General features: G+C 52.4%; 2 protein-coding genes across 2 annotated transcripts; both read right to left on the bottom strand.

Annotated features, from left to right (window-relative positions):
• Window positions 1–13,983: 13,983 nt before the first annotated feature.
• ACTB (actin beta) lies at window positions 13,984–17,337 on the bottom strand. Its single transcript, XM_035292064.3, has 6 exons — window positions 17,260–17,337; window positions 16,337–16,465; window positions 15,976–16,215; window positions 15,093–15,531; window positions 14,818–14,999; window positions 13,984–14,707 (listed from the first exon to the last, which is right to left on the bottom strand). Exons 2-6 carry the CDS (start codon window positions 16,457–16,459, stop codon window positions 14,564–14,566), a joined length of 1,128 nt encoding a protein of 375 aa, XP_035147955.1. The 5' UTR covers window positions 16,460–16,465; window positions 17,260–17,337; the 3' UTR covers window positions 13,984–14,563.
• Window positions 17,338–41,312: 23,975 nt separating this feature from the next.
• Window positions 41,313–54,581, bottom strand: LOC144580565 (uncharacterized). The gene is made up of 2 exons (XM_078358080.1): window positions 54,503–54,581; window positions 41,313–53,768 (listed from the first exon to the last, which is right to left on the bottom strand). Exon 2 carries the CDS (start codon window positions 42,433–42,435, stop codon window positions 41,353–41,355), a length of 1,083 nt encoding a protein of 360 aa, XP_078214206.1. The 5' UTR covers window positions 42,436–53,768; window positions 54,503–54,581; the 3' UTR covers window positions 41,313–41,352.
• Window positions 54,582–69,993: the final 15,412 nt, after the last annotated feature.

Below are 69,993 nucleotides of genomic sequence, written 5' to 3'. Positions count from 1 at the left end.
TTTTTAGTAGAGATGGGGTTTCACCATGTTGACCAGGATGGTCTCGATCTCTTGACCTTGGGATCCACCCGCCTCGGCCTCCCAAAGTGCTGGAGTTACAGGCGCGAGCCACCGTGCCTAGCCATAGGTATGTTTTTCATTGCAGCAGACCTTTTCTTTTCTTTTCTCCTTTTCCCTCTCCTCCCCTCCCCTCCCCTTCCCTTCCCTCTCCTTTCCTTCCTTTCTTTTGAGACAGGTCTTGCTCTGTTGTCCAGGCTGGAGTGCAATGGCACCATCATGGCTCCCTGCAGCCTCAAACTCCTGGACTCAAGCAATCCTCCCACCTCAGCCTCCCCAGGGGGAGCTAGGACCACAGGCATGCACCACAACGTCTAAATAATTTTGTTTATTTTCTGTAGTGACAGGGTCTCACTGTGTTGCCCAGGCTGATCTCAAACTCCTGGGCGGAAGTGATCCTCCCACCTTGGCCTCCCAAAGTGCTGGGATTACAGGTGTGAGCCACTGTGTCCAGCCCTGTTTATTTTCTGTCCTCCACTAGAACAGTTCTTGACAGTAGCGGGTGCTTGATCAGTGTTTGCCAAATAGATGATGAATTGAATGAGATAATGCACCTAAGTGTCCAGTGCAGAGGAGTGCATCGACGGAAGCTATAACCACTAATACTGTGATGACTTCTAGCGAGGAAGGAGTCCCACATTTTATGGTGGTACCCAGGACTCAGGAACATTCAACATGGAAACCAGTGAGACCAGGTGCAGTGGCTCACACCCATAATCTCAGCACTTTGGTCTCTACTAAAAATATGAAAATTGGCTGGTCGTGGTGGCTTATGCCTGTAATCCCAGCACCCTGGGAGGCCAAGGTGGGTGGACCACCTGAGGTCAGGAGTTCAAGACCAGCTTGGCCAACATGGTAAAACCTCATCTCTGCTGGGCACGGTGGCTCAAACCTGTAATCCCAGCACTTTGGGAGGCTGAGGTGGGCAGATCACCAGGTCAAGAGATTGAGACCATCCTGGCCAACATGGTGAAACCCCGTCTCTAATAAAAATACAAAACTTCCACAGAAAAATTAGCTGGGCATGGTGGCGCGTGCCTGTAATCCCAGCTACTCAGGAGGCTGAGGCAGGAGAATTGCCTGAACCCAGGAGGCGGGGGTTTCGGTGAACCAAGATCGTGCCATTGCACTCCAGCCTGGGTAACAAGAGCGAAACCTCGCCTCAAAAAACAAAAACAAACAAACAAACAAAAATCAGCTGGGTGTGGTGGCATGGCCTGTAGTCCCAGCTACTTGGGAGGCTGAGGCAGGAGAATTGCTTGAACCTGGGAGGTGGAGGTGGCAGTGAGCCGAGATTGTGCCACTGCACTCCAGCCTGGCACCTGGCAACAGAGCAAGACGCTGTCTCAAAAAAAAAAAAAAAACACCTCATCTCTACTAAAAATACAAAAATTAGCTGGGCGTGATGGCACAAACCTGTAATCCCAGCTACTCGAGAGGCTGAGACAGATGAATTGCTCCAACCCAGGAGGCAGAGGTTGCAGTGAGCCAAGATGACACCACTGCACTCCAGCCTGGCGACAGAGCAAGACTCCATCTCAAAAAAAAAAAACGAAAACAAAAATTAGGCTGGGTGAGGTGGCTCACACCTGTAATCCCTGTACTTTGGGAGGCCGAGGTGGGCAGATCATGAGGTCAGGAGATTAAGACCATCCTGGCCAACACAGTGAAACCCCATCTCTACTAAAAATACAAAAAATTAGCTGGGCATGGTGGCACACACCTGTAGTCCCAGCTACTCGAGAGGCTGAGAGAGGAGAATTGCTTGAACCCAGGAGGTGGAGGTTGCAGTGAGCCGAGATTGTGCCACTGCACTCCAGCCTGGGAGACACAGTGAGACTCCGTCTTGAAAAATAAAAAAAATAGCTGGGCGTGATGGTGTGCACCTGTAATTGCAGCTACTCTGGAGGCTGAGGCATGAGAATCCCTTGAACCCAGGAGGTGGAGATTGCAGTGAGTTGCAATCGCACCACTGTACTCCAGCCAGGGTGACAGAGCGAGACACTATCTCAAAAAAAAAAAAAAAAGAAACAATGAAGTGTCGGGTGCAAAGATCCAAGGGGCAGAGTCAGTGTCACTGCCTGGCTTCTCTCACTCTCACATGGGCCTTTCTGGGATTGGAGAGGCTGGATTTCGGTGACAGTTCCTCACACTGTCTCCACAGCTCACAGTCTGAGAGTCCCTTGCAGCGCCTGGCTGACCATGGTGGGCAGTGGGATTCTGAGGCCAGGGCAGAGCACAAGGCCCTGTGAGTTCACTGAGAGCCTGGGACGGGGTCTGGAAATGACGCAGCTACAGGAGTGGTCTGTCACCACCCCACCCTCCACTCCTTTCCAATTCAGCCTCCTCGGGGTCTGAAGCCGGGTGCACTGGCTCCTGCCTATAATCCCAGCTCTTGGGGAGGCCAAGGTGGGAAGGTGGGGAGACTGCTTGAGCCCGGGAGTTGGAGACCAGCCTGGGCCACATGGCGGGGCCTCATGGCGAAGCCCCATCACTACAAAAATTAGCCAGGATGGTAGCGTGTGCTACCATCTATCTTTCTTTTCTTTTTCTTTCTCCGTTTTTCTTTTGTTTTTTGAGATGGAGTTTCACTCTTGTTGCCCAGGCTGGAATGCAATGGCACAATCTCAGCCCACTGCAACCTCCACCTCCCAGGGTCAAGCAGTTCTCCAGCCTTGCCTCCTGAGTAGCTGGGCTTAGAGGCATGTGCCACCACACCCAGCTAATTTTTTTTTTTTTCCAAGACAGAGTCTAACTCTGTCACACAGGCTGGAGTGCAATGGCATGATATTAGCTCACTGAAACTTCCACCTCCTGGTTCAAGTGATTCTCCTGCCTCAGCCTCTAGAGTAGCTGGGCTTACAGGCATGGGCCACCACACCCAGCTAATTTTTTATATTTTTTGAGACAGAGTCTCTCTCTGAAGCCCAGGCTGGAGTGCAATGGCACAGTCTCAGCTCACTGCAACCTCTGCCTCCTGGGTTCAAGTGATTCTCCCACCTCAGCCTCCCAAGTAGCTGGGATTACAGGTGCCTGCCACCACACCTGGCTAATTTTTGTATTTTTAGTAGAGACGAGCTTTCACCATGTTGGTCAGGCTGGTCTTGAACTCCTGACCTCAAGTGATCCGCCTGCCTCAGCCTCCCAAAGTGCTGGGATTACAGGTGTGAGCCACCACGCCAGGCTTGAACTGCATTTCTGAACTTCTCACTCCTGGGGATTCTCCCACTCATACCTAATGGCCTGAGGGCCATTGCATAAGCTACTTGCCCTGTTAAGGCCTCATCCCAACTCCCCATAATTTCTCTTCCTCTTCCTCACACACCTTCTGCAGAAGCTCTACCCTTCCTGAGACCATGTCATGGTTCTCTGTCATAGCCTTTGCCATTGTCCCTTGGAATATTCCTAGATGGCATTTATCACTGTGGATATGTATCACTCAGCGTTTTGGCTAAGATCAAGTGTACCATCACCGTGGATAATTAAATATTTCATTTTAATTAATTAAATATTTAAGTAATTAAATATTCATATTTGATTAATTAAATCTTCACATTTAATTACAGGTGGCTCACACCTGTAATCTCAGTGTTTTGGAAGGTGGAGGCAGGAGAATTGCTTGAGACTAGGAGTTTCAGACCATCAAAGGCAATATAGCAACATCCCGTCTCTATGAAAGGTTTTTAAAAATTAGCCAGGTGAGGCCGGGTGCAGTGGCTCATGCCTGTAATCCCAACACTTTGGGAGACCGAGGTGGGCGGATTGCTTGAGTTCAGGAGTTTGAGACCAGCTTGGACAACATGGTGAAACCCGGTCTCTACCAAAAAATACAAAAAAATTAGCCGGCCATGGTGGCTTATGCCTGTAGACCCACCTACTTGGAAGGCTGAAGTGGGAGAATCACTTGAGCCTGGGAGGTGGGGGTTGCAGTGAGCCAAGATCACACAGATGCACTCCAGCCTGGGCAAGAGAGCAAGACCCTATAGCAAGAAAAAAAAAAATCAGGTGAGGTGATACACACCTGTAGCCCCAGCTAACGTAGCAGACTGAAGCAGAAGGATTGCTGGAGCCTAGGAGGTCAAGGTTGCAATGAACTATGATCATACCACTGCACTCCAGCCTGGGCAACAGAGCAAGACTGTCTCAAAAACTAAATATAAAAAAAGCTGGATGTGGTGGCTCACGCCTGTAATCCCAGCACTTTGGGAGGCCAAAGCAGATGGATCACCTGATGTCAGGAGTTTAAGACCAGGCTGACCAACACGGTGAAACACCGTCTCTACTAAAAATACAAAAATTAGCCTGGCATGGTGGCGCATGCCTGTAATCCCAGCTACCTGGGAGGCTGAAACAGGAGAATCACTTGAACCCGGGAGGGAGAGGTTGCAGTAAACCAAGACTGTACCACTGCACTCCAGCCTGGGTGACAACAGTGAAACTCCGTTTCAAAAACAAAAGAACCAAACAAAAAATAAATATAAAACAAATAAGGGCCGAACTCGGTGGCTCACGCCTGTAATCCCAGCACTTTGGGAGGCCAAGACGGGTGGATCACAAGGTCAGGAGATTGAGACCATCCTGGCCAACATGGTGAAACTGCGTCTCTACTAAAAATACAAAAATAAGCTGGGCGTGGTAGTGCGCACCTGTAATCCCAGTTATTCAGGAAGCTGAGGTAGAAGAATCGCTTGAACCAGGGAGTCGGATGGTGCAGTAAGCTGAGATCACGTCATTGCACTAAAGCCTGGTGACAGAGTAAGACTCTGTCTCATAAAAAAAAAAATAATAAATGACCGGGCGCGGTGGCTCACGCCTATAATCCCAGCACTTTGGGAGGCCGAGGCAGGTGGATCCCAAGGTCAAGAGATTGAGACCATCGTGGTCAGCAAGGTGAAACCGTGTCTCTACTAAAAATACAAAAATTAGCTGGGCATGGTGGTGTGCGCCTGTAGTCCCAGCTACTCGGGAGGCTGAGGCAGGAGAATTGCTTGAACCCAGAAGGCGGAGGTTGCAGTGAGCCGAGATCGTGCCATTGCACTCCAGTCTGGGTAACAACAACGAAACTCTGTTTCAAAAATAAATAAATAAATAAATAACAAAGGTGAACTTCAAGGGATCAGAGCTGCCTCACGGGGGAGCTACATGAGAAAGTGGGGAGCCTCCTGTCCCAGTGTAGCCCAAACCAGGGAGGAACCACATCTGCTGCAGAGGATACGCAGCTCTTTTTTTTTTTTTTTTTTTTCTGAGAGGAAGTCTAGCCCCAGCCCAGGCTGGAGGGCAATGGTGAGATCTCAGTTCACTGCAACCTCCGCCTCCCAGGTACAAGCGATTCTCCTGATTCTCCTGCCTCAGTCCCCCAAGTAGCTGGGATCAAAGACACACACTGCCTAATTTTTTGTGTCTTTAGAAGAGACGGGGTTGCACCATGTTGGCCAGGCTAGTCTCAAACTCCTGACCTTGTGATCAGCCCGCCTCGGCCTCCCAAAGCACTGGGATTACAAGCGTGAGCCACAGGGCCCATGATACACAGCTCTTGCAGAGCGGAGGTTCTGCATTTCTGGAAAACAAGAGAATGCAGGGTGTAAATATTAATTTTTCTTTCCTTTTTTTTCTTTTTGAGATGGAGTTTCGCTCTTGTTACCCAGGCTGGAGTGCAATGGGTCGATCTCGGCTCACCGCAACCTCCGCCTCCTGGGTTCAGGCAATTTTCCTGCCTCAGCCTCCCAAGTAGCTGGGATTACAGGCACGCACCACCATGCCCAGCTAATTTTTTTTTGTATTTTTAGTAGAGACGGTGTTTCACCATGTTGACCAGTATGGTCTCGATCTCTTGACCTCGTGATCCACCCGCCTCAGCCTCCCAAAGTGCTGGGATTACAGGCTTGAGCCACCGCGCCGGCCTTTTTTTTTTTTTTTTTTGAGACAGAGTCTCACTCTGTCACTTAGGCTGGAGTGCAGTGGCATGATCTCAGCTGACTGCAACCTCCAACTCCCCGGTTTAAGCAAGTCTCCTGCCTCAGCCTCCCAAGTAGCTGGGATTACAGGCGTGTGCCACCACGTCCGCCTAATTTTTGTATTTTTAGTACAGATGGGGTTTCACCATGTTAGCCAACATGGTCTCGATCTCCTGACCTTGTGATCTGCCTGACTCAGTCTTCCAAAGTGCTGTGATTACAGGCATGAACCCCGGAGCCCGGTTGAACATTGATTTTTCTGACTCATTGATTGGTCCGGGGAAGCAGTACAAGGAGAGCGCTGAGCAGGTTTCACAGACATTAAAGTCAAAGACAGCCAGGCGCGGTGGCTCACGCCTGTAATCCCGGCACTTTGGGAGGCCGAGGCGGGTGGATCACAAGGTCAAGAGATCGAGACCATCCTGGTCAACAAGGTGAAACCCCGTCTCTATACAAAAATTAGCTGGGCATGGTGGTGTGCGCCTGTAATCCCAGCTACTCGGGAGGCTGAGGCAGGAGAATTGCTTGAACCCAGGAGGTGGAGGTTGCTGTGAGCCAAGATCGTGCCACTGCACTCCAGTCTGTGTAACAACAGCGAAACTCCGTCTCAAAAAAATAAAATAAAATAAAATGAAATAAATAAAGTCAAAGACAATCCAATTCAGCTGCAGCTTTTTCACTTCCAAGGTGGGAAATTGCAGCCAGTCACTTGTCCTCCCCAAGCCTGTTTCCCCACCTGTAAAATGGTTGTGACAGAAGGAAATGTGGCATTTTCTCACCTAGAATGTCTGGAGTCTAGGTACCCAGAAGTTCCAAGCCAAGCATCAGGTGGTCACCGCAGCTGCTGGTCTAAGGAGGGAAGAGGCAGGGCCGAGGGATTGTCAGAGCAAAATGTATCTCTGGGCTTCAGAGCACTTCAAAGCCTTTACAAAGAAAGGTTAAGCTGGTCGCAGTGGCTCACGCCTATAATCCCAGCACTTCGGGAGGCTGAGGCGGGCGGATCACAATGTCAGGAGATCGAGACCAGCCTGGCTAACACAGTGAAACCCCATCTCTACTGAAAATACAAAAAAATTAGCCGGGCGTGGTGGCATGCACCTGTAATCCCAGCTAATCAGGAGGCTGAGGCAGGAGGATTGCTTGAACCTGGGAGGTGGAGGTTGCAGTGAGCTGAGATCATGCCATTGCACTCCAGCCTGGGCAACAGAGAAAGACTCAGTCTCAAAAAAAAAAGAAAGAAAGAAAAAGGTTTGGCCAGGTGCAGTGGCTCATGCTGGTAATCCCAGTCCTCTAGGAGAGCAACAGATGGAAGGATCACTTGAAGCCAGGAGTTTGAGGCTGCAGTGAGCAACGATCACACCACTGCACCAAGCCCGGGCAACAGAACGAGATCTCATCTCTAAAAATAAAAATAAAATAAAAGGCCCTCACACCTGTAATGTCAGCACTTTGGGAGGCCAAGGCAGTTGTATCACATGAGGTCAGGAGTTCAAGACCAGCCTATACAACATAGTGAAACCCTGTCTCTACTAAAAATACAAAAATTAGCGGGTGTGCTGGTGGATACTTGTAGTCCCAGCTACTAGGCTGAGACAGGAGAACTGCTTAAACCTGAGAGGCAGAGGTTGCAGTGAGCCAAGATTGAGCCACTGCACTCTAGCCTGGGCAACAGAGCAAAACTCTGTCTCAAAAAAAATAATAGGGCCGGGCGCAGTGGCTCACACCAGTAAGCACAGTACTTGGGAGGCCAAGGTGGGCAGATCAGGAGTTCAAGACCAGCCTGACCAACATGGTGAAACCCTGTCTCTACTAAAAATACAAAAATTAGCCGGGCGTGGTGGTGCACGCCTATAATCCCAGCTACTTAGGAGGCTGAGGCAGGAGAATCGCTTGAACCGGGAAGGCAGAGGTTGCAGTGAGCCCAGATGACGCCATTGCACTCCAGCCTGGGTGACAGAGCAAGACTCTGTCTCAAAAAAATAAATAAATTGTAAAAAATAATAAAATAAAGGACTGATGGTGTGCATCTGCTGCAGTCACCCTCTAGTTGTTACTGATATGCCCATTTCTCAAAAGGAGACATGGGCAGTGCTGTGACTTCCCAAAGCCACATGGACAACGTGTCTGACAGTCAACCAGTGCTCCATTCTGTCTTGTAGGTTGTGTCTCCTCTTTGGGCCTCTGTCCCCAATCAATCCATGCCTCTGAGTCCACCCCCACAGGAGACTCCTCTAGCCTCTGGAGCCAGCTCAAGCATTCTTCTTTCAGGAAGCCTTCCAGGAAAGCCTACACAAGAGTGACAGCCCAATTAGTCAGGCGTGGTGGCATATACCTGTAGTCCCAGCTACATGGGAGGCTGAGGCAGGAGGACTGCTTGAGTCCAGGAGTTAGACGTTACAGCGAACTATGATCACACCCCTGCACTCCAGCCTGGGTGACATAGTGTGACTCTGACATAAAAAATGAAATAGGATAGACATGGTGGCGCAAGCCTGCAATCCCAGCACTTTGGGGAGCCAAGACAAGTGGATGGCTTGAGGCCAGGAGTTCAAGACCAGCCTGGGCAACATAGCAAGACCCCATCTCTACAAAAACTAAAACAAGAACAAAAAAAGAGTGACAGTTCCTCTCTCCCTACCGCCAAGTCTGCAAGTCTGCTCATGTTCAATGATCCTTTGCTTTTTTTATTTTTTTGAAACAGAGTCTTGCTCTGTTGCCCAGGCTGGAGTGCAGTGGCACGATCTCAGCTCACTGCAACCTCCGCCTCCCGGGTTCAAGTGATTCTCCTGCTTCAGCCTCCCAAGTAGTTTGGATTACAGGCACATGCCACCATGCCTGGCTAATTTTTTGTATTTTTAGTAGAGACAGGGTTTCACCATGTTGGCCAGGCTGTCTTGAACTCCTGACCTCAGGTGATCCATCTGCCTCGGTCTCCCAGAGTGCTGGGATTATAGGCATTAGCCATTGCACCCGGCCCCTCTGCTTTTTAAAATCTGTATTTCTGGCCCTCTTCCTCTTTTTCTTGGAATAGGCGCCGGCAACAGAGACTTGTGCAGCCACGCCCTAGATTAAGGCTGGAACTTCTTTGGCAAGGAGCAGGAGTTTCTGAAACTGCTGGACAACCTATGGGCCAAACTGTCCCAGCTGTCCGTTGCCAATGTCAGCAGTCCTTAATCTTTTTGGCAGTTTTGTGGAAGACAATTTTTCCACGAATGGGGGTAGGGGGAGGGTTTTGGGATGATTCAGCGTGTTACTCTTACTGTATACTTTATTTCCATTATTACATTGTAATATATGATAAAATAATTTTTTTTTTTTGAGATGGAGTTTCGCTGTTGTTACCCAGACTGGAGTGCAATGGCACGATCTCAGCTCACCGCAACCTCCGCCTCCTGGGTTCAAACAATTCTCCTGCCTCAGCCTCCCGAGTAGCTGGGACTACAGGCGCACACCACCATGCCCAGATAATTTTTGTATTTTTAGTAGAGATGGGGTTTCACCTTGTTGACCAGGATGGTCACCCACCCTCGTGATCCACCCACCTCGGCCTCCCAAAGTGCTGGGATTATAGGCGTGAGCCACTGTGCCTGGCCATGATAAAATAATTCTACAACTCACCAGGATGTAGAATCAGTGGGAGCCCTGAGCTGGTTTTCTTGCAACTAGACAATCCCTTCTGGGGGTGATGGGAGACAGTGAGAGATCATCGGGCATTAGATTCTCATAAGGAGCACACAACCAATACTGGACGCAGAGGCTCATGCCTATGATCCCAGCACTTTGGGAGGCTGAGGTGGGTGGATCACCTGAGGTCAAGAGTTTGAAACTAGCCTGGCCAACATGGTGATACCCTGTCTCTGCGAGAAATACAAAAATTAACCAGGCACAGTGGCATGCGCCTGTGGTCCCAGCTACTTGGGAGGCTGAGGCAGGAGAATCGATTGAACCCAGGAGGCAGAGGTTGCAGAACTGAGATAGTGCCACTGCACTCCAGCTGGGGTAACGAGCAAAATTCCATCTTTTTTTTTTTTTTTTTTTTTTGAGACGGAGTTTCGCTCATTACCCAGATCTCTTGACCTCATGATCCACCTGCCTCGGCCTCCCAAAGTGCTGGGATTACAGGCTTGAGCCACCGCGCCTGGCCAAATTCCAACTTAAAAAAAAAATTAGCTGAGTGCGGTGGCACATGCCTGTAATTCCAGCTACTCAGGAGACTGAGGCAGGACAACTGCTTGAACCCAAGAGGCAGAGCTTGCAGTGAGCCGAGATCACGCCACGCACTCCAGCCTGGGCAGCAGAGCACACTCTGTCTGGGAGGAAAAAAAAAAAAAAGGCCAGGCACAGCGGCTCATGAGTGTGATCTCAGCACTTTGGGAGGCTGAGGCAGGCGGATCATGAGGTAAGGAGTTTGAGACCAGCCTGGCCAGCATGGCGAAACCCTGTCTCTACTAAAAATATAAAAATTAGCTGGGCCTGGTGGCAGGCACCTGTAGTTCCAGCTACTCAGGAGGCTGAGGCAGGAGAATCACTTGAACCCAGGAGGCAGAGGTTGCAGTGAGCCGAGATTGTGCCACTCTATTCCAGCCTGGGTAACAGAGCGAGACTCTGTCTCAAAAAATAAAAAGAAAAAATGAAAAACATGTGCCATGCACAGCTGGCTCAGCAAGCACCAGGAGAAACTGCAGACTGAGCCGCAGTGGAGGAAAGCTAAGCAGGACCCATGCAGGAGGACGTGGTCAAGGCCCAAGCATTGCGACATCAATTAAACACAAAATTGGTGGTCCCCACAATTTAAAATCTGGCCAGGCATGATAGCTCCCCAGCATTTTGGGGCAGCTGAGGTGGGAGGATCACTTGAGTCTATAAATTGGAGGCTGCAATGAGCTGTAACCTCACCACTGCACTCCAGCCTAGGCAACACAGTGAGACCTGTGTCTCTAAAAAAATAAATTAAAAAATTAAAAATCTGGCCAGGCATGGTGGCTCAAACCTGCAATCCCAGGATTTTGGGAGACAGGTGAATCACTTTAAGTCAGGAGTTTGAGACTAGCCTGGCCAACATGGTGAAACCGTGTCTTTACTAAAAATACAAAAATTAGCTGGGTATGGTAGCAGATGCCTGTAGTCCCAGCTACTCAGGAGACTGAGGCAGAATTACTTGAACAGGGAGGCAGGGGTTGCAGTGAGCTGAGATCGTGCCATTGCACTCCAGCCTGGGGACAGAGTAAGACTCTGAATTAAATAAAATAAAATAAACAAAACCCCCCCTATATTTCTTATTTTTTTCTAGTCTTACTGTGGTACAATTTCATAATTTTATTTATTTTTTAACTATTTAAAAATTGAGAGTGGGTGTGGTAGCTCATGCTTGTAATCCCAACACTTTTGGAGGCCAAGAAGGGTGGATCACCTGAGGTCAGGAGTTTGAGACCAGCCTCACCAACATGGAGAAACCCTGTCTCTACTAAACATGTAAAATTAGCTGGGCATGGTGGCAAGTGCCCATAATCCCAGCTATTCTGGAGGCTGAGGCAGGAGAATCACTTGAATCCAGGAGGCAAGAGGTTGCAGTGAACCGAGATCACGCCATTGCACTCCAGCCTGGGAAACGAGTAAAATTTTGTCTCAAAAAAAATGAGGCCAGGCACAGTGGTTCAAGTCTGTAATCCCAGAACTTTGGGAGGCTGAGGCAGGTGAATCATGAGGTCAGGAGTTCAAAACCAGCCTAGGCGACATAGTGAAACCCCGTTTCTACTAAAAATCCAAAAATTGTACAGACGTAGCGGTGGGTACCTGTAGTCCCAGCTATTTAAGAGGCTAAGGCAGAAGAATCACTTGAACCTGGGAGATGGAGGTTGCAGTGAGTGGAGATTTGGACACTGCACTCCAGCCTGGGTAACAGGAGATTCCATCTCAAAAAAAAATTGAGACAGGATCTCACTATGCTGCCCAGGCTGGCCTCATTTGGGCTCACATGAGCTACCTGCCTCAGCCTCCCAAAGTGCTGCGAGCCACCATGCTCTGCCTGTCCTATGTTAGTTTTTAGAGTCTGGGTCTTGTTCTGTCACCCAGGATGGAGTGCGATAGAGCAATCATAGCTCACAGCAACCTTGAGCTCCTGGCTCAAGCCATCCTCCCACCTCAGCTTCCCAAAGTGCTGGGATTACAGGAATGGGCCATCACCTCAGGGTCAATTAGGTAAGTGTTTTTTTTTAAGACAGTGTTGCTAGCACCAGGCTGGAGTACAGTAGCACAATCTTAGCTCACTGCAACGTTCGCCTCCCCAGTTCAAGCAGTTCTCCTACCTCAGCCTCCCAAGTGTGCACCACCACGCCCAGCTAATTTTTGTATTTTTAGTAAAGATGGGGTTTCACTATGTTGGCCAGGATGGTCTCGATCTCTTGATCCACCCACCTCAGCCTCCCAAAGTGCTGGGATTACAGGCATGAGCCACCACGCCCAGCCTAGATAAGTGTTAATTTATGTCTAGACCACCACAATCAACATAATGAATATCACCTAATGATCGTGTTCATCAAAGCCTCTGCTTTTTCTTCCCATGATGACACCGTGTCATTGGACACTCATTTGTGTACCTTTGTGTTTATGATGTCTTCCCCTTTAAATTGGGTGCCTGGTGAGGACAGGAACACATCTGTTTGGTTCTCCTCCATACCCACAGTACATAGCACAAATAGTGATTCAATGGAGAAATGGATCAAGGAATGAACAAATGAATGAAGTCCTCATTTCCAGATTGACAGCTCCTCCAAGGCAGGGTTCTTGTCCAGGTCATCTCAGTAGCTTCAGGCCCACCATCTAGTGGTCACTCAGTAAAGACCAAAAGAGCTAGAACTGCTCTTGGCAGACCCTTCGGGGAACCTCCAAGATAACACAGAAAGGGACAACCTTCCTCTCTGCCAGCAGCCACTGTGCACAAGTGAGAGGCAGTCCAGGCCTCCTGGGGACCAGATCATTTCCAGAACAACTGTGATACACCAGGTGGTGTTTTTGGTAAAGGGTATCCCCGCAAGGGAGCCTCGTCTCCTTCCTTCATTCTCCGCTACTATCAATCAAAGCTTCTAGCAGCGGAAGGGAAGCCAGGTTTTGTTTCTTTCAAAAGTGACTCAGCTCTGCACAAGTGAGAATCTGACCCACAACTAGCTGGGTGTGCCTGTGTAGTTCCAGCTATTTGGGAGGCTGAGGCAGAACTGCTTGCCCAGAAGGCTGAGGCTGCAGTGAGCTGTGGTTGTACCACTGAACTAAAGCCTGAGCAACAAAGCCAGACCCCATCTCAAAAAAAAAAGAATCTGACCTGCAATGCCAGGCATGCCCTGCTGTCCAGGAGTCTGGCCATCTCCCTCTGCAGCATGGGTCACAAACTGGGCCCTGAGAGGCCACAGGATGGCGCCTACTCGTCACAAGGCAGAATCCAGCTCAGTCCAGAGCTAACCAGAGCTGCCTGCCAACCACATGGCCCCATGGATCCCCCACCACAATTCGACTGTGATCCCAGATTTCCCTGTCTGGGTAGAGAAGCAGGAGTCATGGCTTCTCCTCAGCCTATGGACGACTCCACTCCAATACAGTGAGCAGGACAAAGGCATGGCAGCTAGGAACACCCACTACACTCCCACTCAAGAACCCCCTGCCCGGAGTGACCCTAAGGGATCTCCACTCCTAAGAAACACAGGTGCCAACCAGCACTTCCTGAGCATCTAGACCTTCTGGATGAACCCAGAGAAACTGGGGTACCTAGGGACAGGTGGCAGGGCCAAGCCAGGAACTCCCCAATGAGCAGAGGCCTGAATCTTAAACTTCCCTCACATTCTAAGGCTGCTCAATGTCAAGGAGAGAGAACCTCAGCCCACCTCCACTCAGTAGGGACAGGCTGGCCCCCACTGCCCCACCCTTCCCCTGGGTTCACCTGCTGCCCACACCCCAGCCCGACACAAAGTCATGCTTGGCCTCATTTTTAAGGTGTGCACTTTATTCAACTGGTCTCAAGTCAGTGTACAGGTAAGCCCTGGCTGCCTCCACCCACTCCCAGGGAGACCAAAAGCCTTCATACATCTCGAGGGACAAAAAAGGGGTAGCCAGAGGCTAAAATCTTTCAAAATAAAACAAAATAAAAAAAGTATTAAGGCGAAATTTAAAAATTTTTTTCATTACATAATTTACAACAAAAGCAATGCTGTTACCTCCCGTGTGGACTTGGGAGAGAACTGGGCCATTCTCCTTAGAGAGAAATGGGGTGGCTTTTGGGAGGGCAAGGGACTTCCTGTAACAATGCATCTCACGATATTTGGAATGACTTAAAAAAAAACAATGTACACAATCAAGTCCTCGGCCACATTGTAGAACTTTGGGGGATGCTCGCTCCAACCGACTGCTGTCACCTTCACCGTTCCAGTTTTTAAATCCTGAGTCAAGCCAAAAAAAATAACCAAAACAAAACAAAAAACAAATAAAGCCATGCCAATCTCATCTTGTTTTCTGCGCAAGTTAGGTTTTGTCAAGAAAGGGTGTAACGCAACTAAGTCACAGTCCGCCTAGAAGCATTTGCGGTGGACGATGGAGGGGCCGGACTCATCATACTCCTGCTTGCTGATCCACATCTGCTGGAAGGTGGACAGCGAGGCCAGGATGGAGCCACCAATCCACACTGAGTACTTGCGCTCGGGAGGAGCAATGATCTGAGGAGTGGAGGGAACAGGCAGTGAGGACCCTTGATATGACAGCTCCCCACAAACCACAGGGCCCCATGCCCCCTGCCCAGGTCAGCTCAGGCTGGAAGGACACCCACCTTGATCTTCATTGTGCTGGGTGCCAGGGCGGTGATCTCCTTCTGCATCCTGTCAGCGATGCCAGGGTACATGGTGGTACCACCAGACAGCACTGTGTTGGCATACAGGTCTTTGCGGATGTCCACGTCACATTTCATGATGGAGTTAAAGGTAGTTTCGTGGATGCCACAAGATTCCATGCCTGAGGGGGAAATGAGACCCAGACTTAAGCTTCCACAGCACAGCCCCAAGGTAACCTCATGTCAGGCAGGGCTAGGCAGTGGTCTCCACTTACCCAGGAAAGAAGGCTGGAAGAGTGCCTCAGGGCAGCGGAACCGCTCGTTGCCGATGGTGATGACCTGACCATCGGGCAGCTCATAGCTCTTCTCCAGGGAGGAGCTGGAGGCCGCCGTGGCCATCTCCTGCTCGAAGTCCAGGGCGACGTAGCACAGCTTCTCCTTGATGTCACGCACGATTTCCCGCTCAGCTGTGGTGGTGAAGCTGTAGCCGCGCTCGGTGAGGATCTTCATGAGGTAGTCAGTCAGGTCCCGGCCAGCCAGGTCCAGACGTAGGATGGCGTGGGGGAGGGCATACCCCTCATAGATGGGCACAGTGTGGGTGACCCCGTCACCGGAGTCCATCACGATGCCAGTGGTACGGCCAGAGGCGTACAAGGAAAGCACAGCCTGGATGGCCACATACATGGCTGGGGTGTTGAAGGTCTCAAACATGATCTGTAGAAAGAGATGCACCGTGTCACACTGAGGAAGTCACTAGGGACAGCCAAGAGCAGACAGGGGACATGCAGTAAGTGCAAGAACACCGCTAGTTGTGCTGGGGTCTTGGGATGGGGATTCTGTTCAGACCTACTGTGCGCCTACTGTATACACACTCCAAGACTGCTTTACACCAGCCTCATGGGCTTGTCACACGAGCCAGTGTTAGTACCTACACCCACAGCACTGTCTGTTTTAGACACCTAGTCAGAAAGGCAAACACCAGAAAGACCTCATCTGGGAAAAAGCAAATAGAACCTGCAGAGTTCCAAAGGAGACTCAGGTCAGAGAAGAGAGTCCTACGGAGAACGGCAGAAGAGAGAACCAGTGAGAAAGGGCGCAGCTCCGGGAGGCCAGGAAGGAGGGAGGCGGCCACACCAGGGGAGGTGGCAGATCACTCACCTGGGTCATCTTCTCACGGTTGGCCTTGGGGTTCAGGGGGGCCTCAGTAAGCAGCACGGGGTGCTCCTCAGGAGCCACACGCAGCTCGTTGTAAAAAGTGTGGTGCCAGATCTTCTCCATGTCGTCCCAGTTGGTGACAATGCCATGCTCGATGGGGTACTTCAGGGTCAGGATGCCTCTCTTGCTCTGGGCCTCGTCACCCACGTAGGAGTCCTTCTGACCCATGCCCACCATCACGCCCTGCAAAGAACAGGGTGCTTTGAACACGGGCGCGACCCCCACCCCGGAAGCCGGGGTACCTCCTAAGTGCCCTCGCCTCCCGCCCGCTCCTGGGGCGGCCCCACCCACTCAACTTCCTTACCTGGTGCCTGGGGCGCCCCACGATAGAGGGAAAGACGGCCCGGGGAGCATCGTCGCCCGCAAAGCCGGCCTTGCACATGCCGGAGCCGTTGTCGACAACAAGTGCAGCGATATCATCATCCATGGTGAGCTGCGGGAAGAGCAGGGCGCTCTGTGAGCCGGGGTCGCCCCCGCCCTACTCACTTCCGGCGCGCCTCGGCCTTGGGCCGCCAGGGGGCGCCGGCGCGCGCCCGGATTGGGGACAAAGGAAGCCGGGCCGGCCGCGTTATTACCATAAAAGGCAAACACTGGTCGGAGGCGGCCCCGCGGCGCGCGGCAGGAAGCCAGGCCTCCGCCCCCTCCCCACCAGGGGCTGGCCCCGCCTCCGCCCGGTTCAAAAAACGCCGGTTTCGGCGCGCACTAGCGTGCAAAGCGGCCACACCCTCAGGCGGCCGGCGGCGCAGGCAGGAAGTGCGCGCCTGCGCCCCGGCGACCCCACCCCTTCCGGCCTGGCCCGCCCTCCGCCCAGCCCGAGCGGCGGCGCCCTAGACTCCAGCGCGCACGCGCAGTCAGCGCCACAAGCCCCAGCACACACGCGCAATGGTAGCCCAGCCCCCACTGGGCCTGGCAGTGGCCCAGCCGCGCCCACCCTCCAGTCACCCGAGCAAGAACCCGGCTCGGACAAAGACCCTACCAGCTGTCCCAGTCCCGAGAGCGGCACCCCTGGAGTTCGCCTCCCGAGCGCCGCCCCGTACCCCCGAACTAGAGCGGGGCGCCCCCATCTCCGGAGGCCGGGGACTTCTCCCGCACCCCCCACGGCGGTCCGGTTTTCCCATACGCTCTGCCCCCAGCTGTGGCCCAAGCCGCTCTGCAGGGGCGACGGGGACGCAGCCTTAAGGCGGCTGGGCCGGGAACTCCTTGCTCGGGTCGGCGGGCCGGGCTTACCTGGCGGCGGGTGTGGACGGGCGACGGAACGGCAAGGGCGAGGCTTTGTGCTCGCGGGGCGGACGCGGTCTCGGCGGTGGCTGCGCGTCGCGCTGCCGGGTTTTATAGGGCGCAGCTGCGGCCGCTCGAGCCATAAAAGGCAACTTTCGGAACGGCGCGAGCTGATTGGCCCCGCGCCGCTCACTCACCGGCCTCGCCGCACAGTGCAGCATTTTTTTACCCCCTCTCCCCTCCTTTGGCAAAAAAAAAAAAAAAAAGAACAGAACGAGAGCGAGATTGAGGAAGAGGAGGAGGGAGAGAGTTTTGGCGTTGGCCGCCCTGGGGTGCTGGGCCCGGGGGATGGCGGTACGCGCCGTGGCCCCCGCGCCCCACGTTGTGCAGTGCCCGGATCGGCCCCGCGTGGCCAGGCCTGCCCCCAGCCTGCCCTTCTCTTGGGCCCCCACCCACCCACCGCGGGACACCCTAGGTGTGGACGTCACTTGGGCAATGAGCGCCCAGGTGGGGTGGGCCAGGGTCTGTACGGGTGCCAGGGCCCTGGGTGCTGTGCTCTCTTGCAGAAGGAGCCCTCGGCACGGAGTGGCCAGGCAGTCACTCCCCCTTGCCGACTTCAGAGCAGCTGGCCCTGAAAGCAGAGGCCGGGACCTCTGGCTGTGGGGCTCAGCTGGCTAAATGGGTTGGGTAGGTCACTAGGGAGAGACCTGAGCTTGAGAGTTAGCGTGTGGTGTTGGGGGAGTCAGGAGGCTTGCGGCCGCTTAGAAGTCTCAGGACCACACTTCCCGGGACAGGGCAGGCGCCAGCGGTCCAGTGGCTGGAGGTGGCCTGTGATGAAGGCTGCAACCCCCTCCCCCGGCTAGCCGCAGCCCTGGGAAGGTGGGCTCTACAGAGCAGGGAAACTTTTCCCCTGGAGCTGCCTGCTTTTGAGAGCAACACGGTCACATCCAGCCAAAACCAGGCCTGGGGCGTTAGTGGATGACCCAGGCAGCTGCAGGCACTGCGGGGCAGGGGCCGGGTCTACACATCCTGGGTCTGGGACCACCGTCCATTGTAGGTCTGTCGTGTGCAGCCACAGCTGAACTGCCCTCTTAGACCATCTGGAGGCCGCGCGGGGGGTAGGGGGGGGACTCGAGACCAAGACTCCATGTGCCAGAGAGGATTGGGGGCAGGGTGGGGCCAGGAGCTCAAAGCCAGCCTGGGGAGACCCTCTCCTTGTCACCCCTTCTTGCTTTGGGTCTGTCCACTGAATAGCACACAAGACTGGGGTGGCCAGGGTCGTTCTGCTCTGGGAATCAGAGACCATGCCCAGCTGGGGGCCATGCAGTGATCAGTGGCGTGGGACCACAGGGTGTCATTTGGCTCAGCCTAGAGGAACCTGCCCCCCTCCTCTTCCCTCTGCTTGGAGGTGGTGACAAGAAGATGAATTTTCACACAAAAATAGTAAGGGTGGTGAGGTGGGGGCACCTCAGGCCTGCGGGGGGCTTTGCAGCACGTAGTAGGTGTTCACTGAGTGCGTGTTGCAGCCAGCAAAGATGAGTCCATATAAGGACTCGGAACCTATGGCCAGGAAGGAGGCGGCTTGTTGCAGTTCATGGTGTGAGGCTGTGCTCAGCCGGTGGGACCGTTCCTCCCTTCAGGGTGAATGACTGCCACAGCCTGGTGGGAAAGATGACCACCACCCAACATACAGCGGCAGACACAGATTCACAGTCCGGAAGACTTGCTGTATCTCCTCCATCACCGCCCCACGCAAGGGCGAACTTTCCCAGCCTGTCTACTCCCTGCCTCCTGGGGACAGGACTGTCCTGTCCCTGGCCTTGTATCTTTCAGCTGCAGGCGTCTTGCCAGCTGCCTCAGGACCTGCCAACTCTCCAGTTCACTGGGCTGGCGTTGTGGGGCGGTGGTGGGGGCCTTCTTGCCGCCTGTTGATGAGGGCCGGTTCTGGGGGTTTGTCGAATGGAGTGGGGTGCTGAGGGGGATGGGATGTGACTGGAGCTGCAGAGCAAGGATGGAAGGCTGTCGGGTGGGGTGCAGAGCAGACCTGATCCCCAGGCAGGACCTGTGTTGCCACTGGGCCTCTACTCAGCTGGCCAAGAGGAGCTCCAGCCCCACCCCACCCTAGGCTGCAGCATTCCTGGCCCATCCTCCTGGCTTGTGGTTCCCTCTGTCTGCAGCGGCCACTTCCTGGTGCTCTCCTATGCACCCCTCAAATCCCACCCCAGAAAGCCCCTCTTTGGGGAAGGCTTTTAGCCTCTGCAGCCACACCTTCCTGCCTACTTCAGACCGAGGCTTGTGGCTGGCATTTAGAACAGTGCCTCTCCCACCAGGCTACGAGCCCTCCCCGGTTTCCATCACCCCCACTCCTTCCCACAACACCCACCCCAGAGCTCCACGCTGCTGAATGAATGACTGCCTGGCTGTCCTGAAATGGCAGGTTGGAGGTGGCCGAGCAGCCTGGGGTGAGGGGCAGGGAGGAGCTGAAGAGAGAAAGCGAGCAAGCGGACCAGGAAAAGAGGAAGTAGAGCTGGCTGGCCGGGGGCGGGCCAAGCAGGGGAGAAGTGAACAGGTTGTCTTCTGCACTTGGGAACTTTGCCCTGGCAGGGAGTTTTCGGAGCTGTCACTTGGGTATGCACCAGAGAACCCTCGGTTGCACTCAGCCAAGGGGACTCCACCTGCCTGGCTGGGGCTTTTGCTTTTTCCCCTTCAAGTCTTTGCTTTGGTGATGCCCCCACCCTGCAAGTCCTCCAGGCAATGGGCACAGCTCAAACTCGGCGACCACTCCTTGTCCCTCCAGCAAAACTACCACCCAGCCACCTTGCCCTGGGCACCGAAGCCCCTTCCCTACCCTGCCAGGAGGGAATACAACCTTCATTTTTTTTTTTTTTTTTTTTCCGTATAAGGTCTTGCTTTGTCGCCCAGGCTGGAGTGTGATCACAGCTCACTGCAGCCTCGACCTCCTGGGCTCAAAGCCCTCATAAGTAGCTGGTATTATAAACACACACCTCCGTGCCTGGCTACTTTTTTTTTTTTTTTTTGAGACGGAGTTTCGCTCTTGTTACCCAGGCTGGAGTACAATGGCGCGATCTCGGCTCACGGCAACCTCCGCCTCCTAGGTTCAAGCAATTCTCCTGCCTCAGCCTCCCAAATAGCTGGGACTACAGGCGTGCGCCACCACGCCCAGCTAATTTTTTTGTATTTTTAGTAGAGACGGGGTTTCACCTTGTTGACCAGGATGGTCTCGATCTCTTGACCTCGTGAGCCACCCGCCTCGGCCTCCCAAAGTGCTGGGATTACAGGCGTGAGCCACCGTGCCCAGCCCTGGCTACTCTTTAATGATTTGTAGAGGCATGGTCTCACCATGTTACCCAGACTGGTCTCCAGCTCCGGGGGCCTGAAGCTATCCTCCCACCTCAGCCTCCCAAAGTCCTGAGATTACAGGCATGAGCCACCATGCCCATCCCCAAGCTCCATTTTTTTTTCCCCTTCTTTTCCAGTAATGGCTATAAGCAACCCAAGCTCCATTTTTAAGAGGAAGGAACTGAGGCAGAGAGAGCTTCCCTTCTAGACTTGAGTTAGCTCCAGGGCACAGGGACCCTAAATACAGTAGGTGCTCAGTGAGAGGAGAATGAATGAATGAATGAATGAATGGGTGCAGCATTCCAGAATACACTCCCATTCACAGGCTAGAAAACTGAGGCAGGACTGGTGAAATGCTCAAGGCTGGAAATGCAGAGGGAAGGACTCTAGGCTCAGAACTCCCTGAGGTGGCAGCCCAGCCTCCTGCCTCACACTGCCCCTCCCTGGTAAAGTGTCCCCTGGAATGTCCCCAGGGCCTGAGTCCAAAGGCTGTTTGAAAGTCTGAATTCCTGGGCCCCACCTCCCTCTTTAGCATTTATCACCGGAGGCCCAGAGAGGACACCAGCAGCCCTAGGTCACACAGGCTGGGTGTGACCTTGGGGTCTCTCTGGCTGGGGTGTGATGGCTGATGCCTGTAATCCCTGCATTTTGGGAGGCCAAGGAGGGAGGATCCTTTGAGCCCAGGAGTTGGAGACCAGCTTGAGCAACATAGGGAGATCCCATCTCTACAAAATGAGCTGGGCATTGTGGCCATGTGCTTGTACTCCCAGCTAATCAGGAGGCTGACGTGGGAGGATTGCTTGAACGTTGAAGGTCAAGGCTATAGTGATCTATGATCAAGCCACTGCATTCCAGTTTGGGTGACAGAGAAAGACCCGGTGTCAAAAAATTGGGTGCTCCAGGCCAGGCACGGTGGCTCACACCTGTAATCCCTGCACTTTGGGAGGCCAAGGCAGGTGGATCACCTGAGATCAGGATGATGAAACCCCATCTCTACTAAAAATACAAAAAATTAGCTGGGCGTGGTGGCACATGCCTGTAATCCCAACTACTCAGGAGACTGAGGCAGGAGAATCTCTTGAACCTAGGAGGCAGAGGTTGCAGTGAGCTGAGATTGCGCCACTGCATTCCAGCCTGGGCAACAAGAGCAAAACTCTGTCTCAAAAAATAAAAATTAAAATAAAAAAATTGGGGGCTCCAGGTTTTATTCATTTAAAAATAAAATAGCCAGGCACAGTCAGTGGCTCACACATAATCCCAGTGTTTTGGGAGCCTGAGGCAGGAGGATCTCTTGAGTCCAGGAGTTCAAAACCAGGCTGAGCAGCATAGTGAGACCCTGTTTCTACAAAAGATAACACAGGATTAGCTGGACATGGTGGCACATGCCTGTAGTCCCAGCTACTGGGGAGGCTCAGGTGGGAGAATTGGCAGAGCCCCAGAGGTACAGGCAGTGAACCAAGATCATGCCACTGCAATCCAGCCTGGGTGACAGATAACCTGTCTCAAAAAAAAAGAAAGAGCAAGAGAGAGAGAGAGATTGAGATTAAATTAAAAAACTGGTGTGCAAGGTTTATTTAATTTATTTTTAGAGATAGGATCTCTAAAACTTTGAGAGATAGGGTCTAGCTCTGCGGCCCAGGCTGGAGTACAGTGGCATGATCACAGCTCACTGCTGTCTTCACCTCCTGGGTTCAAGCAGTCCTTCTGTTTCAGCCTCCTGAGTAGCTGGGACAGCAGGGAAGCCATCACATCCAGCTAACTTTCTTATTTTTATCTTTTGTAGACTCCTTATGTTGCCCAGGCTGGTCTCGAACTGCTCAGCTGAAGTGATCCTCCCACCTCAGCCTCTCAAAGTGCTGGGATTAGAGGTGTGAGCCACCATGCCTGGCCTCAGCTTCTTTTTTTTTTTTTCAGATGGAGTCTCACTCTGTCACCCAGTCTGGGGTGCAGTGGCAAAATCTCAGCTCACCGCAAACTTCGACTCCCAGGTATAAGCGATTCTCCTGCCTCAGCCTCCCGAGTAGCTGGGATTACAGCCACAAGCCACCACACCCAGCTAATTTTTGTAAATTTAGTAGACACGGGGTTTCACCATGTTGGTTAGGGTGATCTAGAACTCATGACCTCGTTATCCATCCACCTCAGCCTCCTAAAGTGCTGGGATTACAGGTGTGAGCCACCACGCCTGGCTCTTTTTTTTTTTTTTTTTGACAGAGTCCCACTCTGTCACCCAGGCTGGAGTGCAGTGGTGGTATCTCAGCTCACTGCAACCTCTGCCTCATGGGTTCAAGTGATTATTCTGCCTCGGCCTCCTGAGTATCTGGGACTACAGACAGGTGCCACCATGCCCAGCTAATTTTTATATTTTTAGTAGAGACGAGGTTTCACCGTGTTGGCCAGGATGATCTCAATCCCTTCACCTTGTGATTCACCCACCTCAGCCTCCCAAAGTGCTGGGATTACAGGCGTGAGCCACCATGCCTGGCCAGTTTATTTTATTTTATTTTTTTAAATAAAACAGAGTAGGGTTTCTCTGCCTCCTGGCCACCTCCTCAGCCTTAACAGCCCACTTGAGGTTGCCTTCTCCAGGGAGCCTGCCTTGACTCCCTCCCTCTTCTACTCTTTTTTTTTTTTTTTTGAGACGGAGTTTCGCTCTTGCTACCCAGGCTGGAGTGCAATGGTGTGATCTCAGCTCACCGCAACCTCCGCCTCCTGGGTTCAAGCAATTCTCCTGCCTCAGCCTCCTGAGTAGCTGGAATCACAGGTACACGCCACCATGACCAGCTAATTTTTTGTCTTTTTTTAGTAGAGACGGGGTTTCACCATTTTGACCAGGATAGTCTCAATCTCTTGACCTCGTGATCCAAACGCCTCGTGATCCAAACGCCTCGACCTCCCAAAGTGCTGGGATTACAGGCTTGAGCCACTGTGCCCAGCCCTCCCTCTTCTACTCTAACAGCTGTAGGTTTCCTGCTCAGAAAGGGGCAGTGACCCAGCCAGGATCACCCAGGGTCACAGCCAGGAGCCGAACCTGAAGGGCCTTTCATCTGGAGCAGCTCCTGGATCACACCGCTTCTGCCTACAGCACACCATTACCCACCAGCCAGACGTGCTTCCAGAGCTAACAAGGCACTATTTTGAGAAATGGGAAAAGCACCCTGAATAAAGCAAGCACAATGCCCGAGACATCTCAAATGAGAAAGCAAGAGAACAAGTTTGACGGCGTCAGGAGGGAAAGCAACAGATTTCCTTAAGAAGGAGGGCGTTGGGGGGCCGGGTGCGGTGGCTCACGCCTGTAATCCCAGCACTTTGGGAGGCTGAGGCTGGTGGATCATGAGGTCAGGAATTTGAGACCAGCCTGGCCAATATGGTGAAACCTTATCTCTACTAAAAGTACGAAATTTAGCTGGGCATGGTGGTAGATGCTTGTAATCCCAGCTACTCAGGAGGCTGAGGCAGGAGAATCGTTTGAATCCAGGTGGCGGAGGTTGCAGTGAGCCGAGATCACACCATTGTACTCCAGCCTAGGTGACAGAGCAAGACTGCATCTCAAAAATAGAAGAAAAGAAAAGGGCTGGGCAAGGTGGCTCACGCCTGTAATCCCAGCACTTTGGGAGGCCGAGATGGGTGGATCACCTGAGGTCAGGAGTTCAAGACTAGCCTGACCAAGATGGAAGAAACGCCGTCTCTACTAAAAAAAAAGAAAGAAAAAGAAAAGGAGGAGGGTGTTGGACTGAGCGTGGTGGTTCTCGATTGTAATCCCAGGACTTTGGGAGGCCAAGGTGGGAGGATCACTTGAGCCCAGGAGTTTGAGACCAGCCTGGGCAACATTGAGAGACCTTGTCTCTATATTAAAAAAGAAGGAGGGTGCTTTTTTATTTTTTGGGACAAGGTCTCACTCTGTGACCTAGACTGGAATGTAGCAGCATGATCTCAGCTCACTGCAGCCTCAACCTCTTGGCCCCCAGCGATCCTCCCACCTCAGCCTCCTGACTAACTGGTACTACAGGTGTGCACCACCATGCCCAGCTAATATTTTGTAGAGACAGACTTTTGCCATTTGCCCAGGTTGGCCTCGAACTCCTGGGTTCAAGCAATCAATGTGCCTGGCCTCCCAAAGTGCTGGGATTACAGGCATGAGCCACCAAATCCAGCAGAGGATGTTTCTTAAAAAGCAGTCAGGTTGGCCGAGCGTGGTGGCTCACACCTGTAATCCCAGCACTTTGGGAGGCCGAGGCAGGTGAATCACGAGGTCAAGAGATCGAGACCATCCTGGTCAACATGGTGAAACCCCATCTCTACTAAAAATACAAAAAATTAGCTGGGCACAGTGGCGCATGCCTGTAATCCCAGGTACTCAGGAGGGGGAGGCAGAAGAATTGCCTGAACCCAGGAGGCGGAGGTTGCGGTGAGCCGAGATCGCGCCATTGCACTCCAGCCTGGGTAACAAGAGCGAAACTCTGTCTCAAAAAAAAAAAAAAAAGCAGTCAGGAGGGCTCCTCAGAGGAGGTGACCAGCAGAGCCTTGGTCCCCACCTACACCTGGCCTCCAGACCTAGCCTGGGGTGGTCACCTGGCTGCCTCCAGTAGCTCCGCCCTGGGCCTCCCCAGCTCCTTGCCAGAGTCTGCCAGGCTAAGGGGGATCCCTGCCCCAGAGGAAGTGGGAATTTCTAACACTTCTTGGGAGAGTTTTAAAAAATCCCCTCTGTCTCCCGCCCCCAGGGTTCCCGGAGAAACCTTTCCAGCCCTCCAAGGGAGTACCCGGACTTGGTTATTTGATTGAATTACTCAGAAAAAGAAAATATGGTTCCCTGGGCTTCTCCCTATACACACACACACACACACACACACACACACACACCCCTTTTTGCTTTCTCTGGACCCATTTGCTATAGGGCCAGCTATCCCTCTTCTCCAGATAAGAAACAGAAACCACACATACTGAGAAGAAGTGGACGCTTTGGGGCCTGAAGGCCTCAGCAGTGAGGGTGGGGGGCGCTGGAGAGGGAGGCTGAGGGCATCCCCATCCTCCCTGGGGCACAATCACTCTCCTAGAGGCCAAGGTAGCCCTCAGGACTCAGGGTCCTTCTGGTTGCCCAGACAGGGGCCTCAGAAGCTGAGTGACAAGTTGGGCCAGGAAAGATGGGGCTCAGTAGCAAGTTCAAGTTCAGGTCAAGTGGGGTTCCCGAGGCCAAGGCTCTGACACACTCTTGGGCTGTTGCATGAGCCAAGGGTGAGTCCTTCCCATGCTAAGCACTGCCCCAGAGAGCGGCTTCCCTGCCCTGGGCCTCTCTCCCTGGGCTGTGCAAAGGGGCAGGAGGGTACCTAGCTCCCAGGTAGCCCCTGAGAGCAGCCAGTGACTCGGGGTCTGCAGTCCAGGTCCAGGGTCAGTGCAAGGAGCTCACCCACTTCCTGGCTGGGTGGGCTCATCGCTGACCCTCTCCTGTCTGGCCTGTGACCTCAGAATGCCCCTTGATGCTGGGTGAGGTGGCTCACACCTGTAATCCCATCACTTCGGAACGCGGAGGTGGGTGGATCACATGAGGTCAGGAGTTCAAGACCATCTTGGGCAACATGGAGAAACCCCATCTCTACTAAAAATACAAAAAATTAGCTGGGTGTGGTGGTGGGCCCTGTAATCCCAGCTACTTGGGAGGCTGAGGCAGGAGAATCCCTTGAACATGGGAGGTGGAGTTTGCAGAGAGCCGAGGTCACACCATTGCACTCCAGCCTGGGGAGCAGAGCAAGACTCTGTCACACACATACACGTACACATACACACTTTTTTTTTTTTAAATAAAAAGATGGGGTTTCACCGTACTGGTGAGGCTGGTTTTGAACTCCTGACCTCAGGTGATCCACCTGCCTTGGCCTCCAAAGTGCTTGGATTACAGGTGTGAGCCACCAAGCCCAGCCAGACACACACATTTTAAAAAATTTTCTTAATTAATTTATTTTTTTGAGATGGAGTCTGTTGGACGCAGTGGCTTACGCCTGTATTCCCAGCACTTTGGGAGGCTATCAGGCGGATCACAAGGTCAGGAGTTCAAGACCAGCCTGGCCAAGATGGTTAAACCCCGTCTGTACTAAAAATACAAAAAAATTAGCTGTGCATGGTAGCAGGCACCTGTAGTCGCAGCTACTCTGGAGGCTGAAGTAGAATTGCTTGAACCGGGACCCGGGAGGCAGAGATTGCAGTGAGTTGAGATTGTGCCATTGCACTCCAGACTGGGTGACAGAGCGAGACTCCATCTCAAAAAAGAAAAAATTAAAAACATAAATGTCCCTTAGAGGTGGGGCAGTGGTGGTAGGGGAGGGTGAGGCCCCCTTGAAAGGCTAGAGAAGGGGAGAAAGGAAGGCATTGCGATAGGCAGGTGGGCGGGGCAGCTGCTGACTCAGGAGGCCACTGGGTCACCTGCCTTGGGGCTCAACCTGTTCTCCTGGCCACCCCCAGTTCAAAGAGGAGAAGGGAAGACGGAAGCCCCAAGGACCTACTGTGTGCTGGGCACATGTCAGGGAGGTGCCCACGTCACCTCATCGAAAGCTCTCCACATCCCTGTTGGCCAAGTAGGAATCTCCCGTTTCTCAGATAAGTAAACTGAAGCCAGGGAAAGTGAGAGACTTGGGCCTGTAGGTAACAACACGGTTTGGCTGTTACCAGAATGTTCTGGAACCTGAGTGTCAAGGGCCTGGCCCAGGCCACCATCCATGGTGAGCTTCCAAGGGTCCATCAGGTCCTCCAGCCTCTATGTGGTTGCTGTTCTTAGCCCCATGTTCCAGATGGGTAAACTGAGACTCAGAGTGGCCAATGGGAAGAGGCAGAGCCAGGCTCCATAGTTGCAGCTGGCCACACTGCCCCGCTGGGGGCCACACACAGGGCTCCACTTGGGTGCTCCTGAGCTGGCATGGGCTCCACCAGTCCCGGGGCCCTCCTGCCCAAGGGGAAACCCGATCACTGCCACCGTGCAGCGTCACCAGGCCCTCCTCAGCCAGAAATCTCTGCCACTGCTGGGCTGGCCAGGAACCTGAGCTGACCCGTGGGGGATGGGCCCAGCTCTCTGGGCTTCCTGAGGTGTCTTCCATGCCCCACCCTGTGCCAGGTTCTGGGGACAGGACATGTACTGTCCACCGGGGACAGGGGCACAGAGCTGTCCAGCCCTGATCCCATGAGACTGGTTACGTGCAAGCCCAGAGAAAGCCCCAGAGCCAGCCTCAGGGTGCGGAGAGTCCCAGAGGCCTCCTGGTCTTGGATTTTGATGGCTCAGGCAAGCAGGGGTTTCCCTTGGGACACTGGCTTCTGCTGGGACAGGGCACAGGCAGGGCTCCCTGACCCCATGAGAAAGCCCCGCTACTCCATTTCCCAAGTATGTAGGGGGTAATTTTTGCTAATTAAGTCACCTCACCAGGAGTGGTGGCTCATGACTGTAATCCTAGCACTTTGGAAGGCCGAGGCGGGCAGATCACTTGAGGCCAGGAGTTCAAGACTAGCCTGGCCAATGTGGTGAAATCCCATCTCTACTAAAAATAAAAAAATTAAGCAGGCATCGTGGCACGCGCCTATAATCCTAGCTACTCAGGAGGTTGAGGCATGAGAATTGCTTGAACTGGGGAGGCGGAGGTTGCAGTGAGCAGAGATCGCACCATTGCACTCCAGCCTGGGTGGAGACGGTGTCTCAAAATAATAATAATAATAATAAAGACACTTGGGCTCTCCAATAGCCAGGGGCCACCAAGGCCAGATGACCAATGCCCAATCTTAGGACCTCCATACCTTTGTCCCTCGGCCCACCTGGGCTGCCCAGACATGTAGCATTGGGGTGACAGTGGAGGAAGGCACACAGACGCCCCTGAGGCTGTGACAGAGACGTGTAAGGCTGGAGGGCTGGCCCAGGTAGGACTTAGCAGTGAGCCAACTCTGCACAGGCCAGGGTGCCAGGTGTTGGGCCCTCTTAGCTCAGCAAAGCCAGAGTGAAGGATGCTCCAGATTCAGTGGGGCTCTCCAGAAATGAGTGCAGCATCCTTCCCGAGATGCAAGAACCCCAGAATAGTCCTTTGAGAACCCTGATCTTTCCCCCTCGGAGTCACTTTCAGCCTTTGTATTAAGTAGGGTTCAGCTGTGCCACTCACACTCTGGATGTCCTTGAAACTGACTCTGTGAGTCCAAACAAGCCTCAGCAAGGTCCTGCGTGGGTCAGGTACAGCGGCTCATGCCTGTAATCCCAATGCTTTGGGACACTGGGTTGGGAGGTTCGCTTGAGGCCAGGAATTTGAGACCAGCATAGGCAACATAGTGAGAACCCCATTTCTACAAAAAAAATTTTTTTAATCAGGCCGGGTGCAGTGGCTCACGCCTGTAATCCTAGCACTTTGGGAGGCCGAGGCAGGTGGATCACAAGGTCAGAAGTTTGAAACCAACCTGACCAACATGGTGAAACCCTGTCTCTACTAAAAAAAATACACACACCAAAAAAATTAGCCCAGAATGGTGGCACATGCCTGTAATCCCAGATACTAGGGAGGCTAAGACAGGAGAATCACTTGAACCTGGGAGGCGGAGGTTGAGCCAAGATCGCACCATTGCAATCCAGCCTGGGCAACGAGAGCGAAACTCTGTCTCAAAAAAAAGTTTAAAATTTGCTGTGTGTGATGATGCGTGCCTGTGGCCCCAGATACTTGTGAGGCTGAGGTGGGAGGATTGCTTGAGGCCAGGAGTTTGAGACTAGCCTGGGAAACATAGCAAGACCTCTGTGTCTGTCTACAAAACAGAAAAAGACAGGCCTGTAGCTGTGGCTCATGCCTGTAATCCCAGCACTTTGGGAGGCCAAGGCGGGTAGATCATGAAGTCAGGAGTTTGAGACCAGCCTGACCAACATGGTAAAACCCCGTTTCTACTAAAAATACAAAAATTAGCCGAGTGGGGTGGCTCATGCCTGTAGTCCCAGCTACTCGGGAGGCTGAGGCGAGAGTATCCCTTGAACCCTGGAGGCAGAGGCTTCAGTGAGCCGAGATCACACCATTGCACTCCAGTCTGGGTGACAGAGTAAGACTCCATCTCAAAAACAAAAAAAAAAAAGAAAAAGAAAAGACCAAAAAAAAATGGCCCTGTGTGTATGACACTGACTGGGCAGGGGGCACTTCCAGGCCTTTCAGGGACTTGTCACATACACTCTAGAAGCTGGCCACAAAATGAGGAAACCAGACCAGGCTTGGTGGTTCATGCCTGTAATCCCAGCACTTTGGGAAGCTGAGGTGGGTGGATCACTTGAGGTCAGGAGCTCGAGACCAGCCTGGCCAACATGGTGAAACTCCATCTCTACTGAAAATACAAAAATTAGCTGGGAATGGTGGCTCATGCCTATAGTCCCAGCTACTTACATGGGAGGCTGAGGCAGGAGAATCACTTGACCTAGGAGGCAGAGGTTTCAGTGAGCTGAAATCGCCTCACTGCACTCCAGCCTGGGCAACACAGTGAGACTGTCTCAATTTTTTGTTGTTGTTGTTTTTTGTTTGAGATGGAGTTTCACTCTTGTTACCCAGGCTGGAGTGCAATGGTGCGATCTCGGCTCACCGCAACCTCCGCCTCCTGGGTTCAGACAATTCTCCTGACTTAGCCTCCTGAGTAGCTGGGATTACAGGCACGCGCCACCATGCCCAGCTAATTTTCTATATTTTTAGTAGAGACAGGGTTTCACCTTGTTGACCAGGATGGTCTCCATCTCTTGACCTCGTGATCCACCCGCCTCGGCCTCCCAAAGTGCTAGGATTACAGGCTTGAGCCACCGCGCCCGGCCCCACATTTTTTTTTTTAATGGGGTTTCACCACGTTGGTCAGGCTGGTCTTGAACTCCCGACTTCAGGTGAGCCACCCACCTTGGCTTCCAAAGTGCTTGGATTATAGGTGTGAGACACCACGCCTGGCCCTCAGATTTTTTAAAAAAGGGGAAACCAGAATCAGAGATGAGAGAAGACTTAGCCAAACTCACACAGCACATGTGATGAGCCACAGCCCAGGCCTGTGGGGCTGGGGGCTGGGGGGCGGGGAGGGCTGCAGCTGGCATGCCACTGGGATGTTGAGGATAATTTGAGTCTTCTTTTTATTTTATTTTATTTGAGATGGATTCTCACTCTGTTGCCCAGGCTGGAGTGCAGTGGCACCATCTCCGCTCACTACAACCTCCATCTCCTGGGTTCACACAATTCTCCTGTCTCAGCCTCCTGAGTAGCTGAGACTACAGGTATCCACCACCACGCTCAGCTAATTTTTGTATTTTTAGTAGAGCTGGGGTTTCACCATGTTGGCCAGGCTGCTTCTGAACTCTTGACCTCAAGTGATCCACCCACCTCAGCCTCCCAAAGCGCTGGGATTATACGTGTGAGCAACTGTGCCCAATCACAATTTGATTCTTCTGCTGGCCAGGCTGGTCCATCCAGGTGGGTGCAGGACCCTGAAGCTGGGTGTGGTGGTGCATGTCTGTGGTCCCAGCTACTCAGGAGGCTGAGGTGGGAGGATGGCTTGAGCCCAGGAGGTCAAGACTGCAATGAGCTATGATTGTGCCATTGCACTCCAGCCTGGGCAACAGAGGGAGACCCCATCTTAACTAACCACATGAATGAATAAATGAATGCAACCTGAGCTGCATTCCTTGCCCTGCCAACCTGCCCAGCCCCATCCCTCATCCCTCCCTGAGTCTGAGGACACTGCAGGTCCCACACAGGGCCAGACTCTGTCTTGCTTCTGCAAATGTGCACCTTCCGTTCCATTCCCTGCCACCCTGCTCCAGGTCACCATGGATGCTGGACGCCTGCCACCATCTCTTTGGAGAAGCCCTCTGTCACCTCAGCCCCTGATGTCAGGTATTCAACCAGCAAATCCTCCCTGCCTCTGCTGGGCTCCCGAGAGCCCTGGGCTGGGTGCAGGGGACTCAGCAGAAAGCCGGCGCCACCCAGCTCCTTCCTCACAGAACTTTCAGAGGCTGGGGGTCTTCTTGGTCCCCTCCAAGTTCCCAAGGCCCCTGCTATGCCCACCCTGCAGATTGGGGCTCCCTGAGGCTGGGCTCTGGCGTGGCCATCATGGCTCCAGCCCACAGCAGGCACCGTGACTATAGTAGGCAAGCAAGGGAAGTCAGGAGGGACCAGACCTGTCATCTCCCCTGCTGAGGACACAGCCCGGCCAGCATGCCTTGGTGGCCTGGGGTCAGGGACTGAGCCTCTTGGCCTAGTTCCTTTACCCACCTTGCAGATCTGTAGGGAGGGATAAAGAGATAAGTCCGAGGCTGGGTGAGGTGGCTTAGGCCCGTAATCCCAGCACTTTAGGAGGCAGAGGTAGGCAAATCACGAGGTCAGAAGTTCCAGACCAGCCTGGACAATGTGGTGAAACCCCATCTCTACTAAAAATAAAAAAGTAGCCAGGCGCGGTGGCTCATGCCTATAATCCCAGCACTTTGGGAGGCCGAGGCGGGTGGATCACGAGGTCAAGAGATCGAGACCATCCTGGTCAACAAGGTGAAACCCCGTCTCTACTAAAAAAAATACAAAAATTAGCTGGGCGTTGTGGTGCACGCCTGTAGTCCCAGCTACTTGGGAGGCTGAGGCAGGAGAATTGCTTGAACCCAGGAGGTGGAGGTTGCAGTGAGCCGAGATCGAGCCATTGCACTCCAGCCTGGGTAACAAGAGCGAAACTCCGTCTCAAAAAAAAAAAAAATACAAAAATTAGCTGGGGCTGGTGGTAGGCGCCTGTAATCCCAGCTGAGGCAGGAGAACTGCTTGAAACTAGGACGTGTAGGTTGCAGTGAGCAGAGATCAAGCCACTGCACTCCAGCCTGGGTGACAGAAACAGACTCCATCTCTAAAATAAATAAATACATATAAGATAAGAGATCAAGTCCAGCGCAGCCACACGAGGCAACGCTGGACCAGGCACAGCACGTTTCTGTGACATGAAGGCAGTGTTGCAGACATGAAGACTGTCGCAGAGTTGCTGGCAGCGGGAGGTGGGGGGACCGGCTAGAGGAGAGGACGGGCCTCCATTGAGGGTTCCAACAGGGAGCAGAGGGGTAGTGCCCATGGGCCCTAAAGCCACCTCTTGGGTGGTTCATGCCCTCCATCCTGGGCCCTCTTGGGGAGGTGAAGGAGGGAACATTAAGGGACAAGGCTCTCCTGTTCCCGATTTCTCTCCAGAGCCAAGAACCCCAAAGGGGAAGGAAACCTCCTGAATGTCCACTGGGAGGGAACTCATCCCAGACAGACCCCCATGAGAGCTCCTGGCACTCTGGATATTCAAAGTGTGGGGCCCAGCAAGGGAGAGCCTGTGGTCGGGCAGGGTCAGAGCGGTTCTGAGGGTGTGCGGTGGCTGCTGCCGTGTGCCACTGGCATGCCAGTACATGCAGGACTTGTTGCCAGGCCCTGAGCTGCAGAGAACCACCTGGCACAAGGTCACTGAGCTGACAGGGTGCCCACATCCGTCAGCTGCTGGCCACAGCAGTTCAGAGCCCTGGCCATCTCTGCCCAATGCCAGGCACCTCTGAAGGGCCTTCCAGCTCCAGAGCTTCCTGCGGGGTAGGCCGGGGTGTCCCTCGGGCTGCAGGGCAGCTCAGCTTCTGTTGGCTCCAAGGGCACTTCTGAATCTAAGTCCTCTCTCTCTTTTTTTTTTTTTTTTTTGAGAAGGAGTCTCACTCCGTCACCCAGGCTGGAGTACAGTGGCATAATACATTCTGCACCTCCCAGGTTCAATTGATTCTCCTGCCTCTTGAGTCGCTGGGATTACAGGTACCTACCACCACACCGGCTAATTTTATTTTATATATATATATATTTGAGACTGGGTCTTTCTCTTTTTTTTTTTTGAGACGGAGTTTTGCTCTTGTTACCAGGCTGGAGTGCAATGGCGTGATCTTGGCTCACTGCAACCTTTGCCTCCTGGGTTCAGACAATTCTCCTGCCTCAGCCTCCCAAGTAGCTGGGATTACAGGCACGCGCCACCATGGCCAGCTAATTTTTTGTATTTTTAGTAGAGACAGGGTTTCACCATGTTGACTGGGATGGTCTCCATCTCTTGACCTCGTGATCCACCTGCCTCGGCCTCCTAAAGTGCTGTGATCACAGGCTTGAGCCACTGCGCCCGGCCCTTTTTGTATTTTCTTTTAGTAGAGACAGGATTTCACCATGCTGGTCAGGCTGGTCTTGAACTCCTGACCTTGTGATATACCTGCCTCAGCCTCCCAAAGTGCTGGGATTACAGACATGAACCACCGTGCCCAGTCCTGGCTAATTTCTTGTACCTTTTGTAAAAATGGGGTTTTCTCTTGTCACCCAGGCTGGCCTCAAACTCCTGGGCTCAATCGATCTTCCTGCCTCAGCCTCCCAAAGTCTGTGATTACAGGTGCAAGCCACCGAACATGGCTTTGACGTCTGTTTTGATCACTTTGGGATCATGGTCTGGAGTTAGGACTCAGTAAACCCAGCTCCTACTTGCTGATAGGAAGAAAGGAAGGAGCAGGGCACGGTGGCTCATGACTGTAATCCCAGCACTTTAGGAGGCAGAGGTGGGTGGATGGCTAAGTCAGGAGATCAAGACCATCCTGGCCAACATGGTGAAACTCTTGTCTCTCTATTTAAAAAAAAAGAGAAAGAAGAAAAGGAAGAAAGGAAGGAGGATGGAAGGAAGGAAGGAAGGTAAGGAGGGAGAAGGGAAGGAATAAAGGAAGGAAAGAGGGAGAAAGGAATAAAGGAAGGAAGGAGAGAGGGAAGGAAGGAAGGGAGGGAAGGAGGGGAAGAAGGAGGAAGAAAGGGAGGGAGAGAGGGAGGAAGGAGAGGGGAGGAAAGGAAAAGAAAGGAGAAAAGAGAAGAAGGGACAGCCCCCGTTCTATATCAGAAGGGACAGAAAGAATGTCTGGAATGGATGTGTTGTCTGTTAAGTGAGTGAGCGTCCTGTCCCAGGAGGATGTGGGCACACCCTTGGCAGGAACGGCGTCCTGGGACTGCCAGAGCTGTTGAGGAATAGCGCTAGGGAGGAAAGGGCTGGGCCAGCGTGGGGCTCACACCTTCTGAGGATGTCAGAGAGGAGGATGAGTGTCACAGGAAGTGCTTGGTTCTCTGCGCTGCAACTGACTCACCCGGACTCTGATAATGTTAATACTCAGCCCGGTCTCCAGAGGCCCCCAGGGGAATGAATCAATGACCGTCTGATAGCCTGAATGTGTGAGGGGCTGACCTGGAGGAGGCCAACCCAGCCTGGGGAACTGACAATGCTTTCCCAAGGAAGGGTCTTTTGGGCTGGGCCTTGAAGTCTGAATAAGAGTCCACCAAGGAGATGATTTAGGGAGGGCTTGACAGGAGGGGATGCTGGGGAAACTGCAAGTATCTGATGTGCCTGGGCCCTTTGGGAAGCGTCTGGAGAGACTCTGGTGGAGAGGGCTAGGCTGGACACCATTTCTGTCCTGGCCAACACCCAGTAAAGTAAGTGAAGAGACCGGGCGCAGTGGTTGGCTCATGCCTGTAATCCCAGCACTTTGGGAGGCCAAGCCAGGAGGATCACCTGAGGTCAGAAGTTCGAGACCAATCTGACCAGTACAGAGAAACCCTGTCTCTACTAAAAATACAAAATTAGCCAGGTGTGGTGGCATATGCCTGTAATCCCATCCACTTGGGAGGCTGAGGCAGGAGAATCGCTTGAACCTGGGAGGCAGAGGTTGCAGTGAGCTGAGATTGCACTATTGCACTCCAGTCTGGACAACAAGAGTGAAACTCCATCTCAAAATAAATAAATAAATAAATAAAATAAACGAAAAAAAAAAAAGAAAAAGAAAAAAATTAGCCAGGCTGGTGCATGCCTGTAATCCCAGCTATTCGGGAGGCTGAGGCAGGAGAATCACTCCAACCCAGGAAGCAGAGTTTGCAGTGAGCTGAGTTTGTACCACTGCACTCCAGCCTGGGCAACAGAGCAAGATTGTTTCTAAAAAAAAAAAAAAAAAATGTGGTGGGGGAGAATTCCAGTGAGAAAGTCTAGTTGGATGAGGAGACGTGGGGGAACACTGGAGCTGGGCGAACCCTCTTATAACTGCCTATCCTCGGCTAGGCATGGTGGCTCACGCCTGTAATCCAAGCACTTTGGAGGCCAAGGCGGGCGGATCACCTGAGGTCGGGAGTTCAAGACCAGCCTGAGCAACGTGGTGAAACCCCGTCTTTATTAAAAAAAAAAAAAGAACTGCCTATCCTCATCTTTCAGCCTGATCACTCCCAAGACAAGCGTGGGAAAGGTGGTCAGAGGGGACCTTGGGTGCTTGAAGCAATGGACTGGACCCATTGTACAGATGAGGAGACAGAGGTGGGGAGGGGCAGAGTCCACCCATACTCACACATTTGAGCTCAGCTTGATTTCTAGAGCTCATGAAGGCAAGAGACAGGCACTCCTGGAGCTGGGCTCCACACAGAGGCAAGATGACTGGGCCAGCTTCTGGGCCCAGCGCTGGGGACACTGGGAGACCTGGCAAAAAACTTAGTGGAAAGTAGATGCTAGAACTCTGGATCAGGCCTCCCAGCTAACAGCCCCGGGACCTCTGGGCTTCCTTTCCCCAACGCTGCAGGAAGGTGAGCGCTTCCTCAGCCTCAGCCCTGGCCCAGAGAAGGACACAGAGCTTGCAGGCTCACACAGGAAGAATGCACTCTGGAACTCAGCTAAGAGGTGGGGAAGCATCTTGGAATCTAGAGATTAGCGGGTGCCTGAAATGCCTGGGGCAAGGCTGGGCGAAGGCTCAGGAGCTGGGGCTTTGTTCCTTAAGGGTAATGGGGAGCCATAGCAGGTATGAGAGCAGGAGAGAAGCAAAAGGTGTTTCAGGAGGTGGCTCTGCATTCTGAAGGACCCAAGAGGGGTCCAACACAGACCCTGTGACCTTGGATTTCAGATTCCTCTCCACCTGTTGCCAAGTAGAAGTTTGTGTTAGAAGTTGTAATAATGGGCTGGGCACAGTGGCTCATTCCTGTAATCCCAGCACTTTGGGAGGGCCAGGGAGGGCAGATCACTTGAGGTCAGGAGTTAAAGACCAGGCTGGTCAACATGGTGAAACCCATCTTTACTAAAAATACTAAATTAGCCGGACATGGTGGCGCATGCCTGTAGTCCCAGCTACTCGGGAGGCTGAAGCAGGAGAATCACTTGAACCCAGAGGTTGCAGTGAGCCGAGATCCTGCCATTGTACTCCAGCCTGGACAACAAGAACAAAGCTCCATCTCGAAAAAAAAACAAACAAAAAAACGAATAATACTAGTAATAACCTGTGTGTCTGTGTTACTTTTTCTGTTTGTTTGCTTATTTATTTATTTTGAGACTGAGTCTTGCTGTCGCCCAGCCTGGAGTGCACTGGCAAGATCTTGGCTCACTGCAATCTCCGCCTCCCGGGTTTCATGTAATTCTCTGCCTCAGCCTCACGAATAGCTGGGATTATAGGCACCCACCACCATGCCTGGCGAATTTTTGTGTTTTTAGTAGAGATGGGGTTTCACCATGTTAGCCAGGCTGGTCTTGAACTCCTGACCTCATGACCCACCCGCCTCGGCCTCCTAAAGTGCTGGGATTACAGCTGTGAGCCACTGCACCCAGTCAAGTTTCTCTGTTTTCTGATGCTTTATCATTTGATTTTGCCCCCATGGCAACTCCAAGAGGTAGGCAGGGCAGCCATCATCACGCCAAGTTATTTTGTATTTTATTTTATTCTATTTTTATAGAGATGGCAGAGGGGGTGTCTCAATATGTTGTCCAGGCTGGTCTTGAACTCCTGGCCTCAAGTGATCCTCCCACCTCGGCCTCCCAAAGTCATCACACCATTTTATAGCTGCAGGACTTACAGCTGGTGTGTGCAGCTCTCAAACCTTCCATCAGGACGTGGCTCACTTGCCTGAGGGGAGGTGGTGAGCCCCTGGCTAGGACCCCCTGTCCCTTCCGGGCCAGACGCCCTTCAGAGTTCATCAGGAGCCAGGCCCTGTCCTGCTCTGTCCCTGCCAATCCGTGAGAGGCACAGGACCCTGTCTTCTCAGCTGTAAAATGGGGTGGGCTGGGCGCAGTGGCTCATGCCTGTAATCCCAGCACTTTGGGAGGCCAAGGCCTGTGAATCACTTGAGGTTAGGAGTTCAATACCAGCCTAGTCAACATAGTGAAATTTCGTCTCTATTAAAAAAAAAAAAAAAAGTTAGCTGGGTGTGGTTGAGCCCCTGTAATCCCAGCTACTTGGGAGGCTGAGACGGGAGAATTGCTTGAACCATAGAGGCGGAGGTTGCAGTGAGACAAGATTGTCCCACTGCACTCCAGCCTGGGTGACAGAAGGTGACTCTGTCTCATAAAAATAAAATGGGGTGGAAACCTGCTGTGTGGAGCTCCTAGGAGGAAGACGCCAGCCTGTCCAGGAATCAGGCCAGCCCACAGCTCCTGTCCTAGGAGTAAACTTCAGCTGTCATTACTGCTTTAGCACCGAGGGAGGAGCTGGGAGCCACTGGCCTCTCTGTGGGTTCCAGGGATTGGGGGGCAAGGGAGGTACAGGGAGGAAGAGTAGGGTGTTCAAGGATCAGGTGGAGGCTGAGGTTTCTGGCCATGCCTTAGCTCACACCCAGGGACCTGTGTCCAGAGCAGAGGACAAAGGGCAAAAGACTGGGCCTGGAGTCCGGCCTCTCCCTGTCATCAGGGGCCACTCCGGGCATTATCTAGGCCTAATCACGACAGCCATCCTTGCCTAAGCGTGCTCCGGGTGGGGTGTGGGTCCTCTATCTCCAAGCCTTTACAGGCATGCCCCCACTGTCTCCACCCGTCCACTGAACCATCATCCTCGGCCTGCGGGCAGGGAGCAGATATGTTACTGACCAGAAATGGAGGCTCCCGGAGGAGGGAGGTGGGTGTCAAAGTGCCACAGTGCATTCTTTCCTGGGGGAGCTGGACCAGAGGCTACGCCCAGCCTTAGCCTCTGAATGCGAATATTTCTGGGTGGGTCGTAAGAAGTCACAGCCTGAGGCCAGGCACGGTGGCTCAGGCCTGTAATCCCAGCACTTTGGGAAGCTGAGGTGGAAGAGTCAATTGAGCCTGTAATCCCAGCAATGTGGGAAGCTGAGGCAGGAGGATCACTTGAGCCCAGGAGTTTGAGACCAGCCTGGGCAACCTGGTGAGACCCCCTTTACAGGCATGCCTCCACTGTCTCCACCCATCCACTGAACCATCATACAAAAAAATCCAAAAATTAGCTGGGTGTGGTGACACGTGCCTGTAGTCCCAGCTACTCAGGAGACTGAGGTGGGAGAATCACCTGAGCCCAGAAAGTTGAGGCTGCAGTGAGCCGTGATCTCACCACTGCACTCTGGCCTGGGTGACAGAGCAAGATCCTGCTACTAAAACAAAAAAAAAAAATTGGGCTGGGCGCAGTGGCTCACACCTGTACTCTCAGCATTTTGGGAGGCCTAGGTGGGTGGATCACCTGAGGTTGGGAGTTCGAGACCAGCCTGACCAATATGGTCAAACCCCGTCTCCAAAAAATAATAATAAATTAAAAAAAAAAATTTTAGCCAGCCATGGTTCAGACGCCTGTAATCCCAGCTGCTCGGGAAGCTAAGGTGGGAAAATCACTTGAACCCAGGAGTTTAAGACCAGCCTAGGTAACATAGCTTGACCCCATCGCTACCAAAAAAAAAAATTAAAAATTAGCTGGGCATAGTGGCTCACACCTATAATCCCAGCACTTTAGGAGGCCAAAGTGGGAGGATCACTTGAGCCCAAGAGTTTGCAGCATGGGCCACAAAGCCAGACCCTCTCTCTACAGAAAATCTAAAATCTAAAATGTAGATGGGTGTGGTGGCATGCACCTGTGGTCCCAGCTACTAGGGAGGCTGAGGTGGGAGGATGAAGGATCACTGGAGCCTGAGAGGTGAAGCCTACAATGAACCGTGATGAGACCACTGCTTTCCAGCCTGGGTGAGAGAGTGAGACCCTATCTCAAAGGAAAAAAAAAAAAGAAGGCCAGGCTCGGTGGCTCACATCTGTAATCTCAGGACTTTGGGAGGCTGAGGTGGGGAGCACGAGATCAGGAGATCGAGATCATCCTGGCTAACACAATGAAACCTGGTCTCTACTAAAAATAAAAAAGCCAGGCATGGTGGCAGGTGCCTATAATACCAGCTCAGGAGGCTGAGGCAAGGGAATCGCCTGAACTCAGGAGGTAGACATTGCAGTGAGCCAAGATCACCCCATTGCACTCCAGCCTGGGCAACAGAGCAATATTCCGTCTCAAAAAAAAAAAAAAAGAAAACCAATAAATAAATCAGGCCACTCATGGGGACCCTCCTTGGGACTATCTAGAACATTCCTGGTGTCTGGAGCTGATTAATCAGTCCTTATGGCCCCTCAGGCAGAAGATCACAACCTTTGTCCCACCCAGGGTTTTAGCCCTGCTGTGTCTGGCCTCAAGATGCCCATATATATAATGGAGCCAATGGTTTCCTAGGGCCCAAGTTAGACACTGGATAACCCAGGTGGGGCGGAGCGAGTGGCACTTGGAGTGAGATTTCCCTACTGGAAGTCCCTGGCCCCAGAAGAGGGGCCTTCTGGAATCCCAGAGCTGTGTGTGCCGTGTGTGTGTGTGTGTGTGTGTGTGTGTGTGTGTGTGTGTGTATACACATGCACTCTGGGGAGGGGGTTGCTCGTTCTGAGCTAGAGGTGTTGGCCCCACCTGCCCCTCCTCTAGTCGGTGATCCCCGATCTCTCTGCTGCCCGAGATGAGGATGATCCGTCCCCTTCCCCAGAGGAGCCTTCTGGCATGGTCGGGGTTCGAACCCAGGGCCAGGGCTAGGGTCTCAGCTCGGGGTGCGGGGGCCGTCTCTGCCAGTGCTGAGTGGATTGGTTCTTATCCCGCGCTCCCAGGCCCGCGCGGCTCACTTGGGCAGTGCCTCGGGGCGCCTCCCAGGTCCCAGGTCCCAGGTCCGCGCGGCGCTCCGGGAGATAAGCCAGGCCCCACAGGAGTCCTGCCCGGACCGGGCGGGCCCCCAACCCGCCCCTCGCCGGCCCCCACCCCGCCCCTCGGGCCGGCCCAGCCCACTTGGCCCGAGTTCCTCTCCATAAAAGGCGAGGTTTGGGAGCGCCTGGGGAAGGGGCGTTGGGTCCACGAGCCGTCGCCGCCGCCGCCCACCGTGTCCCCCTCCCCCACAGAGAGCCCTCGCCAGGCCAGTGGGGGCGCAGGCCAGCCCCCCTGCCACGACCCCCACCCGGACCCCAGTCTCCACTCCCGATCGGCCCCACCCCTGCCCCGGTCCCCGCGAGTCCCGCGCTCTCTGTCCCCATTTTGCGATTGAAGAAACTGAGGCTCGCTGCGTGGCGCGGCTGGGGCCACAGAGTTTGGGACTGAAGGGCAGGAAACGCCATACGTGCCCCCAGGTGGCAATCCAGCTCCTCATGGACGCATATGAACCCTTCTGCAAGTGGGATGCATGTGTATTTTTACACCTTAAGGGATTGGGGGCCTCAGGGATGGGGGCCTTCCGCCGTCCTTAGGCTAGACAACCCCCCAGCGCTGCTACTTAGCTCGCACGTGACCCTGGGCACACGATACTTTCACTCACAGCCTCAGTTTCCCTATCTGTCAAGTTGGGAGAAGGCTTTACACGACCAGTTGTGCAAAGTACAACACCCAGCCGAGGGTCAGCGCAGAGGGGACAGAGGAATGGGGGCCAGGACGGGGCCCAGCGCACCCACCCTCCCGCCCCGCCGCATACACCCTTCTCAGAAAAACCTGCAATTGGGGTGAGACGGATCGGATCTAACCCCGCCCCAGCAAGACTGCAGTGAGACGCAGACGTAGGGCACACCACCAGGCAAACACCGGGTGCTCAATAAATGCAGCTGCGCCCCTCCCGCCCCACGCCCCTGGGGAGCGTGAGTCAGCTTGGTCCAGGCGAGGCTGGGAAGCCCGGCTTTGGCTCTGGTCTGGCTCCACCCGCCTGGCTCTGGGACCGGGGCAGGTCTCGCCTCTCTCTGGGCCTCAGTTTCCCCCTGTGCATGCTGCAAGCCAGAGCCGGGCCTGACCCCCTGGAGGGCAAAGGGCAGTGAGGAGCCGGGCGGGGGGACGGAGCCCGGGGGCCCTCGGGGGGAGCGCGCCCCCTCCCGCCCCCGGCCCGCGGCCCCTGTGCCTCCGAGGCAGGGTGGGCCCTGAGCCGGCCACGTCCGCGGCCCACGAGTCCGCCATAAAAGGCAAACGGCGCGGGTCGCTCTGCCAAACTTAGTCATCCGGCCCGCCGGCAGCCGCAGCGACTTCCTCCGCGGGCTTCCCGTTTTCGGAGCGGGGCCCAGAGGGGGTCCGAGGTGTGGCCGCGGCTTTCGAAATGCCCGGCGGCTTCTCCGAAGGGGCGTTGGAGGGGGCGCCCTGAGCCGGGCGGGAGTGGGGTTGGGATCGGCCGGGTGGGGGAGGGGATCGCCCCCGCCCTCTGGAATGAGCCTGCGGCTCCTTAACCCCTGAGCGGCCGGTATGTCCCCCCCCCGTGGGGGTGGGGCTGGGCTCGGCCGGGGAGCGGGGGGAGGGGGTCCCTGGGTCCAGCGGGGAGTGGCCCCCGGAAGATGCCGGCGAGGGAGGGCCAAGTGCTTGCTCCGAGAAATCTCAGCGAGGCCTCCCTGGGAGAAAAGTGCAAGGCGGTGACGTCCAGTCTGTAAAATGTGAAAAACGCCCAGGCTGAAACCACCCAGAACCCATTCCTGCAGGGAGAAGGGTGGGTGCGACTGACAGGGATCAGTCACTGCGGTGGACCACGGGGGTCTACCTGAGTGCGCCCTTAAGTGGGACCGGTTCCTACTGTCTGGTCCCACTAACATAAAGTTCTAGTACAACCCCCACATTTTATGGTGACAGCAGACAGGTGGCATTATTTATGGATATGGGGGCAGGGATTGGTGGCAGGGGGCACAGAGTGGAGCATGAGCTAGGGAGTGGAGGGGAGCACCCTCTGATTCTGAGATTCTGTATTTCTTTGAGAAAACAACTATAAAACATGGCAAAATAATAATTGCTCAATTCGGAGGTGTGTTATAGTCCCTTCTGTACTTTTCTGTATCTTTGAAATATTTTGACTGGGCAAGTTGGCTCCCGCCTGTAATCCCAGCACTTTGGGAGGCCGAGGCGGGCAGATCACCAGAGGTCGGAAGTTCGAGACCAGCCTGACCAACATGGAGAAACCCGTCTCTACTAAAAATACAAAATTAGCTGGTACACAGTTAGTGGTGGCCCATGCCTCTAATCCCAGCTACTTGGGAAGCTGAGGCAGGAGAATCGCTAGAACCTGGGAGGCGGAGGTTGCAGTGAGCTGAGATCTCACCATTGCACTTCAGCCTGGGCAACGAGAGCGAAACTTCGTCTCAAAAAAAAAAGAAAAAGAAAAATATTTCACACTTTTCAAAAAAGGGAAGAAAGAAAAAGGACAAAGGCTCAAAGTTGGACATGGTGGTCAACAACTTTGACCCTCAGTTTCTTCTTCTATACCACGGGGCAGTCCTCTCTTTGGGGCTAGTTAAAATTATATGCAATAATGTATGCAAAGTGCTAAGTATGAGGCTTGGGCACACAGTAGGTGCTCAACAAAGGGCTCTGATGAGGGGCTCTCCTTTGTCCCCTGGAGGAAGGGAGGGCTTGCTGGGGTGGGGTCCTGGATGGGTAGGTCCTCCGCCCACAGCTCTCTGCAGACAGCTCTTGCCTGGCCCCACCTGGCCTGCTTGGAAAGGCTTGTGTTTCTGACAAACGGGACCAGCCAACCCCAGGCCCTGCCTGTGCCGTTGCGTCCTGTCCAGTCTTGTCCCCGGGGCCAGGGTCACTCCAGGTGAGACTCAGGGCCACAGGCAGGGAAGTCACCTGACCTCCATTCCAAGCGGCCGGATCTTCAGGCAGCCTGTCTGGGCAGTAAGGACACTGGGGTGGCAGGTGCCCGCTGGTCAGGCCTGGAGCCCTGGCCGTAGCACTGTTGCAGGATCATAGCCCAGAGAGCCCCAGAGGGCTGTGGGCGGCCAGAGCTGGCCTGGGAGGAGGGCAGGAGGGGGTGGGGTTAGGAGGAGGAAGACAAAAGAGAAAGTAAAAGGAGATCAGCAGCTTTTCCTGATGTTATTTTTGAACACCCATGGCTTTTGAGCCCTGCACCCAGGCTCTCTGAGAAAAGCCCCCCATGACCCTGACAGGGGAATTAAGACCCCTCGGCTAGGCATAATCTCAGCACTTTGGGAGGCCAAGGCAGGAGGTTCGCTTGAAGCTGGGAGTTTGAGACCAGCCTGGTTAATGTAGCAAGACCCTATCGCTACAAAAAATTTAAAAATTAGCCAGGCATGATGGTGCACATCTGTAGTCCCAGCTACAAGGGAGGCTGAAACAGGAGGATCACTTGAGTCCAGGAGGTCGAGGCTGTAGTGAGCTGCGATTGTGCCACCACACTTCCAACCTGGGCAACAGTGTGAGACTCCGTCTCCAAAAAAAAAATGACTCCCAAATACAGCAAGGTGAAGCAACTTGACCAAGGTGATCAGCTGAGAAGGGCAGAGTCGACCCAGGAAGAGAAAAAGAGAGGGACTGACAGACACATGGCTGGGGGGACTTTCGAGCACTCGCTAGCGGGTAGGAAGCAGCTGCTGGGATGAGTGCCCAAAGGAGCAGGAATAAGGGGTGGAGGGAAGGGCCTCATTTCTGGAGAAGGTTCAGAGTGCAGAGAAAGAAGTCAATGACAGCTGGAGGGTTGGGCCTGCTGCCAGGAAAGCTAGACAGAGACTGCTCTTGGGTGCCATCTAGTGGGGACCTTCTTTGCCATCACCCCTGGAGAGGTAGACCTGTACCTACCCTACTGGATGCCCCACCCACCATGGGCATCCCCATCCCAATTATCCCTCACCTCTCCCAAGGTTGGGGGGCGTCCCCCTAGGCCCTGATGGACAAGAAGTGGCCATGGAAAGCATCCTCAGCTGTCCCAGGGCTCCTCCATCACCCACCCACTAAACGGTCCAGGGACCCTTCGAGGTTTTGCTTTCCCTGTTACACAGTCAAGGAAACTGGCTGGGCACCGTGGCTCACGCCTGTAATCCCAACACTTTGGGAGGCTGAGGTGGGTGGATCATCTGAGGTCAGGAGTTCAAGACCAGCTTGGCCACCATGGTGAAACTGTGACTCTACTAAACTTACAAAAATTAGCCAGGCATGGTGGTGGGCAGCTGTATTCCCAGCTACTGGGGAGGCTGAGGTAGAAGACTCGCTTGAACCAAGGAGATAGGCATTCCAGTAAGCCGAGATTGCACCACTGCACTCCTGCCTAGGTGACAGAGTGAGACTCCATCTCAAACAACAACAACAACAAACACAGATGAAGAAACAGGTCTAGAGGGGCAGCAGCACTTGCCCAGGCTTGTAGCCGACAAGTGGCCAAGCTGGGGAGTTTCCCTGGGATCCAGGGCTGTCCCCAAGCATCCCAGGGGACACAGACAGCACGCAGGCACACGATCGCACACCCCGCCACCCCCAGCCTGCCGAATCTTCATTCCTGTGCATCTGGGCACCCCGAGTCTCCACATCTGGGTGGCTCTGGGTGGAGGCCGACAAAACTGAGAGCCAGCACCCTACCCTGTCTATCCTGCGTCTGAGCAATGTGGTTTTCCCTGGCTGGAAGACCCGCTCACCACAACACCCTGTCCCGCAGGTTCTGCTTCTGCTGTGACCACCACCCCTTACCTAAACACAGACTTCACATTTCCGAGGTTAGCCTGGAAGGAAATAGTTTATACAATACTGCAAAAGCATGGGAAAGGAAGCAATTTCCATCAACAGGAGCCTGTGGGCCGGATGTGGTGTCTCATGCTTGTAACACCAGCAGTTTGGGAGGCTGATGCAGGAGGACTGCTTGAGGCCAGGAGGCTGAGGCTGCAGTGAGTTATGATTGTACCACTGTACTCCAGTTGGGGAAACAGTGAGACTCCGTCTCCAATAAATAAATTAATTAAATTAAATTAAATAAGAGACAGGGTACTTTTTTTTTTTTTTGAGACAGAGACTCTCTCTGTTGCCCAAGCTGGAGTGCAATGGCATGCTCTCAGCTCACTGCAACCTCCGCCTCCCAGGTTCAAGGAATTCTCCTGCCTCAGCCTCCCAAGTAGCTGGGATTTTTTTTTTTTTAAGAAGGGGTTTTACCATGTTGGACAGGCTGGTCTTGAACTCCCGACCTCAGGTGATCCGCCCACCTTGGCCTCCAGAGTGCTTGGATTACAGGTGTGAGCCACCATACCCAGCCAGTAGCTGGGATTACAGGTGCACACCACCATGCCCAGCTAAATTTTTTCGTGTGTATTTTTAAGTAGAGATGGGGTTTCATCATGTTGGTCAGGCTAGTCTCAAACCCCTGACCTCATGATCCGCAAGCCTCAGCCTTCCAAAGTGCTGCAATTACAGGCATGAGCCACTGCGCCCTGCTGGTATTTTTATTTTATTTATTTATTTTTAGATAGAGTCTCACTCTGGCAGCCAGGCTGGAGTGCAGTGGCACAATCTGGGCTCACTGCAACCTCCCTCTCCCAGGTTCAAGTGATTCTCGTGCCTCAGCCTCCCGAGTAGCTGGGACTACAGGGGCCTGCCACCACACCTAGCTAATTTTTGAGGTGTTTGTTTTTTGAGTCAGCGTCTTGCTGTCACCCAGGCTGGAGTACAGTGGCATGATCTTGGTTCACTGCAATTTCCACCTTCCAGGTTCAAGCAATTCTGCCTCAGCCTCCTGAGTAGCTGGGATTATAGGTGTGCGCCACCACGCCTGGCTAATTTTTGTATTTTTAGTAGAGACAGAGTTTCACCATCTTGTCCAGGTTGTTCTTGAACTTCTGACCTTGTGATCCACCCGCCTCAGTCTCCCAAAGTGCTGAGATTACAGGTGTGAGCCATTCCACGCAGCCAGGAATCTTTGATGAAGGCTAATGGATTGTGGTGTCCCTAGAAGTGAATTAGATGGGCTACAAACCAAAGACTCACTTGAGCTATGTAATGAGAGAACTTGAGATCTGGCCGACATAACCCTAATTGGAGCTGCTGCAGTATAGAGACTGGACCTCTCGCCAAGTGTCCGGGCTTCATCGATGTCATGGCCAGCCCAGGGCCTTTGAATGAACAGCAGGTTGGTGCCCCTGAGGAAGGACTCTGAAAGGCCACCACATTGTATTATCTCTTTTTTTTTTTTAAGATGGGGTTTCACCACGATGGCCAGGCTGGTCTGGAACTCCTGACCTCAGGTGATCCACCCACCTTGGCCTCCCAAAGTGCTAGGATTACAGGTGTGAGCCACCGTGCCCGGCCTGTATTATCTGTCTTAGTCATACAATCCAAGGGGATAAGATTTTGAGTTTACTTCAAAATCATCCATGAGGCTGGGCATGGTGGTTCAAGCCTATAATCTTAGCACTTTGGGAGGCCAAGGCAGGAGGATCGCTTGAACTCAGGAGTTTGAAACCAGCCTGAGCAACATAGTGAGACCTCGTCTCTTCAAAAAAATGTTTTTAAAAAGACAGGCCAGACCTAGTGGCTCATGCCTGTAATTCCAGCACTTTGGGAGGCCGAGATGGGCAGATCGCCTGAGGTCAGGAGTTCAAGACCAGCCTGGCCAACATGGTGAGACTCCATCTCAAAACAAAAACATAAAAAAAGAAAGAAAAAGACATTTAGATGGTGCCCAGGGTCTGGATTCAGCCTGGATGGCTGAAAAAAGAGTATTCAAGGTATACTGTACATGCTTTAAAATGCCAGCAGTAAAAAAGCTGGGCAAGGTGGCTCACGCCTGTAATCCTAGCACTTTGGGAGGCCAAGGTGGGTGGATCACGAGGTCAGGAGTTTGAGACCAGCCTGGCCAACATAGTGAAACCCCGTCTCTACTAAAAATACAAAAATGAGCCAGGCATGGTGGTGTGTGCCTGTAGTCCCAGCTACTCAGGAGGCTGAGGCAAGAGAATGACTTGAACCTGGGAGGCAGAGGTTGTAGTGAGCCGAGATCACGCTATTGCACTCCAGCCTGGGCAACAGAGAGAAACTCTGTCTCGAAAAATAAATAAAAAATAAGGGCCGGGCATGGTGGCTCACGCCTATAATCCCAGCACTTTGGGAGGCTGAGGTGGGTGGATCACGAGGTCAAGACCTTCCTGGTCAACAAGGTGAAACCCCGTCTCTACTAAAAATACAAAAATTAGCTGGGCATGGTGGTGCGCGCCTGTAGTCCCAGCTACTCCGGAGGCTGAGGCAGGAGAATTGCTTGAACCCAGGAGGTGGAGGTTGCTGTGAGCCGAGATCGTGCCACTGCACTCCAATCTGGGTAACAACAGCGAAACTCCGTCTCAAAAAAAAGAAATATAAATAAATAAATAAATAAATAAAATGCCGGGCCAGGCACGGTGGCTCACGCCTGTAATCCCAGCACTTTGGGAGGCCGAGGAGGGTGGATCACGAGGTCAAAAGATTGAGACCATCCTGGTCAACATGGTGAAACCCCCTCTCTACTAAAAATACAAAAAATTAGCTGGGCATGGTGGCGCGTGCCTGTAATCCCAGCTACGCAGGAGGCTGAGGCAGGAGAATTGCCTGAACCCAGGAGGCAGAGGAGCCGAGATCGCGCCATTGCACTCCAGCCTGGGTAACAAGAGTGAAACTCCGTCTCAAAAAATAAATAAATAAATAAAATAAAATAAAATAAATAAATTTAAAAAAAAATAATCAATTAAAAAAAAAATGCCAAGAGTAGACCGGATACAGTGGCTTATGCCTATAATCCAAGCACTCTGGGAAGCTGAAGCAGGTGGATCACAAGGTCAAGAGTTCAAGACCAGCCTGGCTAAGATGGTGAAACCCCATCTCTATTAACAATACAAAAATTAGCTGGGCATGGTGGTGGATGCCTGTAATCCCAGCTACTCGGGAGGCTGAGGCAGAGAATTGCTTGAACCCGGGTGGCAGAGGTTGCAGTGAGCTGAGATCACACCACTACAGTCCAGACTGGGCAACAAGCAAGACCCTGTATAAAAAAAAAAAAAAAAAACGGCCGGACGCTGTGGCTCATGCCTATAATTCCAGCACTTTGGGAGGCCGAGGTGGGTGGATCACTAGGTCAAGAGATTGAGACCATCCTGGTCAACATGGTGAAACCCCGTCTCCACTAAAAATACAAAACTTAGCTGGGCATGGTGGCACAGCCTGTAGTCCCAGCTCCTCGGGAGGCTGAGGCAGGAGATTCGATTGAACCAGGGCGGCAGAGGTTGCAGTGAGCTGGGAGTCCAGCCTGGGCAACAGAGTAACACTCTGTCTCCAAAATAAATAAATAAATGAAAATAAATGAATAAAATAAATGTCCAAAGTATGCTCTGGTTGTCTTACTCATGTGCATAAACCAAGACCCCGGGATGTGCCACCAAAATAGTTTGTGGCTGGATCAGCCTGTACTGGAGCCCCCTCTGCCAAACTGACAAGATCCTCAGTAAAGACAAAAAAAGAGGCTGGGCTCGGCGGTGGCTCACGCCTGTAATCCCAGCACTTTGGGAGTACAAGGTGGACAGATCATGAGGTTTAGGAGTTCGAGACCAGCCTGGCTAAGATGGTGAAACCCTGTCTCTACTAAAACTACAAAAATTAGCTGGGGGTAGTGGTGTGCGCCTGTAATCCCAGCTACTCAGGAGGCTGAGGGAGAAGTATAGCTTGAACCCGGGAGGCGGAGGTTGCAGTGAGCTGACATTGTGCCACTGCACTCCAGCCTGGGCGACAGAGTGAGACACCATCTCTTAAAAAAAAAAAGGCTGGGCGTGGTGGCTCATGCCTGTAATCCCAGCATTTTGGGAGGCCGAGGCAGGCAGATCACGAGGTCGAGATTGAGACCATCCTGGCCAACACAGTGAAACCCCGTCTCTACTAAAAAATACAAAAATTATGTTACTGGATGGTAAGTCACAACAAAAAAAATATAGTTGGGTGTGGTGGCATGCGCCTGTAGTCCCAGCTACTTGGGAGGCTGAGGCAGGAGAATTGCTTGGACCCAGGAGGCAGAGACTGCAGTGAGCCAAGATTGCCCCACTGTACTCCAGCCTGGCAGCTGGCGACAGAACAAAACTCTGTCTCAAAAAAAAAAAAAAAGCTGGGCGTGGTGGCTCACGCCTGTAATCCCAGCACTTTGGGAGGCCAAGGCGGGTGGATCACAAGGTCAAAAGATCGAGACCATCCTGGTCAACAAGGTGAAACCCCGTCTGTACTAAAAATACAAAAATTAGCTGAGCATGGTGGTGCGCCTGTAGTTTCAGCTACTTGGGAGGCTGAGGCAGGAGAATTGCTTGAAACCGGGAGGCAGAGGTTGCGGTGAGCTGAGATCGCGCCACTGCACTCCAGCCTGGGTAACAAGAGTGAAACTCCCTCTCAAAAAAAAGAGAGAGAGAAAGAGGGCAGTTGTTGTTCCCCAGCCGAAAGAAACGGAAGAAGCAAAACAAAAGTTAGACAACGAAGTTGGGCATGGGTGGGTGCTTGCCGTCCCAGGCACTTGGGAGGCTGGAATGGGAGGATCCCTTGAGCTCAGGAGGTCGAGAGTACAAGACCAGCCTGAACAACATATCAACATCACCACCCACATCTCTAAAGACTAAAATAGAAGGGCCGGGCGCGGTGGCTCAAGCCTGTAATCCCAGCACTTTGGGAGGCCGAGGCGGGTGGATCACGAGGTCGAGAGATCGAGACCAACCTGGTCAACATGGTGAAACCCCGTCTCTACTAAAATACAAAAAATTAGCTGGGCATGGTGGCGCGTGCCTGTAATCCCAGCTACTCAGGAGCTGAGGCAGGAGAGTTGCCTGAACCCAGGAGGCGGAGGTTGCGGTGAGCCGAGATCGCGCCATTGCACTCCAGCCTGGGTAACAAGAGCGAAACTCCGTCTCAAAAAAAAAAAAAAAAAAAAAAAGACTAAAATAGGCCAGCATGGTGGCTCACACTTGTAATGACAGTACTTTGGGATTTCAGCTGAGATCATACCACTGTACTCCAACCTGGGTGACAGAGCTAGACTCCATCTCAAAAAAAAAAAAAAAAAAAGGCTGAGCATGGTGGCTCATGCCTGTAATCCAAGCACTTTGGAGGCCAAGGTGGGCAGATCACCTGAGGTCAGGAGTTCAAGACCAGCCTCACCAACATGGTGAAACCCCACCTAAAAAAAAAAAAGACTAAAATAAAATAAATAATAAAAAACAAAAAGCCAATTATATAATAGATTTATGTAATTTTTTTTTTTTTTGAGCCAATCTTGGCTCACTCTGCCTCCCGGGTTCAAGCGATTCTCCTGCCTCAGCCTCCCAGGCTGTGATTACAGGCGCCTGCCACCATGCCCAGCTAATTTTTTTTTTTTGTAGAGATAGGGTTTCACCATCTTCGCCAGGCTGGTCTGGAACTCCTGACCTTGTGATCCACCTGCCTTGGCCTCCCAAAGTGCTCGATTACAGGTGTGAGCCACCGCGCCTGGCCAATTTGTGTAAATTTTTAAAAATTATTATTATTTTTTTTTTTTGAGATGGGGTTTCACCATGTTGACCAGGATGGTCTCAATCTCTTGACCTTGTGATCCGCCCACCTCGGCCTCCCAAAGTGCTGGGATTACAGGCGTGAGCCACCGCGACTGGCTATCATTATTATGAGACAGAATCTTGCTCCGTTGCCCAGGCTGGAGCGCAGTGGTGCGATCTTGGCTCACTGCAACCTCCACCTCTCAGGTTCAAAGAATTCTCCGTCCTCAGCCTTCCAAGTAGCTGTGATTACAGGTACCCGCCACCATGCCCATCTAATTTTTTTTTTATTTTTAGTAGAGACAGGGTTTCGCCATGTTGGCCAGCCTGGTCTAAAACTCCTGACCTGAGATGATCCACCCTCCTGGGCCTCTCAAAGTGCTGGGATTACAGGCATGAACCACCTCGCCACACCTGAAAAATTATTGTTATTATTTTTGTTTTGTTTTACCTGAAAAATTATTAATCCCTTCTTCCCTCTGTTGTCTCCCAATCCTGGGCCTAGATTCCAGAATGTGTCACTCTTTTTACTAACTTCTAATAGAAATTTCACATTTTCCCCGTTTTTGGTTTTTTTTTTTTTTGAGATGGAGTTTCACTCTTGTTACCCAGGCTGGAGTGCAATGGCACAATCTCAGCTCACCGAAACCTCTGCCTACTGGGTTCAGGCAATTCTCCTGCCTCAGCCTCCCGAGTAGCTGGAATTACAGGCACGTGCCACCATGCCCAGCTAATTTTTGTATCTTTAGTAGAGACGTGGTTTCACCATGTTGACCAGGATGGTCTGGATCTCTTGACCTCGTGATCCACCCTCCTCGGCCTCCGAAAGTGCTGGGATTACAGGCTTGAGCCACCGCACCCAGCATTTTTCCCATTTTAAGTGTGGCAAGAAACCACAGTGGCATAAACAAGGCCTGTGACTTCTGTTAACAAAAGAAATCACATGTGCTGGGAGCGGGGCCTCAGGTCTATAATCTCAGCACTTTGGGAGGCCGAGGTGGATGGACTGCTTGAACCCAGGAGTTCAAGATCAACCTGGGCAATGCAGTGAGAGACTCCATCACTGTAAAGACAAATCAAAATAGGCTGGGCTTGGTGGCTCATGCCTATAATCTCAGCACTTTGGGAGGCTGAGGTGGCCGATCAATTGAGATCAGGAGTTTGACACCAGTCTGGTCAACATGGTGAAATCCTGTCTCTATCAAAAAATACAAAAAATTGGGGTGTGTGTGTGTGTATATATATATGTGTGTGTGTGTTTGTGCGTGCACGTGTGTGTGGAAAAAAAAGAAAAAAGGGGGAAAAAAAGGAAAAAGAAATAAATAATACAAAAAATTAGCCAGGCATGGTGGCACACACTTGTAGTCCCAGCTACTCAGGAGCCTGAGCTGGGAGAATAGCTTAAACATGGAAGGTGGAGGTCACAGTGAGCCGAGATCAAGCCACTGAACTCCAGCCTGAGTGACAGAGTGAGATCCTGTCTCAAAAAAAAAAAAAAAGTTACAATGGGCTGGGTACGATAGCTCATGCCTGTAACCCCAGCACTTTGGGTGGCTGAGGCAGGTGGATCACTAGAGGTCAGGAATTTGAGACCAGACTGGCCAACATGACCAAACCCCCCTCTACTAAAAATACAAAAAAATTAGCCGGGTGTGGTGGTGGGCATCTGTAATCTCAGCTACTCAGGAGGCTGAGGCAGGAGGAGAATCACTGGAACCGGGGATTCGGAAGTTGTAGTGAACTGAGATCAGGCTACTGCACTCCAGCCTGGGCGACAGAGCAATCCTCCATCTCAAAAAAAAAAAAAAGGTTACAATGGTAAACTTTATATTATGTATCTTTTACTAACATTTTTTTTTTTAAAAAGCTTCATTCTGAGAAGGGGTCCCTAAGTGTCATTAAATGCGAATCTCGTCCACGCCCCTGAAAGCTTACATCCCTGGTACTTACTATTGGCCCAGCCCAGCAGGAAGCTGGCAGCCATGGATTCTGGGGAATGTAGTTTGCAGTCCCCACGCCAGAGTCTTGGCCAGCTGTGATGGGTGTGCTCCGAGCTGGCACATAATAGCTCTGGGGCTGACATCCAGGTCAGCAGGGAAATTGTGGAAGGCACACTCAGTGCGCCCGTCCCCACGCTGCTCACGAGCAGCCTCGCGCACGGCCACACAGACCTGGGCGCACATCTGTCCCCTAGCACCATCAGCAGGTGTGCGCATCAGATCTGCAGTTTGCACCTGGACATCGTTGCCAATCTAAGTGCCCATCCAAGCCGCCCGAGGATCAGGCTCGCAGATGCCTTCTCGTTCTTCCCTGACGCAGCCCCATTTGGAGCAGAGGCCTTGGCAATGAGGGCGGGAATTGGATGTCCAGGATACAGGTGCCCCGGCGGGAAGTGGGTACCAGGCAGCCAGCACAGCTTACTGCAAAGGCCCTGAGGTGGGAGCCCACTTGGCCCAGGATGTGGCCATAGGGGTGAGGTGGGATTGGCCGCGTTGGCTATGAAGAGGCCTCTACCAAGAGACAGTGGCCAGGTCCCCCAGGTGAGTGCTGGGGCGCTGCCAAGTGAATTGAATGACACGTATTGTTCCCAGGGCTGCAGCTGTGGTCTCGGAAGTGACTCAGCAGAATTCCTGGAAGTTGGTAGCGGAGGCTTGCATCAGAGGCGCTGGGGAGGGGGCGTTGCCCGCGCTCAAGCCCCTCCTCCCAGCTACTGCGAACCGCGGAGCTCGCCCACCCTCGAGTCCTCCCCTCCCCCCAGGCACCAGCGGCGACGAGGCTGGGGTGATGCTTGAGGTCTTAGGGTGGGACGGCCCCATCCTCTCGGAAGCCCCGTCCCTGAGACTGATTTAGGGTGGGGGAGGGTGGGGGCTGACGCTGCCCTCAAAACGGGGCTCAAGGCGTTTGGTTTGCAGCTGACAGGGTTGGCCCAATCCGGCCTCCCGGATTGATTCCTTCTAAATAAAAGGAATCTTTCACCCAGCAGGCGGGAGTGGGTCCGCGGATATAAAATAGACCCTCCAGAGTGATCTCTTCCCTAATGGCTGATGGGGAATATGTGTGTGTTGGGAGAGAGGGAGAGGGCAGCCCCCACCCCAGGCTGGGGCAGGCTAGAGTAAAGGCCAGAGCGCTGGACCAGAGCAGCGGCCTCAGCCCCAATCTAAGCAGAGCCTCAGTTTTCCCGTATATACAATGGGCATAACGGTTCCAACAATGAGGCTTGGTGGAGTTACTGGCAGGCTGCGCGCTGTCCGTCTAATTCACCTAATTCAGGGCAAGAACCGCGGTCCGGACCCTGAACCCGAGACAGCTGGGGTGCTCGACCGAAGGCGAAAAAAGCGTCCTGCAGGGCCCAATTCCAAATTACCTTCCTTAGGGAAACCGGAACAAACAAATGCGGCGCGGCGGCCCTGGGTCTGTTCCCTCCTAGGAGCTGGAGCAGCGACAGCCCCATCCTAATAACCCAGCAGCCCGCGCGCCCGCCCTCGCACCCTCGCCTCCACCTGGTTGGTTGGGTTGTGGGGCTCCAGGCGACCGCAAGGTGGCGCCAGAGACGCGCCTGCTTCGCCAAGCTGGGTGGGGCTGGACTCGTCCGGTGACCGGGCCATTTGGGCAGCCTCCCCCAGACCCATTTAAAAGCCCTTCGAAGTGGGAAAGTACTGGGTTCAAAAATGCAAAATAAGAGTCCAGTCAAGGCCGAGCTCAGTGGCTTATGCCTGTAATCCCAGAGCTTTGGGAGGCCGAGGTGGGAGGATCACTTGAGGCCAGGAGTTCGAGACCAGCCTAGGCAATATAGTGAGACACCCACCCCCCGCCATTCTCTATTAAAAATTTTAAAAATCAACGCCTGTAATCCCAGCACTTTGGGAGGCCAAGGCGGGCGGATCATGAGGTCAAGAGATCCAGACCATCCTGGCCAACGTGGTGAAACCCTGTCTCTAATAAAAAATACGAAAAATAGCTGGGCGTGCGCCTGTAATCTCAGCTACTTGGGAGGCTGAGGCAAGAGAATCACTTGAACCAGGGAGGCAGAGGTTGCAATGAGCTGAAATTGCGCCACTGCCTCCAGCCGGGAGACAGAGCAAGACTCCGTCTCAAAAAAAAAAAAAATTAAAAATCAGCTGAGTGAGAGCAGGCGCCGTGGCTCTCACCTGTAATCCCAGACCTTTGGAAGGCCAAGCGGGGAGGATCACTTGAGGTCAGGAGTTCGATACCAGCCTGGGCAATAGCGAGACCATCCCCCCCCCCCCCAAACATCGCTACAAAATTTTAAAAATTACCTGAGTGAAGCTGGGCACGGTGGCTCACACCTGTAATCCCAGCACGTTGGAGGCCAAGGCAGGTGGATCATTTGAGGTCAGGAATTTGAGACAAGTCTGGCTAGCACGATGAAACCCCATCTCTATTAAAAATATAAAAAATAGCTGGGCGTGGTGGCATGTACCTATAATTGCAGCTACTTGGGAGGCTGAGGCAGGAGAACTGCTTGAACCCAGGAGACAGAGGTTGCAGGGAGCTGAGATCACACCACTGCACTCCACCATAGGCGACAGAATGAGACTCCATCTCTAAACATTAAATAAAATAAATAAATAAATAAATAAATAAATAGCTGAGTGTGGTCGTACATGCCTGTAGTCCCAACTATTCAGGAGCCTGAGACCAGAAGGATCCCTTGAGCCCAGGAGTTCAAGGCTGTAGTGAGCTGTGATTGCACCCCTGCACACCAGCTTGGGCTATATGATAAGACCGCCTTTTTTTTTTTTTTTTTTTTTGCCAAAAACTCCGGAGAATACCAAGTAAGAGACCCCCCATCTTAGAAAGAAAGAAAGAGAGAGGGGAAGGAAGAGAAAAAAGAAGAAAAGAAAGGAGAGAGGGAGGGAAGGGAAGGAAGGAAGATTCCTAAATTCAATTCAGAAACACAAAATCCAACAGTGTGACTAATGTCCTTTCCGGCAATCAAGAGTAACTTTTTGTGTTATCTTTTGTCTCAGACACAAATCCCCAAGTCAACCTATAACTTCGCTGAGCCTCAACCCTTAATCAAAAGTAAATAGTAAAGTCTGACCAAAGTTTCCCGGAATTAAATAATCCTTAGATGGGCTCCTTAAGCAAACCAGCCCTTCCTTTGGCCTCCTGTCCAGGATTCAAATTTGTTTTCTTTTATTTATTTACTTTATTTATTTATGACAGGTGTCGCTTTGTTGCCCAGGCTGGAGTGCAGTGGCATGATCTTGGCTTACTGCAACTCTACCTTCCAGGCTCAAGTGATCCTCCCACCTCAGCCTCCTGAGTAGCTGGGGCTACAGGCACACATCAGCACACCCAGTTATTTTTTTTTTTTCTCTTTGAGACAGTTCTGCTCTTGTTGCTCAGGCTGGAGGGCAATGGTGAGATCTCAGCTCACCACAACCTCCACCTCCTGGGTTCAAATGATTCCCCTCCCTCAGCCTTGAGAGTAGCTGGGATTACAGGAATGTGTCACCATGGCCAGCTAAATTTGTATTTTTTTTTTTTTTTAGTAGAGACAGGGTTTCTCCATGTTGGTCAGGCTGGTCTCAAACTCCCAACCTCAGGTGATCCACCCGCTTTGGCCTCCCAAAGTGCTAGGATTATAGGCATGAGCCACCGTGCCCGGACTAATTTATTTATTTATTTATTTATTTATTGAGATGGAGTCTCACTGTTATTCCAGCTGTAGTGCAGTGGCACGATCTCGGCTCACTGGGACCTCAGCCTCCCAGTCTCCTGTTTCAGCCTCCTGAGTAGCTGGGATTACAGGCACATGCCACTACCACCTGTCTAATCTTTGTATATTTAGTGGAGATGGAGTTTCACCATGTTGGCCAGACTGGTCTTGAACTCCTGACCTCAACTGATACACCCTCCTTGACCTCCTAAAGTGCTGGGATTACAGGCATAAGCCACTGCGCCCAGCCTAATTTTTGTATTTTTAGTAGAGACAAAGTTTTGCCATGTTGGTCAGGTGGTATCGAACTCCAGACTTCAAGTGATTTACCCCTGCCTTGGCCTCCCAAAGTGTTGGGGTTACGGGCCAGAGCCACTGCACCTGGCCCCAGCTAACTTATTTTAATTTCTTTATTTTTCGTGACAGATCTGTCATGCAGGCTGGAGTGCAGTGGTGTGATCACAGCTCGATGCAGCCTCAACCTCCTAGATTCTTTTTTTTTTTAAAGATGGGGTTTCACCATATTGGTCAGGCTGGTCTTGAACTCCTGACCTCAGGTGATCCACCCGCCTTGGCCTCCAAAGTGCTTGGATTACAGGCGTGAGCCACTATACCCGGCCTCAACTTCCTAGATTCAAGTGATCCTCCTATCTCAGCCTCCCCAGTAGCTGGGTCTAGAGGCGCATACCACCACGACCAGTTAGTTTTTGTGGCTTATAGTAGAGTTGAGGTTCTGCTCTGTTGCCCAGGCTGGTCTTCAACTCCTGGGCTCAAGCAATCCACCCACCTCAGCCTCCCACAGTGCTGGGATTACAGATGTGAGCCACCATGCCTGGACCCCCTAATTTATTTATTTATTTATTTATTCGTTTTGAGACGGAGTTTCGCTGTTGTTACCCAGACTGGAGTGCAATGGCACGATCTCTGCTCACCGCAACCTCCGCCTCCTGGGTTCAAGCAATTCTCCTGCCTCAGCCTCCCAAGTAGCTGGGACTACAGGTACGCACCACCATGCCCAGTTAATTTTTGTATTTTTAGTAGAGACGGGGTTTCACCATGTTGACCAGGATGGTCTGGATCTCTTCACCTCATGATCCACCCGCCTCAGCCTCCCAGAGTGCTGGGATTACAGGCGTGAGCCACCGCGCCCAGCCCTTATTTTTAAAAAGGAATTGAAGTTGAGTGCAGTGGCTCATGCCTCTAATCCCAGCACTTTCAGAGGCCGAGGCAGACAGATCACAAGGTCATAAGTTCGAGACCAGCTTGGCCAATATGGTGAAACCCCGTCTCTACTAAAAATAAAAAAATTAGCTGGGCATTGTGGCAGACACCTGTAGTCAGTCCCAGCTACTTGGCAGGCTGAGGCAGAAGAATCGCTTGAACCTGGGAGGCGGAGATTGCAGTGAGCTGAGATTTCACCACTGCATTCTGGCGTGGCTGACAGAGCAAGAGTCTGTCTCTAAATAAATAAATAAATAAAATTAAAAAAGGAACTGGAGCACCCACACTACCCAGCTCTGCCCCCAGGTTCTGTGTGATTCCAGGAAACCTTGGGCCCTCTCTGGGCTTCTATGTCTTACCTCCAGCTGGAGAGTGGGGAGGAGGAGGGGAGATTGTGGCTATTCCCATACAGTTTGCGGGTGGGCAGAGGCCCTTGGATTTGAGAGTCTGGGAATCCTCTTTTCCCTTCATTCTACTGGATTCCATTCAATCCAGATGGAATGAGGTCGTGGGAAGGTGGGTAACATAGTGAGACCTCGTCTACCAAAAATTTAAAAATTAAAAATGAGCAGGCCAGGCATGGTGGCTCACGCCTGTAATTCTAGCACTTTGGGAGGCCGAGATGGGTGGATCACATCAGCAGTTTGAGACCAGCCTGGCCAATATGGTGAAACCTCGTTTCTACTAAAAATACAAAAATTAGCCAAGCGTGGTGGCGCCCACCTGTAATTCCAGCTACTTGGGAGGCTGAGGCAGGAGAATTGCTTGAACCCGGGAGGTGGAGGTTGTAGTAAGCCAAGGTGACATCACCATACTCCAGCTTGGGCAACAGAGCAAAACTCTGTTTCAAAAAAAAAAAAAAAAAAAAAAGCGGGGCATGGTGTTGCCTGCCTGTAATCCCAGCTCCTCAGGAGGCTGAAGTATGAGAATCACTTGATCTCAGGAGGCAGAAGTTACAGAGAGCCACAGTCGCCATACTGCACTTCAGCCCGGGCAATGCAAAGTTCTTTGAACTGGGAACTGGCTGCACCATAGACCATACTCCAGTGGGGCCATGTTGACCCCTGCGACCCGAATGTTCATCTCCAGAAAAGAAGAAAGAATGGCTAGCTCTGCCATCATTCCTGCCTCAACTGTTCCTGCCTTAACTAATAAACCTATCTTGTGATACTGGACCCTGTACCTAGTGACGACCACCTCACTACTGCCCCACCTCTCACCCCCATCCCCACCCCTGCAACAAAAGAAGACTAGCTAGTTCCTGCAGTGCCTGATTAACCAATTAACTGACCTTGCGACATTCCACCATTGTTCTGGCTTAACTGATAACCAACCTTGTGATGCTGGACCTTGGACCTTGTGACATCCCCCCTCCCTGTGACACCCCTCCCCAGCTTGCAAAAACCAGCCTGAACTGTAACTTCTGTGACTCTCCACTGCCTACCCCAAACCTTTAAAACCAACTCCTATCCTATCGCCCTCCGATGACTCAGCCTGCCGGCACCCCAGTGAATAAACAGCCTTGTTGCTGACACAAAGCCTGTTTAGGGGTCTCTTCTCTCAGAGCGCACTTAACAGGCGACAGAGTGAGACTGCCTCTCAAAAATAAAAAGAGTTGAAAATTAGCAGGGGGGTCACACCTGTAATCCCAGTACTTTGGGAGGCTGAGGCAGGCGCGTCATTTGAGGCCAGGAGTTTGAGACCAGCCTGGCCAACATGGCAAAACCCTGTCTCTACTAAAATACAAAAAAATTAGCTGGGCGCGGTGGCGGGCGCCTTTAATCCCAGCTACTTGGGAGAATTGAGGCACGAGAATTGCTTGAATCTGGGAGGTGAAGGTGGAGGACCGGTTGAGCCCAGGCAGTGGAAGCTGCAGTGAGCTGTGATTATGCCACTGCACTCCAGCCTGGGTGAGAGAGCAAGACCCTGTCTCACAAAAAAAAAAAAAAAAAAAAAAAAAAAGAAAGAAAAAAGAAAAGAAAGGAAAAGAAGTGGAAAATACCAATGTATCCTGGCTAGAACAAGTCCTAAAAGTTTCTGTAACTGTCTAGAGCTGAGAGGACTTCAGGTCTGCTATGATCAAGGCTCCAGCTCCATTTCCCTGTGACTTCCTTATTAGTGTCTTTCCCTGTAGGTCAGCTTTGTCCATATCCATAGGTGGCCACATGCCTGCTTGGAGTCCTGGCTCCAGGAGTGCCCTACAATTCAGGTTCATAAGCCCATCCCTAGGGTGATGACGGCGTGGGAAGAGGGAGGCCCCCTAGGCACGAGAATGAAGATCTGAGCAGTCCTGAAGTGTGTTGGAGTGCAGAGGGTGGGGGAAGGGGAGATTGGCAAGGAAATCCCTTAGGCGATCAGAGAGGTCTCGGGGAGGATGTGGGTGGGGGCGGACGGAGTAGGGCGCAGCAGGAGAGGTAGGGAGGATGGAAGGAGCGTGGGATGTGGGTGTGGCAGGTGATCCTCCTGCAGCTAGGGATTTCGCAGACTCTGCAGGAAGCAATGGGATCTAAGCCAGAAACCTCAGGTCCCCGCATCCCGCACCCCAGACCTCCTGCTGAGCTCCCCTCAGCCTCTCCCAGCAAGAAACCAGTGGGAGTAGGGAGGGTGAGGGCGGTGATTCCGATCCGCGGGAGAGGGAGGCAACCCGGACGGGTCCGCGCAGGCTGAGCTTGGCCAAAGGCCTAGCGAACACCAAGGCGCCCCCTTTACAGCCGCGCCCACAGTTGGGGCCTTCCCCATGGCAACGGAGCTCCCGCTCGCTCTGACCCCCACTGTGGACCCCAGGCCTTGCTCTCACGGGGCGCCCCCCTTGGGTGTACCGCGGCACCGCTGAGGCCGCGCGCGACACCCAGACATCGCAGCCCCCTGGAGTCCCGCTGCCTATCTCCTGCCAGCTCCGCCTAATTTCCGCCCACGACCCCGCCATTGGCTTCCCAGAGCTAAGGACTCCTATGATTGGTTCATCTCCATGAGGCCACGCCCCCTGATCGGCACAAAGAGTCGGGCCGGCGCAGCCCGCCCTAACTCCGCTTACTGCGAACCGCGGGCGGCGCCGCAGAGCAGCGGCCCCCATGTGGGGGTCGTAGTAGTGACTGCGGCCGTGGTGGCTGTGAGCATTCGAGGAGGGCGCTGGCTTAGGGCCAGTCCGGCTGCCACAGCCTCGGATCCCGCCTGGGAAGGGGAAAATCGGAGCCTGCTTACCCATCCCCCATCCCCAGGGCTCTAATCCCTCCCAGCGATTGACCCCCGCCCCTAGTTCCCAGACCTGCTCTATTTGCTCTCCCAGCCCAGGGGAGGGGATGGGTGCACTCATTTGGTTACAGAACTGTTAGAGATGAGAAAACTGTGGCTCCGAAAGAGTAAACTGCCCCCAGTCACACAGCAGTCGCGAATAGCCCAGAAATAACACTGAGAGATGGGAAGGAGAGGGAGGAGCAGTGGATGGTGTAACCCTCGGCCTCCTATTCCTCCTAACCCCCGTTACGCACAATTTAGAGTTATCAGCTAAGCCAGGCAGGGCTCCCTGAACACACATCAAGCCTGCAGGCTGGAGAGGGGTGGATTTTTAATTTTTGTGGGGGAGTCTTGCGCTGTCGCCCAGGATGGAGTGCAATGGCGTGATCTCAGCTCACTGCAACCTCCGCCTCCCGGGTTGCAGCGATTCTCCTGCCTCAGCCTTCTGAGTAGCTGGGATTACAGGTGCGTGCCACCGTGCCCAACCAATTTTTTTATTTTTAGTAGAGACGGTGTTTCACCATGTTGGCCAGGCTGGTCTAGAATTCCAGACCTCAGGTGATCTGCCTGCCTTGGCCTCTCAAAGTGCTAGGATTATAGGTCTGAGTCACCTTGCCCGGCCAATTTCTTTCAAATTTTTGAAACAATCACACACTTAAAGCTACAAGTACAATGCAAAATAATATATGTGTTGTTTTCAGCCAGGTGTGGTGGCCTGTGCCTGTGGTCCCAGCTACTGGAGAGGCTGAGTAGGAGGATTGCTAGAGCCCAGGAGACTGAGGTGGGTGAGCTATGATCACTTTACTGCACTCCAGCCTGGGTGAGAATCCCACCCTATCTCTGAAATGAAAACAAAATAAAAAGCAAACTAATTTTTTTCCTTGAAAAAAAATTGAGGATAAGTTGCTAGCCTGATGCCCCAATCACCCCTCGTATTTCCTTCAAACAGGTCATTCTGCTATATAAATGGCCACAATATAACTACCAGTATCAGGAAGTTAATAAGTTACGTTTGTTGCTTTTTCTGTTTTCTATCCCCCACCTCTTACACAGGCTGGAGTGCAATGGTGCGATCTCGGCTCACGCAACCTCCGCCTCCTGGGTTCAGGCAATTCTCCTGCCTCAGCCTCCTGAGTAGCTGGGATTATAGGCACGTACCGCCATGCCCAGCTAATTTTTTGTATTTTTAGTAGAGAGGGGGTTTCACCATGTTGACCAGGATGGTCTGGATCTCTTGACCTCGTGATCCACCCGCCTTGGCCTCCCAAAGTGCTGGGATTACAGGCGTGAGCCACCGCGCCCGGCTGTTGCTTTTCCTGTTTTGTTTTGTTTTGTTTTGTTTCCGGATGGGAGTCCCTCTGTCACCCATCCTGGAGTGTAGTGGTGCAATCTTGGCTCAGAGCAAACTCTGCCTCCCAGATGCAAGTGATCCTCACGCCTCAGTCTCCTGAATAGCTGGGACCACAAGCGCTTGCAACCAAGCCCATCTAATTTTTCATATTTTTGGTAGAAATGGGGTTTCACCATGTTGCCCAGGCTGGTCTTGAACTCCTGAGGTCAAGCGATCAGTCTGCTTCACCCTCCTGAAGTGCTGGGATTACAAGTGTGAGCCACTGTGTCCGCCAATACATTACTATGTAATGATACATCACTGCCATCTAAACCTCAGACCCATTTGAGTTCCTGAAGATGTCCCCAAAATGTCCTTGTAGCAGAACAATCCAGGCCAAATGTTGTTTAGTCCTTGCGTAGCTTTAGTTTTCTTCTGTCTGGAACACTTCTCAGTGCAGTGGTGTGGTCGTGGCTCACTGCAACCTCCAAGTCCTGGGTTCAAGTGATTCTCCTGCCTCAGCCTCCTGAGCAGCTGGGATTATAGGCACATGCCACCACAACCAGTTAATTTTTGTATTTTTAGTAGAGACGGGGTTTCACCATGTTGGTCAGACGGGTCTCAAACTCCTGACCTCGGGTGATCCACTTGCCTCAGCCTCCCACAGTGCTGGGATTATAGGTGTGAGCCACCGCGCCCGGACTTGACTTTTTGTTTTTTAGAGACAGGGTCTCACTCTGTCACCCAGGCTGGAGTGCAGTGGTGTGATTACAGCTCACTGAAGCCTCTAATTCTTGGGTTCAAGTGATCCTCCTGCCACAGACTTCTGAATAGCTGGGACTAGAGGTGCACACCACCATGCCTGATTATTTTAAAAATATTTTTAGGGGGCCAGGTGCGGTGGCTTATGCCTGTAATCCCAGAACTTTGGGAGGCCAAGGCGGGCAGATCATGGGGTCAGGAGATGGAGACCATTCTGGCTAACACAGTGAAACCCTGTTTCTACTAAAAATGCAAAAAAAAATAAATAAATAAATTAGCCGGGCGTGGTGGCGCGTGCCTGTAGTCCCAGCTACTTGGGAGGCTGAGGCAGGAGAATCGCTTGAACCTGGGAGGCGGAGGTTGTGGTGAGCCTAGAATGTGCCACTGCACTCCAGCCTGGGCAACAGAGGGAGACTGCATCTCAAAATAATAATAATAGGGCTCGGGGTCTGATGTCTGTAATCCCAGCACTTTGAGAAGTCAAGGCTGGCATATCATGAGGTCAGGAGATCGAGACCATCCTGTCCATGGTGAAACCCCTTCTCTACTAAAATACAAAAAATTAGCGGGGCGTGGTGGCACTTGCATGTAGTCCCAGCTACTCAGGAGGCTGAGGCAGGGGAATGCTTGAATCCGAGAGATGGAGGTTACAGTGAGCTGAGATCGTGCTACTGCACTCCAGCCTGGCAAAAGAGCAAGACTCTGTCTCAAAATAATAATAATAATAATAATAAACAAAAAATAATAATATTTTCAGAGTGCTGGGCACAGTGGCTCACATGTGTAATCCCAGCACTTTGGGAGGCCAAGGTGGGTGGATCACGAGATCAGGACTTCAAGACCAGCCTGGCCAAGATGGTGAAATCCCATCTCTACTAAAAGTACAAAAAGATTAGCTAGGTGCGGTGGCAGGCACCTTTAATCCCACCTACTGCTACTTGGGAGGCTGAGGCAGGAGAATCACTTGAACCTGGAAAGCAAAGGTTGCAGTGAGCCAAGAGCACGCCACTGCACTTCAGCCTGGGTGACAGAGTGAGACTCAATCTCAGAAAATAAAAGAAAATTTAAAAAAACAAAACAAAAAAAAGCAGATCAACAGGTCAGGAGAGCTGATCCTCACCTCTGAGAGCAGCCGCTATCAGTTCTGGAATCTGGTAGATTGCCCGCAGAAAATTCAAGACATGATAGCTGAGGCCAGCCAGACACCCAGGAGCCATGAAAAGAAGATGCTAAACTTCAGAGAATCAGGATAGAAAGGAATCGGGAAAGGCTGAGACAAAAGAGAATCCATTCTGCATGGACCGAAATCACCTTCAGCAGCTGGGAAGGCGCTTTTCCGCTTCAGGGCAGCTGTAGCTGAGAGGCCTTTCACACCTAAGATTTCCTTCTGACTGTTAATGCTTGTCTATAACATTAGAACCGTCACAAGAATCTACATTTGGAATGCAGATTGCAGGCACTGGTTGCAAAGGTCTTTCTAGGCAGTCACCATGTTGTCAAACCTTAATAATGCATCTAATGGATTAGCCACAATAAAATTTGAAACTCAAAATGAAGAAATAATTAAATAAAATGTGGCAGGGCACGGTGGCTCATGCCTGTAATCCCAGCACTTTTGGGAGGCAGAAGAGGGCGGATCACCGGAGGTTGGGAGTTCGAGACCAGCTTGACCAACATGGAGAAATCCCGTCTTTACTAAAAATACAAAAATTAGCCAGGCGTGGTGGCACATGCCTACTCGGAGGCTGAGGCAGGAGAATCACTTGATCCTGGGGGGCGGAGGTTGTGGTGAGCCGAGATCATGCCATTGCACTATTGCCTGGCCAATAAGAGCGAAAATTGGTCTCAAAAATAAAAATGATAATAAATAAAATGTACGATTTGATGATTTTTTTTTTTTTTGAGATGGAGTCTCGCTCTGTCACCCAGGCTGGAGTACAGTGGCACAATCTCAGATCACTGCAACCTCTGCCTCGTGGGTTCAAGTTATTCTTCTGCCTCAGCCTCCCGAGTAGCTAAAACTACAGGCAAATGCCACCATGCCTGGCTAATTTTTGTATTTTTAGTAGAGATGGGATTTCACCATATTGGCCATGCTGGCCTCGAATTTCTGACCTCGTGATCCATCCACTTCTGCCTCCCAAAGTGCTGGGATTATGGGCATGAGCCACTGTGCCCATCTGATTTGATGAATTTGATGTGTATACAGCTATGAAATCATCAACACAATGAAGGTACCACATATATCCATCACTCTTTTTTTTGAGACAGAGTCTTACTCTGTCGCCAGACGCCAGGCTGGAGTGCAGTGGCGCAATCTCAGCTCACTGCAACCTCTGCCCTCCAGGTTCGAGCAATTCTCCTGCCTCAGCCTCCCGAGTAGCTGGGACTACAGGCGCACACCACCATGCCCAGCTAATTTTTGTATTTTAGTAGAGATGGGGTTTCACCTTGTTGACTAGGATGGTCTTGATCTCTTGACCTCATGATCCACCCGCCTCGGCTTCCCAAAGTGTTGGGATTACAGGAGTGAGCCACAACTCCTGGCCCAGTTTTTTCCTTTTTATTGCTAGGTAATATTCCATTGATGTGATAGTTTGTTTAGTCTTTCAGCTTTGTTCTTGTACCCTCTTTTGCTTGGTTTTGATTTCATTTTATTTAAAATTCTTTTTTTTTTTTTTTGAGACGGAGTTTCGCTCTTGTTACCCAGGCTGGAGTGCAATGGCGCGATCTCGGCTCACCGCAACCTCCGCCTCCTGGGCTCAGGCAATTCTCCTGCCTCAGCCTCCCGAGTAGCTGGGATTACAGGCACGCACCACCATGCCCAGCTAATTTTTTGTATTTTTAGTAGAGACGGAGTAAAATTCTTATTTATCTCTTTTTTGGGGGCGGAGTTTTGCTGTTGTTGCCCAGGCTGGAGTGTAATGGCGCGATCTTGGCTCACTGCAACCTCCACTTCAAGTGACTCTCCTGCCTCAGCCGCCTCAAGTTGCTGAGACTACAGTCACATGCCACCAGGTCTGGCTACTTTTTTGTATTTTTAGTAGAGATGGGGTTTGGCCATGTTGGCCAGGCCGGTCTCAAACTCCTGACCTCAGGTGATCTGCCCGCCTTGGTCTCCCAAAGTCCTGAGATTACAGGCAGGAGCCTCCATGCCTGGCCACATCTGCTTCTTTTATCAAACCCCCTGGGTGTACCAAGTGTCCCATGGGCACTGCCACCTTTCACCATGCAGACCTGTCCTCCAGTCTTGCTGCCCCTTGGCGGGGATGCCACTCACCCAAGGACAGCTTAGACACCCCTCCCAGGTCACCGCCCCAGCCTAATTGAGCTGAGATCTCCTCCTCCCCCATTGTGACTGCCCACCAAGCAGCCACCTCTCTTCTGCCCCCCACTCCCAAGCCCTCTCCACCCCACTCAGCCTCAGACCCCTGCTCTAGAGCCACCGCCCTCCCCGACCCCACCGGACACCCACCTGGCTCTGCTCCAGCTAAAGGCTCCGGGACTGATTATTCTGGAAGGAAACGGAAGGGGGAAGGCACTAAAGGAAGAGGAGGAAGGAGGCTTTCTTTGTGTCTTGCTTTAGCTTAAAATTTTTCATGTCCCCTGTGGGCTTTAGTCTGTGACAGGCTTCCTTTTGTTTTAACATGATACAGCGTTTTCCTTATACAACTTCTGATAAAATTGCTGCCTGGTTTTCCAGGGACTGTGTCTGGTCAGAGAGGGGGACTAGCAGGCTGGGAAGGGCAGGGAAGGGTGGGGGAGGGGAAGAGGGGTGGGCAAGGGTGGACAGAGGCGGGCGGCCTCCTTTCCTCTTCCTCCCTAGACAATGGGCTGCTGGCTGCCGCTGAGATAAGGGCCGAGTCAGGGCTGGAATCACCGCCTCTGGCTGACTGCTGGAGAAGGCCCCTTCCTGGCAGGTCTGGCCAAACTACCCCCACGGAGCTCTGGAGCCTCCAGGGAGGTCTCCTCTCTTTGCACCTTCCTGAAAGGGAGGTCTTCCGGGCTGTGCCCAGGGTCACTGGGAGGCTGGCTGTGAGCCTGGTGTCTGGGGATGCCCTTCCCTAGGCCCAGACCCCTCCCCTGGCTCCAGGACACAGTCACACAGAGAATTGTTGTGTTTGTTTTTGGTCCGTTATCCTTTTTTTTTCTTTTTTTTTTCTGCAGCCCCAGCTGCCACATATCCTTTTTTTTTTTTTTTTTTTGAGAGGGAATTTCCCTCTTGTTGCGCAGGCCGGAGTGCAGTGGCGCCATCTCGGCTCACCACAACCTCCACCTCCTGGGTTCAAGCGATTCTCCTACCTCAGCCTTACGAGTAGCTGGGATAACAGGCACCCACCACCACGCCTGGCTAATTTTTTGTATCTTCAGTAGAGATAAGGTTTTGCCATGTTGGCCAGGGGGTGGTCTTGATCTCCTGACCTCATGATCTGCCCGCCTTGGCCTCCCAAAGTGCTGGGATTACAGGTGTGAGCCACCGCACCCAGGCTATTTTGTTGTTTAAGACAAAGTCTTGCTCTGTCGCCCAGGCTGGGGTGCAGTGGTGTGATCTTGGCTCACTGCAGCCTCCGCCTCCTGGGTTCAAATGACTCTCCTGCCTCAGCCTCCGGAGTAGTTGGGATCACAGGTGTGTGCCACCACACCCAGCTAATTTTTGTATTTCTAGTAGTGATGTGGTTTTGCCATGTTGGCCAGGCTGGTCTCAAACTCCTGGCCTCAAGTGATCCACCAGCCTCAGCCTCCCAAGTGGGAGGCCCCCATGAGCCACCGTGCCCCGCCCCAAGTGGGTTTTTACAGTTCCATATGTTTGCCCTGATCAGAAGGTTGAGATCAGAAGGTTGAGAATGGTAAGTAAAATGGAAATGATGTAAAACTGGCCAGACCCAGTTGCAGTGAGCCAAGATCATGACACTGCACTCCAGCCTGGGTGACAGAGTGAGAACCAGTCTCTCTCTCTCTCACACACACACACACACACACACACACACACCAGAATCGGTACTTACAGGCTTTTCTGGAATACACTTAGGGAAGCTGGCACTGGTCAAATAAACATTTTATGCAGCATTTTTCTTTTTTCTTTTTTTAAAGGCGGTTTCACCATGTTGGTCAGGCTGGTCTTGAACTCCCAACCTCAGGTGATTCGCCTGCCTTGGCCTCCAAAGTGTTTGGATTACAGGCGTGAGCCACCACACCCAACCTCTTCTTTTTTTAAAAAAATTTGTGTTTGGGTTTTGTTTTGCAGCTTTTTAAATGTTGCCAACCAATATTGTTTTATAAAATGAATCCGTTTGTTAACTGCCCAGTGAGTCAGGTTGTGTCCCGCAGTTAACTGAGTATTTCACTGAATCTGGGGGAACTGGTTTGTCATCAGGTGCAGACCACAGTTCTCTTTTATCTCATCAGCAGCCTCAGGCTTTACAGTTTTGCTTTTCTGCCTCTGGTGCCCCATGTTTGGTAATTATTTGTGGTTTATCTTTTGAAGTTTCCTTGAGTGGGGCTGCAAGAGAGATTGAATTAAATGGATTTGATTCACGGCAGCCTTGGCTGCAGTATTATCAGCAAGGTTGCTCCCTCCAGCTTCTACAACATCTAACCTTGAATGTCTGGGAATTTTGATGAAAGTCAAGGCCTGGTCACCGGATGACCTCCAGTAAATCCTACACACAGAATCCATGCTTCTTTTGATCTCCAGTAGAAGTGAGGAAACGCCTTTTTTCTTTTCCTTTCCTTTCCTTTTTTGAGACAGTCTTGCTCTGTCACCCAGACTGGAGTGCAATGGCACAATCTTGGCTCACTGCAACCTCCGCCTCCCGGGTGCAAGCGATTCTCCTGCTTTAGCCTCTCAAGTAGCTGGGATTACAGGTGCCTGCCACCAAACTCAACTAATTTAGTATTATATCTAGTAGAGATGGGGTTTCTCCATGTTGGTCAGGGGCTGGTCTCGAACTCCTGACCTCAGGTGATCCGCCTGCCTCAGCCTCCCAAAGTGCTGGGAATACAGGTGTGAGCCACTATGCCTGGCCTTGTTTCTATTCTTTTTTTTTTTGAGACAGAGTCTCGCAGTTTTTACCCAGACTGGAGTGCAATGGTGCGATCTCGGCTCACCGCAACCTCTGCCTCCTGGGTTCAAGCAATTCTCCTGCCTCAGCCTCCCAAGTAGCTGGGACTACAGGCATGCACCACCATGCCCAGCTAATTTTTGTATTTTTAGTAGAGATGGGGTTTCACCTTGTTGACCAGGATGGTCTCGATCTCTTGACCTCGTGATCCACCCGCCTCAGCCTCCCAAAGTGCTGGGATTATAGACGTGGGCCACTGTGCCTGGCCGTTTCTTTTCTTTTTTGAGACAAGGTCTTGTTCTGTTACATAGGCTGGGGTATAGTGGTGAGATCACAGCTCACTGTAGCCTCGACCTCCTCTTGGGCTCAAGAGATCCTCCAGCCTCAGCCTCCCAAAGTGCTGGGATTACAGGTGCTCACCTGTAGTCCCAGCTACTTGGGAGGCCAAGGCAGGTGGATCACGAGGTCAGGAGTTTGAGACCATCCTGGCCAACATGTCGAAACCCCGTCTCTACTAAAAACACAAAAATTAGCTGGGGGTGATGGTGCATATCTATAAC

This window comes from Callithrix jacchus, chromosome 2 (genome assembly GCF_049354715.1).
Source record: "Callithrix jacchus isolate 240 chromosome 2, calJac240_pri, whole genome shotgun sequence".
NCBI classification, from domain to species: domain Eukaryota; kingdom Metazoa; phylum Chordata; class Mammalia; order Primates; family Cebidae; genus Callithrix; species Callithrix jacchus.
The sequence above is the reverse complement of the archived record's forward strand: the minus strand, read 5'-3'. Positions and strand labels throughout refer to the sequence as shown.

What these genes read in the sequence shown, in the direction of transcription:
- ACTB (XM_035292064.3), bottom strand. Translation starts at nt 16,459, where the DNA reads ATGGATGATGATATCGCTGCACTTGTTGTCGACAACGGCTCCGGCATG. An exon ending in TGGGGCGCCCCAGGCACCAG is followed by an intron (nt 16,216 to 16,336) that starts GTAAGGAAGTTG and finishes TGTTCTTTGCAG; the next exon opens with GGCGTGATGGTGGGCATGGG. An exon ending in CTTCCAGCCTTCTTTCCTGG is followed by an intron (nt 15,000 to 15,092) that starts GTAAGTGGAGAC and finishes TTTCCCCCTCAG; the next exon opens with GCATGGAATCTTGTGGCATC.
- LOC144580565 (XM_078358080.1), bottom strand. Translation starts at nt 42,435, where the DNA reads ATGTTAGTGGGACCAGACAGTAGGAACCGGTCCCACTTAAGGGCGCAC.